The sequence below is a fragment of the Lepidothrix coronata genome, unplaced genomic scaffold, assembly GCF_001604755.1.
Source record: "Lepidothrix coronata isolate B3197 unplaced genomic scaffold, Lepidothrix_coronata-1.0 Scaffold221, whole genome shotgun sequence".
In the NCBI taxonomy this organism is placed as follows: Eukaryota; Metazoa; Chordata; class Aves; order Passeriformes; family Pipridae; genus Lepidothrix; species Lepidothrix coronata.
The window spans coordinates 417,889-489,977 of NW_016690401.1; positions in this window are offsets into that span (position 1 = coordinate 417,889).

A 72,089-nucleotide genomic window follows, 5' to 3' on the forward strand; every position below is an offset into this window, starting at 1 on the left:
ACCTTTGCAAATCCCAATACACAATTCCTGCAGAATCTTGTGATGAGGTGCATTTATATGGATGCTGATGTTTTTTTGAGCTGCCATTGACTTCTGTGCCATGTGAAGCTGAGGTGGTCAGAAAAATGTAGTAGCTGGGACTTTTGATTCTGTTAAAGAGCTGATGATGGCTGATGCAAACAGCCTTGCTGACACCTGCACTGTTAACCTTGTTCTGCAAGAGCTGGTTTATTTTGCTTTATGATCCACATCTTGAGACTGACCATTCAAGTATTTACCATCAGTCAGGGAACTGCTGCTAGGTGAGGAGGGAAAATGACTGGCTCCTGCTTTGTAGAACACAACTTTGCTGATTGCTTCCTTGAAAAGCATTCCTTTAGCAGCTGTGGCACTGGGTACAATGGCTTAATTTCAAAGAAGCGAAATTGTTAGTAATGTAATGCCTGGGCATTTGACTGTTTTGTGGTGGTCTCTACAGCTCATACTAGCAGGGCTGTTCCTTACCGTTTGGGGCAGAGGACAAAGCAAAAGATCTCTTCCAGACAGCAGAGTCCTCCTAAAAGAATTTCACCTAAAAGAATTTCACATATATTGTCTGTTCAATGAATTTTTGCTTGACTTATTCTTGTCCTACATTCAACACTTTTAGGGAGAGTGGAACGTGCCTTTGTTCTCTAGGAAAAGATTTTTTTTTCTTTTTAAATTTCCCCTCCTATTGTTGCTTTTCTTAAACTCTAAATGTAGTTTCCTGGTTACTGCATCACCCTTGTCTTGCTTGGTATGCCCTGAAATGGACTTGTTTTGCTATGGTTTGCTATGGATTGTGAGTTTGATTTAGTTATTTTTGCTTTGGCTTGCATGTGTTTTTGAGTGTTATTGACCGTATCATTCATCCCATTACATCAGATACCAAACTCTTTTTCCTGAACATCAGCTAGATACAGAGTCAGCGAGCTAAATTTCTGGACCAAAGATTTCTGATATTTTAGGGATATTCTATAGGCCTGTAATTTCAGATCACTGTCACACTGGTGAACAACAAGGACCTTGGCAGACTTCAGATTTATGTGTAGCAGGAAAAAAAAATTGAGCCTCTAAATATGATATGTCTGGTCTAATTCTGGTATGGTCCAGTGAGCTGTGCAGTCTTCTGGTTGATTTACTTCAGTGTAAACAGTGTTTGATCTCTTCTCCCATATTGGTCTGGTGCCCCCTCCTTAAGTAAGGAAGTCAGGAGAAGTTTTGATCCTTATAGTCAGAGCAGTGGCCTGGCCTCCCACAACTTGTTTTATTTGAGGGACTCCCCAGCCAAATCTCCTATGTTCAACTGGATGCTGCTGCTTCCAGGATGTGCTGTTCATGTTCATCCTGCTGTGCTGGCACTTCTCTGCATGTCTTTAGTATGTCTATCTTGTTATGAATACCCCAAGATATATGGGTAGCCTTTATCACAGTCTACTTGAATTCCTTCTTTATTTTTAGTGGACCACATAGATCTGATAAACAAATGTTTGTTTTCATCTAAATCATAGACCTGAATGCTTCTTTTGGCCTTTTGGCTGTGTGCTTGTTTGTGTGTGAGTTCTGCAAAAAATCAGTACGGCAGGAAGAAAATACCTTTCAGATGTGCTTTCTCTGGGAAAAAAAAAAAAGAAAAAATTCTCATTATTTTCCAACATTATGCATAGTTATGGTATTCCGATTTAATTACATACAGAATAAATATAACACAGACCCCAAACTGGTGAGATCAGCTTTCAATCACAGCAGGCCATAAGCTCTAGTAATTAACCATACCTCCACAAACCATCCCTGCTAATAAATCCAGGGAAAAAAGAACACAGCAGAGGAAAAAAAAGGAGAAATGAAAAATACAAGATTTTATAGCAAAGGGCCAAACAGCACCCTGATGTACACACAGTGCATCCCTCAGAAAACATATGGTGGTAAAGCATTTGTTTTCCAAGCTGAAATGCCTGAAGCTGGGGATCTGTAGGCGAGACAGGAGGTCTTTCTTTGAAATGAAGATGTGCTGGGGAGCTGAATAGGGAGGCTGTGGGTGACTGAGCTCCCTGTCCCTTCACCCATCAGCCCTGAGCCCCCGGGGGAGCGCAGAAGAGGGTGGGTACCAGGGAGATAACCGGTGCTTTGTGCAGGAGCTGGCTCAAGGCAAGGCCTGTGGGAGCTGGCAGTACCACTGCAAAGCCTGAGTCAAGAGACTGAGAGTAAATATGGACTGTCCTCTCCCGTGTGGATTGGTAGGGTTTCCCATGGAACATCACTGTTGCTTTTCAATGGTGGTTAAAATTTCCCACTCTACTTTTGATGTGGCATATGCAGCCTTCAAAAGTTCTCAAACTAGAGTCTTAACAAAAGGAAATAAAGCAGAGAGTCATTCTTCAGTTAAAACCAAACAAAATTAAACAAATTCTAAATGAAACAATGGGAATTGTAGAAAGATCACCTGTTTCATTTCAGTCAGGCCCCCAGAGATATTAAACACACTTACTTCACAGACTTAATTGCCTCAGGATGAGGCAATCCTGTATATCTTTTTTAGAACCATTAATAACCTACTTCACCTGATTGCAGCAAGTATTTTATTAGAGGATTTGTCAAATGGTAAATGCAAGGACTTTATGCACAGATAAACAACAAAAATTGACCAAATTTAGCCTCCACTTACAGCAAAAGCTCATTTTTATTTTAATCTTCCATTTAATTTGAAACTTAATAGCTTTTCAAAAATTAAACCTACGTGATTTTCCTACAACACTTATTTTGATTAAATCAAATATGCTCGTTTCTACAATGCTCAGTGCCTTGTTATGGAGCATTGTTGAATATGTGCTATTTTATATTTGCTCTTTTTATTCATTACGTGACAAGCAGAAATTCTTAAAAGACAATGAAAAGCTAGGCATCCAGAATTTATGTTAGTCCTCAAATTTAGATATATTTATCCACAAGCACAGAGTGCAGTGCTTCAGAAGAAGCCAAGGCATGCACACAATTGGAATTTCTCGTTACCTGGACTGCAGAAAAAGTCTGCAAATTTCAGGGTGTTTTGGTGATAAGATAAAACAATGCAATGGTGCTGCAAAAAATGAAGCTGCCATCCCAGTAGGATTAGATGTTTCTAGCAGGCAAGGTGTTTGTGAGCAAGGGGAGGTCGCTGCTGCGTGACATCCGACCCTGGTTGGCCACGCTGAGAGAGAGGGGGGCAAACTGGTGGGAATCCAGAGGACAACAGCAAACAAAAGCAGGAACTTAACAAATTTCTCCTTCCAGGAAAGATTGCAATAATTTACTTTCTTTCATATTAAAAGGAAGAGAATGAGGGGCCACATCTGTGCTTTGGAATGGAGAGGTAATAATGAAGAAAAGGGCGTCCATTGTTTAATTCTGTGTAACTCTTTTCTAAATTGGCTGATATTTACAGGAAGGAAAGATTAGGTTGGATATTAAGGAACAATTTCTAGCTGCTGGGATGGTGAAACAGGGAACAGACTGTCAGGGTACATGTAGAAACCTCCCACATGGAAATCTGAAAATCTAAGTCAGACTCCTGCTGTTTGGAGGCTGTTTGGAGACAGGTCATCCAGCTCCAGCTCTGGGGCTGGTCTGGTGCACTGCTTCTCAGCACCATTCCTGTGGCTCTGTCCTACAGCAAGGTCAGGCAAACATATATGTAATACAGCTGAGAGACTTTCCTGTAAAATAACAGGACTGTATCTGATCCTCAGTATCCAACACACATTTCTGGCTGGGAGTTAAGACATGGATGGAGAATGATGTCTGTCTCCCCTGCTCTACAGAGCTGATACATCTTCTGCTGAAGCTGCTTTTAACAGACTTTTGTATTATAAATTTACATTGCCAATTTTTCTTACTTTTCTTAAAATAAACAAACCCATGGCTTTGGCACCACCTTCCTCAATTCTAAATATTCTTATCTAAAATACCACTGATTTACTTTCTCACATCACTACCCTTTGCATGATCAGTCTGCATCCCTCACAGAGCTCTGCAATCAGGAACTCCCTCTTTTGTCTTCTGATAGGGGGCATAGTGTGAAAAGTGGAAATCAAAAAGAGGATGTGATTAGGAAATAAAGCTCTTGGACGACATGACATTGGCTCTTCTTAGTCTCATTATTTTGGTTTTCAGTTGAAGTACACATTAATTAAGTTTAAAAAGTTATAAAATATAGGAACTTTCCTGTGCCTATTAAAATTGGTGTTCTGATATGCCTGCAGATTCACGGAGAACTTTCTTGTGTACATTCGAATGGGAGCTCAAGAAGAGGTTATTAAAAAGAAAGGAAATTATTGCAGAAAAAGTATTTCCTTATGAAATACATTATGACTTACTCTGCTGTCATTTATTGGTAATTTTAAGAACATTGTGAAAAATAAGGTCTGATTATGAATCCTGTGTTGGTGAAGATTAAAGATTCCCCTTAATTCCTGATGAATTATTCTAAAAGGAAAATACTGTGTCTCAGCAGTAGATTCTGGATATCTGCTTGCTCTTTGGCAGGGGAAGGCAGAGACAGGGACTCTTCAGCCTCATGCTGTCTGTATTCTGAGGAGAGTGCACTGACAGTTCATCAGACAAGCTCACCCCTTTGACTAGCTGGCCAAAGGAGAAAGATATTTCCTTGTACAAAATGCCCTTTAGCCCTAAGCTTCTCCCAAAGCTTCTAAATTTCAGTTAGAAACCTAACCTCAGGCACAATTAATGCATTTCTTTTTCAAATCAACCTTTATTGCATTAAAATGAGATGAGATATGTGCACTTACACATAAAAGGAACATGATGGAGAAAAATCAACCTTTAATAATATTAGTGTATCATCAATCACAAACTTATTGGCATTCATTTTCAGTGATAAAAATTCAACTGATTCCAGTGCCCTTTACTAGTCAACAGAAGCCAACTAGGCACATCCTGCAGGTGGTCAGTTCTGCCCTGTCTTTCTTAAAAATAGGCTTGTGCCTTTATTTTCTCCAGTAAGTGTTCTTAACATTGAAGGACATTCACTCCCCCAAGAAGTGTCCTGTCATCCACATTCCCTGACTGACTTGGGCTGCTTTTTGTTTCTTTTTTGCCTTCTAACAGTTGTTCATGTTACTTTTTGACTGGTGACACATCTTTGCAAAAAGGATGGAGAACACAGCTCAGAAAGGTTTGTAGGTAGGCTGTTTGCATGTGCTCTGCTCACCAGGCTTCCAACTTAACACCCCATTGGCAGGTTGGATTTGAACCTGGTCTTTCTGGCTTTTAGTCTGAATGTCTTCTAGGATGTTACCTCCTAGGAACACCAAAGAGAGTCTTTCTTTAGCTGTTTGTTGCAATCAAGCTGCTGCAGTCACTGAATGTTGTGGAGTGCTCAAGCCTGGTTAACTGATGCTCTGCAAATGCCATTCCTCCTCACAGGGAAAGGAATGACTGGTTTCAGAATGGGAGTGGTGCCAAAATGCTTGTCATTAGATGAAAACAAAAGTAATTTATTACTTTTTAAATTTTTTTTAAAGGTAAGGAAAGAAAAATATGCAAGCTGGAATTTTTTATAGCAGCTTTGCAGAGGTTTTTATTATGGACATTTACATTCTGTTTAAGACTCATTTTAGGTGATTTATGTTCTGTTTCAGTCTTGGCCTAAGGTATCAGTAAGAAGCTTATAATTTTGCAGTGATCTGCAACTCTCTGGAGACTCAGATTTCTACTGGAACATTAGATTTGATAGAAAACAAGGTGTTTTCTGCGCTTAAGACACTGGATCATAAAAGTAGAGGACTGGAGAAAACCTCCAGAGGTGAGCCAGTCAATCCTCATTTCCCAGCTATAGCTAAACCCATGTCTTTAGTGTTGGTGTTGAACTGTATATAGGAGATAGCTTGGGAATGGGAAAAGAAGTCTGGGAAACTAATAGCATCAATTGATTTCCTGGTTTATGATCCAGGAAGGGAGAGTGATTGGGGTATGAAAGTTGTAATGTAAATTTATACTTTAATATATACTTCTGTGTCTAAAGAAGCATGCCCTTAAGAGCCTCAGCATAATAGTAGTTGTAAGTGATATCCTAAGAGCAACACTACTACTACTTCTCCCACTTAATGTTTGAAGGACACTCTTCTCATCTTGTTGTGGTTGCTGCTCAGCAGTAATGGTGACAGAAAGTCTCTGTGTTATTATGTTTTATGACTTCACATAGTGTTCTTTTGGCTCTGCTAAATTCTAAGACCATTTTGCCATAGCTTTAAATTTAAATAATTTTAGTCAGTGCCTGACGAAAGCCCCTTGTCCTGACTGGGACCTTCAGCCCAATTTATAACTCAGCTGGTAGAGTATACTGTTTGAAGTCAGCTTGGATAGTGAGTTATTAGACAATGACTGGCTTCTCCTTTCAGGTGTAAAGTACTGCATGAACAGAGTTTCATGAACTCCATGTATGGGAAGCAGGATAAACATGGATCTGTACCTATTCTGTAGGCAGACATGCATGGGATCCCTTTCTCTTCAAGGAGGTGGAGAACAGATTTTAAAGAATTAGAAGACAAATCAAGAAAAATCTTTATTTAACACTTCCTTGTATGGAGAACAGGGTTTTTTGTTTTCTTTTGCAAATGGTTTGGTGTCAGTGTGTGGGCAGCTTTCATGGCGCAGAGCTGGAAAAGTATTCATAAGGAACAGGAGAGAACTAAAACAAAGCCTCAGAAGGGAGTTGCTGTTATTTAGGAAAGTAATCGAGATTACTGCTGCAGGAAAGCCAATTTATGCCTAATAACATTATTTCCTTTGCTTTTAAGAACTGTTCTTTGTCAACAGAAAAAAAAAATTATATTTCTGAAAAGAACTGCTTCCCCATAAATTCTAGGTAGTAGAGTTCTGAAGTACTCCAGGTGCTCCAGGAATGGAGCACATCTAGATATGCTCAGTTCTGTTGTACTGTCTTTGTGGAATGGAAATTTTTCTCTATTTGAACTCTGTATTTTTGCTTTGACTCTAAAACACTGGGAGCTTGATACAAACTGTTTTGTGTGGAGTTTTTAACAAGATCTTCATGGTCCAAATTTCCCATCTCTGCTGAGCAACTCATCACAGCTTTAATCAATATCATTGCATTGTGCAATCTGTATTTTAGGTATCTCTGGCAGACAGAAGTACCCCATTAAAGTTCTTCTCCAAGGTCTGAATTTGTAACAGTGATGAAAAGATTAAAAAAAAATACATTCAAGTACATCCTTCTAGGAACAGTAGCAATACTTTGTAGATGACCTTAATTAGTGGATCAAATTTCTTCCCCCAATAAAATAATAATCACCAAGGACATACCTTAAACTTTTACCTTTTGTAGGCACAACTGAATGAACTCATATCACAAATACAGAACTCCACAATCTACCATCCTTTAAGATATTAGCTCTTTTTTTCCTCCACTTAGCTGACATGAGACTGAAAATGAGGTTTTTTTTTGTGACAGTCATGACCAACATAATTATTCTCCTTGGGACTGTTTTTATTTTGATAAAAATATCTGACATAGTCATGCAAAAATATGTTATAAGCTGGAACACATTAACTTAATGCAAACTTTTAAAATTTTTAGAAAATTACATTATTTCATGCAAATGATGATTTATTTTTGCCTGAATATTAAATCCAAAAGCAAGTAAATGATCTACCTCTGCTTATACAAGAGTTCCGTGAGAAACATCATCATTCTTAATGTTTGGAATAACCTTTTTTGTAGTGGAAAGGAGTGGGGAAAGACAATTAGTATTTTACTTTTCCATACTTTAGTATACACCTTCCACGTGAAAGTAGGTCCTTCCTTTGGGACAAAACATATTCTGAATATTTCCTCCCTGGTCAGGGAAGGTGCTTCCACTGCCTGTGAAGGGCTTTGTTCAGTTCTTCAAGAAATTCTAAATCATCACTGTTTATTGTTGGTGTAAAAATGCATGTTCAAGCACTGTCTTCAGCAAGCCTCAGTGAGACTAATCTTGACTTCTGTAGACATTGCTGTTCCCTTCAGAGTGTCCTTTTGCTTAATGAATATATGAAGGCATCAGCAGGATTACTGTGGAAGCAGATAATCACTGTGGTTTTAGCATAGGTATAGTGTATTGTGCTATTTTATTTGTCACTGGCACTTTGAGTTCTTAATTCATTTGACTTGACACCAACACACCTGAACAAGACTGGAATGGTGTGACTAGGTTACGGCAAAGGAGACAAAATGGGAGATGAACATCAGTTAGTACAGCATGTCCCCTTGTGTTCTCCAAACCTTCTGCATTGAGATAGTAGAGGGTGCTGCTGAATCGTGTAGGGCCTTCAACTGACATCTCCTCTCAACCAGTAGTCGTCTGTATTGTAAATATAAAAATGTAGAAATCATAAGAGTTGCAAAAAAACCTTCCACAATTAAAAAATAAAATCTTTAAAGATATGAACATTGCCGCTTTTGTTTCTTGGCAGAAGGCACTTGTTAGGTAACAGGGTTTTTTTGTAAAAAGTTATTGCTGCAGTAGCTGAAACTGTTTTTTCACTTCTGGTTGGCAGAGGAAAGATGTAAATTTATTTTTGCTTTTACAGCAACTATTTGCCTATTTATATTTATGCACTTAATATTTTGCTGTTGTGGCATTAGACTAGTTCAACATGACCTGGTGGAACAACTTCAAGCCATTGAAGCACTCAGACAGGTTATCCATTTTCTGAAAAAAAGCAGATGTTCATCAGGCACCTGTGTTGGAAATTAAATTGCTCAGATGGTGTTTCTTGGCTCCTGAACTCTGAGGTACCTCTGAAGAAGTGTTATGCTTTCTCCTCAATGTTGTGTTGAGAGTAATGCTTAATGATTTCAGGATAATCTAGTATTTAAAACAGTAATGTCAGCTCCTTTCAACTTCTTAGCTGGCTGATACTGTGCTTCGTGGTCTAATTTAAGTTCTTTAATCAACACAGCATTAACAATTGCATATTATCTGTATGTCTGGAGTGTTCTTTTAAAAACTGTCATATAAGGACACAAAATAAAATGCACATAAACCCACCAAGCACCAGGTATTAAAATACCTTAACATTTATTCGCTGTCTTATTATAACATCCTGGAATGGAAGAGCTCAAGGGATGTCACTTAACAGCTCAAAATCACCCAAAAGAAATGCTTTTCTATACAGTACATATTTAAGTTTTGAAACTTTTGCCACAGGCTGCTAAGAAGTCATAGGAGTTAAACAACTGATGAGACAATTTAATAGAAGAAAACACTACTAAGAGCTAGAAACACCCGTTTCAGTGTTCAGGAAGTGGTTCAGGAAGTCCCTGTTCAAAAAATGGCTGAAATTGAGACTATTCCTATTTGTCTCCCAGTCTGCTTGGCCTCACTCTCCAGGCACCCACCCTCAGCCTGTTGGAATAGGATACTCCATCAGATAAACCTTGGTCTTACCTACAACAGCTATTCTTGTCCCAAAGCAGATTAAACGGCCAATCAGCCAAGAGAGAGGGCATATTTGTTCATGTAGATATACTGGCTGTTTTATTAAAAAAAAGGGTGGCATCCTTACCTGGAACTAACCCAAATCCCTCTGAAGTAATTGACTCAACAAGCTGAATTCCATTATAAGGTAGTTTGTCCACTGGAAATTGTAATAGCAAAAGTGTAAAAATAGCAAATTATTTCTACTAATGTGTTAAATGATTATGCTTGTGGCGAAGTGTTGGCTAAAGGCTAAAATAGAAAGAGCATGACTTTCAATTTCTTTTAAAATATTATAGTTCTCCAGCATATTTTTGTACTGACATCTGGGTATTCCAATATCTGAAGCAAATAGGCGCAGAAACAGAAACCACCTGGATTTCCAAACTCCATACGTAGAAGATGTAAATGCTCACAGTTTTGCCTTGCTTCCTGTCTTTGTTTTTTTTTCTTTTCCTGCTCTGCTTATTTGCTCTATGAAAGCTTCCTAATTGCTTTATTTTTATTTTTCGAGTCTCTTTAAATAAACATAATGTTGTTATTCTGCAAATGTGTAGGGAAACCCTGACCTCTGCTGAAGCCTAAGGGAGACTTATTGTTGTTATGACTCCACTCCAGGACTTCACAGTCCTAATCACTGGGTCTAGTGAATTTTTATATTTATGATGTCAGGACCAACCTAATCAAATCTAAACTTCTGTATAGGTCATGGTATGTGTTTCACCTAGTTTTCAGTGTCGAGTATTCTCCTTTTGTTCATCTGTGTAATGGACAACACTGAAATATTGCTTTGGGTCTGGATGCAAAATTCAGCTGTCACACAATATTTGGCTCACTAGACTTCAGTAGTTAGATGAAGAATTAATTTAGACTGTTGAATTGAAATAAATTCAGTTAATTGAAGTCAGTCAATAGGAGCTCTTTGTACATATTTGAAAGAAGAATGTAGACCTTTTTAAGTCTAATCAACTACAGAACATTATTAAGTTCCCACAAGAAATGGTTTAAGTGCAACGTGATAATGAAAAATGAGAGTGAAAAAATTTTGTTCACTTTGAGTAGCTCTACAATCTAGAATCTGAAAAGAAACCACTTTACATAATGGAAGGAGATACTTACAAAGCAGTCAGACTGAAAAATACCTAGAATTATAGGGGGTGGCAAATTAGAAAAGAGCTTGTAAAGTGATACAGCGGCAAAAGTAATTTTAGGCTGGAGAGATATCTTTTTAGAAACCAAGGAGGTGCTAATGCCTTTATTACGTGAAATGGTGCCTGCAACACCACACTGAGATCTGTGAGCCTCTAACAGCAGAAAAACATCAACAGTGAAAACAAAGTGCCACAAACCTGAAACATCCTTTGGAGGCCGGGGCAAAAGTAGGTACTGTATACCCAAATGCTGATGCTTTCACTCTGCTTTAGAAATACTAATTTAAGAGCCTCCTTAGTGCTCTAAAAGCCAGACAAATATTGACAAAACAATATGAATAACCTGATGTTTACCACCTCTTTTTTTTTGCCTTCAGATGGGTTTTAATCAGACAGAGGATTTTGAACTAAATCTTTAGGTTGACTGTTGAGTTCCATCACTATCTACTAATACTGACTTTGAGAAATCCCATGCTAAATTTCTCTGTGTACATCAGTATGCCATTTCTTCAACCTGTCTCATTCTCACAATGAGTCTACATCTCTTGCCTTATTGTTGAAGAGATTGAAACGAGTGAGGCAGCTGTACAGTTTGCTTCAAACTGCAGAAGTGTCCGCACTGGGCCAGGCTAAAGGTCCATCTAGACCAATATCCTGTGCTTGACTATAGCCATCAACAAATGCCTGGGGGAGAATGTAAGAACAATACTTAGAATTGCACTCTAAGCTTCTTGTGGGATTTTCACCTGTGGCGATGCTGTGTTTCTGTTTACCAGCCCTGTTGAGTTTCTTTTCTGTTAGTATCTCCAGATGCTTTTCAAATCCATATAGATTTTTGGCAGTCCCAGCATCATCCAGTGAAAAGACTTCTTTACCTTGACTATGCACTGTGTATCAAGAATGCCCTATTTTGCTTCTGAACCTGACATTTACAAGTTTCATCTGATAGCTATTCAGCTCTCCTAGAGAGTGATCAATTCTTCCTCATGTATCCTGACCACATCATTCTTGATATGGAGCTTTACTATGTCTCTGTCAGTCATTGAAGTATTTTTTTTCCAGTTCCAGGAGGCTTAGTATATATAACCTTCCCATGCCTGGGGGCTTTTGCTGAGTTTTGTTCATACTTGTCATCCTCTCCAGACCTTTTTCTATTCTATTGTACCTATTTGACCAGCTACATTAGTGTAATTGGAACTGCTCTTATTTTGATAATTTACAGTTTTGGATTCTAATCTTGCAGTGGAAGCTGAAGGGGTTGAACCTTGGTCAGCTGAATGGGGCTCACTACAGATCCCCTACTAACATCTGATAACAGAATTGAAACTGTAGAAAGTTTCACGTGTTCTCCTTTTTGCATGTGGGCAGTTTGGGCTGAACTGTTTCCCCTGGTTTGCTCAAAAGGACTTTTCAGTGATGATTATTTCTTTGTAAATGTTCAGCTTAACCTTAGTTATGAAGAAAAAAAACCTTGCCATTCTTCCAAGTAACTGGACAAAACACACTCCCCTAAAATGTCAATAGTAATTTTTACTTAAATCATTTTCCCCTGAAGTTTACTTTTCTGAAAAGAAATCTTAAAACAAATTCCAATCAAAGGGCAAGATTTAGATCTAATGCCCTAAAGTTTTGGAAAATCATAAGGTGAAAAATAATCAGCTGAAAATGACCACCCAAAAGAGTGATTAACAGGAAAGGTGGGATTTTAAATAATGCTGGAGTAGCACCCTGCGGATGCTTACAATTTCAGGAGAATGCCTTTAAAGCAAGGAAAGTTCAGCATGCTCATGAGCCTTTGCAGGACTGGGGCTACATGGAGGATGTGTTTTCTCTCTCCCCAGAGCTATATAAAAGATACATCTTGGATAAAATTCATCCCTGATGTACAGGTTAAAAATAGAGATTAGAAACAATTCTTTTTAGATCTAAACATTTGCACGGGATAAGGACTATTGAATATTAAAAATCTGTGAAGTAACATAAAACAGAGCTGGACAGACATTCTCAGAGGGCTCTGTAAAAACTTACAGAAACCTGAGGTAATGATCAGGATAGGAATGGTTTTTTAAAAATAACTTTCCCTGACTTCTTCAGAGTCTGGTAATTTTTATATATTCAAAAAATATTCTCTGACTGGGATCTCAAGCTGTTGGAAGCAGACTTTCTCTCTGATTTTTTGTGTGAAAAGGACCTTCTAAAATATTGTATTTTCACACAAAGTTTATTTTGCATAAGTTTGTTTATTTCTTCTGTCTCCAGGCTGCAGAAGGTGAATTCTGCCCCATGTTAATCAGCCTGGATGGTTAATGCCCAATTGGTGTGTTAAGTGTTTAGGTTTATGGCGCTATATAAATAAAGCGCTAAATACAAATGAAATAAAAACATCATTACTACAGTTTGCATTAGGTTTATAGTGTTGTGTTCTCAAGATGTGCAACTGCTTTGTGTGTAGCAATTGAAGGTTATACACTTTAGATTATAAGAAGTTCAAGCATGTGGTACAGGAAGAAACATCAAAGGTTAGACTGTTATTATTAGGACACTTCAAAGAAAAGAATTTCTGAAGCCTTTAAATTTTACGGCAGGTGCATGAAGAGGTGCCAGGTCATCTCAGGGTGGTCAGGAGAAGACTACATTGAAACTAGATTGCATAGAACTCCTTTTATCTGTCAAAGACAGTTGGGACTCTGACTTAGAAAGAGTTTTAACAGTGATTTTGAATACTGGACATCAAGCCTCTCTAATTTCAGCTGCTCTCAGCATGGAAGCTTGCAGTCATGGTCTGTACCAGTGGGCACATCTGGGTAACAGAAGAGTGGTCCTCCTGGTTGTGTCCCAGGCTCAGAGCTCCGGTGTGTTCCGTGGCGTCGCTGGGTCAGGCAGGCTGAGCACTCCACAAAACACTTTGGGGTTTGAAGCAGATATTTGCTTCGATAATTATGGCAGTGCAGGGGGATGACCTCTGGCTCCTACTCAGTGTCTGTAATCCATTTGAAGACAAAAGCGTCATTCTGGTGTTACTTATTTAGGCGAAGTGCAAAAGGAGATTAATTATATTTGTAGTTTAAACAAACTGGCACAATAAATCCAGCACCTTCTGATTAGAGTGTGATCATATTCCCCTAATGGGATATTACAGGAAACTATACAGAGAATAATATTTTTACAATCAAATTAAGTGACAGTGATGGTTAATTTTAGCTTATTAGAGCAATATATGTTCAGAGCTTGGAAAGAAAACATTTATTTCTTTAGCTTGTACAGACTTCTCTTTCATGGAGACTTGTATCTCAGCCCCATCTGCTTTGTGCAATAATTCATCAATTTAATGCTGCTTAACAAGTATATTTTTTGTTGGAACATCATCAGGCAAAATAATGATTTTGTCTTAATAAAATGAAAAAACAGAATGAATTATATATAGCCAGCAAAAACATATTCCCTGCAACCAACTGCAAGAGGGTTTCTTTCTTCTAATGAATTAATTCGTTATACAATAATAGTTAAAAACCATTTTACATTGCTTTGATCATTCACTTACACGTCATTAAGTAGACTAAGCATTTTAGTGTGAAAAGACTGTGTTTACAAATTAGTCCAGAGGACATGTTTCACACTGAAGATCAGCACATATATTGTGTTTTATTTCAGCTGCACATGACACAACCTTAATATTAGAGCCAGATGATTAAAAGAACATTACCTGAGCCTTGAGAGTCACTGAATGAGCTATGCTAAATTGGTTGTTTTCTATTTTGTGATTAATTGTGCTTCTAAACCATATTTTAGTGTGCTTTGTTTTTCTGTCCCCAGTCATCCCATATTATTAAAGAGAAATTCTGCATATCTCTCCTGGAGTCCAATTAAGGATTTGCATCATGACTAGATTTTTCACTTTAATTACTGTATATAAAGTAGCTTTTGACTTATTTCCATATTTATCAAACTATGCAGAAGAAGCAAAATTCATCAAATAAACAGATATCTGTGGCTATAATTGCAGCCTGCACTGAGCATGTAGGAAGAAAATATGAGGGTCCAAATTTCATTATGTAGAACATAATAAACATCTGAATAATTAAACTGTGTGTAAATCAAATGCTTGGCAGTAGTAAGAATAGAGAAGAGATACCTTAGTTTGATCAGAAAAAATACCATGTTTCTAAATAGATTAAAAAAATATATTCTAAACATAATTCAATCAGCACTGTCTAGAAACACAAGAACCAAAGCCTTAAATCTGTGGCTTGTTATGAGGTGAGGGAGGGTGTCATGTACATTTAGAAAATTTTTTCATTAGTAGTAAAGTATGCTTAGCTCTCTCTTTTGCATGTGTATAGAAAGCATGTTGCAAATAAACTAGAAGATGCAAACTCTTACACTGAAATGGCAAGCTCAGTTAAGACATGCAGCCAGTTTGATAAACTGCCTTAAGTAAAATGGCATAATTGTTAAAGCAGAAGCTTTGTCAAATTTAACTGTGAGGACTTCGTTGTTCGTTTGAATATCTTCTCTTAGGTCTCTTAAAAGGAATACATGGACATTTCTCTATTAAATAATTTCTAATTATAAGCTCTAATTAATTTTTTCCCAATTTGCTATGCAGTAGTACCATAATCTATTTCTGTTACATCTTGAACGACAGTGTTTTTAGTTCTATAAAAATTTCAAGGAAATTACATTTCACATAGAAGTTTGCAAAATTGTTTCAAGATAAAAATAAAATTTTGAGGACCAGACCTGACTTCAGAGTAAAATTTTACTGATATTAAAGCAATAGATAGAAACACAAAGAACATACACTCTGATTTGCACTTAAAAAAATCCACAACCCAAGTCTATTGTTCTCTCCCTTGTCAAGCAAACTTACACCTACCTACTCCACAACAAAGTTGGATTTTTGATTGAGTTTTGAAAGATGGAATTTTAATTGCTACTTTGATTAGAATTTTTAGGTACATAAAATCTTTTTAATTTGCTGGAAAACTTCTTGAAAAAGCATTCTGTTATTGAGGGTTTTTTAAAAATTATTTTTAGTGCTGTTTATGGGAAGTGAAGAGCTACTCTACTGTAATTGCATCTTTTTGTAGATACCACAGTTATTTCTTGGAAACAAGAACTTGTTTTATTAATATATTTGGTCTGCCCTACTGGGTACACAAATAATAAGTGAGGAGGAGAAAGACAGCAACTCAGATAAGGGAGAGATAGAAAACCTAGTAAAAAATGCTTTAAATGAACACCAACAAAAAGGATTTAAACCTATGCAAGTAAGAAAAAGGAAAGCTAATAAAAATACCTGGAGGTAAAGAATATATAATGAAATTCATGTTGAATTTTAATCTATACCTATCTACCAATCCAAGGTAGGCATGCTGTAAGATAAGCAGTAGAAGTGCTGATTGAGCAAAGCAAATCTCTTCTTGAGGAGGGAAGAATGGAAACATGCCTCAGTGCATTTCCTAGATTGAGACCTATTTAACCACCTCCTAAACAACCACCAGTCAGCAGAAAAGTCGTTAAGAACGTTGGGTGTTGCTGAAAGTCTGGAGAAAAGCAAATGTAGGGCTTATTCTGGAATAAAGGGGGAATAATCATACAACGAGCATCCATTAGCCCTAACATCACTTTCAAGTAAGGTACTGCAAAACCTTTGACAGATGTAACACTATGACGAGCAGCTTAGGTGTGGTTAAGCTCAGTTTACTGTATTAGGGATCATTATCTGCTATTACATCTGTAGCATGGCACTTGTGTGTGGCACTTAGCAAACAGCTGACGGGTCAGACTCTGGGGCAGATGAGGATGACAGGGAACGCAGGAAAGTCAGAATGACAAGAGAAAAACCCAAAGCATGCTCTTGAAATAAGGTTGGTGTAACTGTCAGCGTGGTAACCTTCTACAAGGAAGGTAAGTGGGATGGCAGGAGTGTAAAGGATACGACTTGGTTCAGCATGTTTTCCCATAGCATTACTTGTGTGTGCTCTCCTAACCCTCCCTCCCTGGTTAGTCTTCTCTGGCACGGTAGAAAACCACTGATGGGAGTACAGAGTTATATTCTGACTTGTAGAGTCTCAACTAGGCAGTGTGTTTTTTGTATACAAAAATCAAGAGAAAGGATAGAGGTGAGACTTCTTTTCCTTACTGGTTATGTCTGTTTTGTTTATGATTGAGGAATATCAGTAGGAACCAAGGGAGAAGTTTGCCCCACTGCTCAATGTGTTTAACTCAGTATACAAATGGAGGAAAAGCAGACAGATAAAGAGGAAGGAATGCATGGATGCTAAGGTTACAATAACCAGCAATCATAAATACAGCAAGTTAGTCTTTCAGGAAGCTGACATACTAAATCATCCTATTGGTATAAAAATATTAACCCAACATAAATCTTTCATGGTAAACGGCATAAAAGTTGTGTCTTACCATCACTGGCGATCAAGGACTGATATAAAAAATTTATCTTCCTAAACCTTGAATTGTGTTTCTCTGTAAGCTATACTGTAAGTATTAAAATGCTGGTTTTGACCAATAACCAAAGTCACTGAAAAGAAAACGGTTATGTGGCAGAGGCAAGGCAGGCCAGCTGTTCTGAATTGGTCACAGTCACCACTGGTTAAAATATCTTGTGCTCACAATTTCTGGGCTGAGATTGGCAACCTGAAGGAAATGTGGAAAGTGTGGTATTTATGCCTGGGAATAAGAGAAGAGTGAAGGAGCAGAGAGAGCAGAAACAGCTCAGATAATACATCTGCTCTCAGCAAAGGAGGCATACAGGAGAAAGGACAACATCCTCTCTCTTGAAGAGAAACACATTATATAGAAATACATTTAGGTTTACTGGCTCTCTTTCATCTGTTTTGAGCCTCTTCCCTCAGCACTATCCTCCCAAGGGCTCACTTTTGCATGGAAAGCGTTGCATCAATGGCTGTGATACAGAGGAAATGGAGATTCACATCTCATATTTCTGGGACCTGGTTACAATTTGGTTGCAATGCAGAAAGTGGCCAACTGTGCAGTGGAGTTTATTAGACTATCCAGGTGTTTCCTGTACTTCCAGAGAAGGATCAAAGTTTGTAGTTACAAGGGTGCATAGACTATCAGAGTGTATGAAATATATCACAAATGTATTCATTGAAACTCTGTCAGAGCTACTGTTGGAACTGTACTATTAGCCTTAGAGACTTCAACATCCATATGAACATCAAACCAGATGAAGCAACATCTGTTTTCCTGGTAAGGCTGAGCAACCTAGATTTACCCAGCCACTTGACAAGCATTCATAGGGCAGGAAAAAGTATTTGATTTTCGTTTGCATATGGTCTAGTTGTCAGAAATAGAAAGGGATCCTTTTTGTTTGGTTCAACACTTTCAACTAAATTTCAGTGTGAGAGCTATTTTCCTTACCTAATCTAATTAATATCTTCAAGATCAGCTAGAAGTTATTATTTCTAGGGTTTTTTTACCTTAAGTGAAGTATAAACTTTATCTTCCTGGTTTATTGTTAGCAAAGACAACCAAATTCTCTGGGCTGTGGATAACACGGCAATCAATTGATCTCTGTCCTTGAAAATAAGCTTGTTCAATGGTTGAAGTTCACAATCTCTGGCTTGGGAAAGTTAACTGACATATTTTGACCTTCATATATAATATAAACTTATATGTAATATCGATTGTTATTGGGAATCTTTTTTCCAGTTCCAATGCAATTTATTTTCTATCATTCCTTCGCTAGAAATGTTCCTTAAAATGTGACTGTTTTTCAGATTTAGGTGTTTAGGCACTGCAGTATTTCAAATAGAATCCTCTCCACTTCCTTTCAGTAGACATCTTCTTTTGTTTTTCTATTGTCAATGGTAATATGAAGATGTTATTTACATTTTCTTACTGTAATGTTGAATTCTTATTGTATTTTAGGGTGTATTAAATTCTTTAGTTAATTGATACACTCAAAAATATAGTTATTACCATTATTAATTGCTATTTCTGGTCAGCTTACCAAAGCTGGTTTATTTCCAGCTATTCAAAAATTTAGCTGTACTTCATATTACATCTATTTTTTTAAGAACTCAGCCTTACAAAATGTTGTTTCTGATATTCATGATACTGTTGAGCTTTTTTGCCCGGCAGTGGATTCTTTGGACTTTTAATCTGAAAATCACTTCAGAAGTCAGGTAAACACTCATGGGTCAATACCTGACTTTTGCTGTCTTTGCCATATAGTTCCTGTTCTACTGACTTTGAACTTGATGGCTTTGAAATCCACTGAACTGTAGTACATAGTAACAAAACACTCGCAGAACATAAAGCCAGTATCACTAGTGACAGAGGTTTAATAAAGAGTGCTTTTGATGGTAAAAAGTGCATACATTCATAAAAATATTTTCCCACTAAAATGAGAGCCATGGACTATCACTGTCATTCATTATTCTGCTTAAGGTAACTAGACATGAAGCAATATAAAGTTATCTGCACAGTACTGAAAAGCTTCTCTTGCTTTCCTCAGGATGATGCAAAACATTTAATGTAGTTTTATACAGAGAGCTGTTTTTGGCTAGTGTGGATCAATCCTTGAATAGCATAAAAAAAAATATTCTTCCAGGACTTTTGGTATAAGAGCTGCAGTGATGCTGGAGAAAGCCCTTTGAATGCAGCAGCACATTGGCAGTGTCAGTGAAGGGCTGCTTGGTCCCTCAAGGCAGGGCCCTGTAGAGCTCTTCTCATCCACAGGGTGTGGTGCCACAGAAACAACAGTACAGAAAGTTGTGCTGGAGCCCTGCAAGTGCTCAGTCCTGACACTGAATTTTAACTTGCTTGGTGGCTTTTTCATGTGCTATCTTCTGATTATGCTCCTCATGTCTCACATGTAAAATAAGACTGCCCACAGTTCCTTTCAATTTACATGACCGCTTGCTGAGAACTTTCTCAGATTTTTGTTGGGCAAAGAGGCACATGTATCCTTTAATTGTTTTGCTATCAAGGTGTCAGCCAAAGCTTCTCTTCCCCCTGCAGGTCAATCATTTATAATATAGCACAGTAAGACTTGTTGGAAAGTTGGTGCTGCAATCATTGTTCTGGCATTCTAGTGGAGAGAGGCAAGGAGGCTTCTCCCAGCCAAGGGAACCATAAGTGAGGGAAACCTCTAAGTGGTCACTTGGAAGACTATTGTCATGTCTCAGTGCTCCATATTTGAAACTTAAATTAGTCTTTTCCAAATGCTTAATAGTGGTAAGCACATCTGCATCTCAGCTATCCATATCTTGGGTCCTTTTCAGAGCTTCAGTCACATTGGGACTGCAAAGAGAAATTGCTGGAAATAAATTTTCTTTAGGCTCAAAACTTTGCCAATGGTATATTTTGTAATTCAGCTACTATTATATAAAATACACTATTTAACTAAATGAATTCCTACAAAATGTAATTAATAAAACACATGCACTTAGAAGTTTTTCAGTGGAGCTACTTATAGCAGACTTAAGCTATTGGAAAGGAAGCAAAGGGAATTGGGAAAGTCTAAATGGAAACTCAGCCCTCTATCTTCCCTGAAGAATGGGGATTACATTGTGTTGACATTACTTATTTGAACATATGAAAGGCACTATGTTTATCTAAAGAGTCTTATAAAGATTGCAGTAAAGTTCTCATTTACCTCTATTTATACAGTAGCATCCTACAGGCAAACACTGGATGCTAGTTTCTTAATGGCATCAAATATGATGCTAGATAGTAAAAGGATATCTGAAAAAAGGAAAGTGGATGAATATCACATGGTATTTACAAATACACTGTGCAGTATGAGGCCAAGTTATAAAGAGGTAACATAATCTACATAACTCCTTTTGGGCTGTGAGTGTTAGCATCCTTAGTCTCTGTGACATTTTTTCTGGTTGTAAAATTGGCTGAAGGTCATTTTTCATGTCCTGTTCACTTTATCAGGGTGGAAAAAAGATAAGTCTATTTGGAAATTGTCTGAATCCTTAGTGTTTGGCGACACTATAGGGTGGTGAAGCTATAGCAAAGCTAAAATGATGGAGAAGGGATAGTAGTATTCCTAATCTTCAACAGCTGCTTATGTCAGGCACAAAGAGGGATGTGAGTTTGGAGCTGTGCCTGTGTGATGGAAGGAGTGAGGGCTGTGTGTGTCCCAGTAGCTCTATTCAAAACTGAGAGCTGAACTCAGTGGAAAAGTGATCTGGCCTCTGATTCACAAATTCCAAAGAAGGGGCAATATGAGGTAAAAGTAATATATTCACATTTCAGCACAAGAGGAAAAGGCCCAGGTCTGTGCAATGGCAGAAGCTGGGCAACACTGAGGACTGTGTGGAGCAAGGCTGTGGTGGAGGTTGGTGGGCAGGAGGGGGCCAGAGGGGAGAGCATCCCCACTTGTGCAACTCTCAGTTCCTGCCACAGGGATTAAATACTGCTTTTTTGACTTTCACAGTGGATAGTATAGACTATTTAGAAATCTAGAAATGTGTCTTTCAAATGATGCTGCTTCATTTTTGTGTTACTGCCCGTAATGCTTCTATTGTCAGATAGCTGGTAGGAAAAATCCTCTGATTTAGTAGAGCATTTCCTGAGTGCAATGCTCGGAACATGTAGAGTTGGTTGGGTTTTATTTTTTTCCCACATTTTTATCATGCTTGGTTGTTGCTTATTCATGTCAACTTGAATACATTGACATAGGCTATATAGCCAGGACTCAACACCCCTGCATTTTTCCTTGCACCAAATAGAGAATTTTTTATGCAAAGTTTTATCCCCAAGATATAATACCTTAGTGCTGGTAAATGATAGATTATCATTTAGGTATTAAGTGCCTTTTCTGATGTCCATCACTTCACTTGAACTTGGATGATGACAAACTCACTATTCTCCAGAGGATTGAAGTCCTCTCTCTACCTGCCTTTTCAGTTCATCCTGGATAGCTTCATTACAGATAATCACCAACTGCATATTTCAACGATTAAGTTAATCTATTAAAGTTAATCTTGGATTCTGAGCTTTCCACTCCTGTTTGCCTTGATAATCCTGTGTGCTTTGCACTTCCAAATAGACAGCAGTGTACCTTGAAGTTTCAGTGTTGTAAAAGAAATGGTTTTATAGCAACAACCCTCAGTGATATAAGCAAAATGAGTCTTGTCATCATTCTGTGAGTTAGAACTTACTATAAATAGAAAGTGTTCAAAAGGTGTTATTTAGTCGTTTGCATTATGCAGCTGTCTACTTAAATCATTTAATTTTGGCATCTAATCTAACTCCCAGTTTCCATCAGAGACAAATAAGAAACCATATGTGAAAGCATCTGTGAAAATCTTTCTTTTATTTATGACAACATTAAAGAGAGGCTCTGATGTCAGTTACTTAACAATAATAGACATTCCTTTGCACCTATAGCGCTGGGTTACTTGGGCATATCCCTCTGTGGTATCTTATACCTACTGCTGTTTGCTTCATTATATACAGATGCACAGCAGTGAAGACAGTAATAGTCTTTCTTAATTAAATAAAGCTAAATGTTAATTAGTCAGAAAAATTGATTTATTTTCAGTGCATGAAACTTTTCATTGCATGTCTCTTCTTTTTAAAGAACAGGTTGGATATTCATTTAGGACTTTACGTTTACACTTTATTTCTACACTGTATTTGGACTCTTGTGGTGGGATCTAATCGTCATAGAAAAATTATAGGTCTACAGATGTTTTCAAGATGTTACTCTGTCAGTAGCAGATTATCCCCTGTAGCAAAATCTCATTAAAGTGCAATTTACAGAGCTCTGCTGATGTTGCCATCAACCAAAATTAAAGGCATTAATTTTTCAAAGTTCACAGAAGTCCTTACATAAATGATGTAGCAGTTTGCAAGAACAATTTACAGAAGTGTTATTTGCAGAATTAACCTACATTAACAGAACAAATGTTGTAAGGGTATAAGAAAGGATTGGGCAGTGAAATTGCAGCTGTTCATGATTTGTATTAGGTAGTGGGTGCAAGGAACTGTTGAAACATAACAATTATTCTTCCTTGATGCAAGATTGGGTAGGTGAGTTGGAATATGAACTCTGTCTGTGAAGAATTAAGCTTATAATAGAGTGATCACCAGTTGGGGACACCCATGGAGACCTTAAATTCTACTTTGAAACATCTGTACTTGATATGTCTTAAAATATTCCCATTTAGAGAATGAGTTTATGTAGCTCATGTTGTGAGTATGCCTGTTCAATACAGTACCAAACGCTTATCCAGGTATTTATTGTCGTGGGATGTCTATATTTTAACTGAGCCTAGAACTTCTATGTCAAACACACTGGAAAATTTCAAGCTGCTAGTGTTTTATGGGCCAGAATAAACCTCAGAATAAACCTCAGTTAAATCAGTGGCAGGAGATGACTAATTTTCAATATTTAGAGTCATATGCATATGTAATGACCATATTTAGTAGGATCATTCACCTATCTTTGCAACCACCCTGAAGTGCTGGCAAACACAGTTGTCACAGTGAAGCCTCCACAGCCACAGTTATCTCTTCCAGTTTTGTACGTGCTATATTTCAATATCCAGAATTAACATGCAGCTGATGAGTAACCCCCTCCCTTCAACACAGAGCAGTCAAGCATGTGCTTAGAGTTAAAAGTCACCATCTCTCCAGAACTGGGAGCCAACAGACACATTTAAACTTCAGTACTTACAAGGCACACACTCCCCACTCACACATTGTTCTGGGTATTCATAGAAGTTTTTATACCACCATAACAGGCTGATATTATTAAATCAATATTTTTACTTGACTTTTTTTTTTTTTGTCTATGGCAAACAGATAATTGTTTAGACACAAGCTGGTTAAGCTGGAACCATATCAGGATGCTTTCCAGGGAAAGGCTGAAGACAAGCCTAGGTTATAGTTACTTCTCTTTACTGTTTTGGGGAAACATTTGCCTTGAACGCTACTTTGGTTAAAAGTTTAACAAAAAAATTGCCCCAAAGGTATCTCTTTATCTGCTACTTGTTTCTAGAATTTTCCCATTTTATGTCCATGAAAGATTCAGAAGTTTCAGAGTCTGCTGTTTTGTTTTGAGCAGTCAGTTAATTCAGGCTTCACCCCACATGTTACCCACATCATTGTCAGCCATGAAGCGTCTGACCCACTCCAACGGGCAGGAGTGAGCAACACTGTGCACTCCGTCACTTTAGGAGTGCCTCTTGGTTGCTTTCTCTTTGTCCTTTTCAGCTGTTCCGAGATTCCAAGGTGCTTAACATTTCTGTTGGTATTTTAGGTCTTTGATGTTCTGTTTTTTCAGAAGAGATGCTGGGTGCTACTTATTTTTCAATATCTAGTTACTGAATTTTAGAGATTAAAATTAATAGGAGCACTCTTGAACATTCTTGCCAAGTCCTGAGGTGCCAAAAGAGAAGGTCTCCATGTTATGCTGGCACCACTGTGTTTGTGGTTCTGTTATGGACTGGCTGAAAAAACCAGGGGTGGACACAGGAGCTGCGGGTGTGGCATAAGCTCATCAAAACGGCAGAATTCCCAAATATAAAACCACAACCCTGCAGGCTGTTTGTGAGTCACAGTTAGCCTTGGCAATTAGACAACATGGATATTTAAATTGTCTTTAGCTCCTAGAGACAGAAAAGTAAGGGCTGGATGGGTACAAAAACACGTAGGTCATCACTGTGTCTGTGCGTGCAGAAGAGCACAGAGCTGCCCTATGGGGACTGAGAATGGCTTGTGGGGATCAGGTCTGACCTGTGAGGACCAGAGCTGATCCATGAGCATTAGGGCTGACCCAGGAGCCTTCAGGTCCCTATTGGTCTGTACACCCAGACAAAGAAAGAAGTGACAGGTCAAGATAAATATTATCTTGGAAACAACCACACTGGGGGAGAAATTTAGTGCATTTAGGACTCACATACTTGTATCTTTTAGGCCTGGGTTTATATGGCAGAAAGTCCTTGAGTTTGTAGCACCTGTAGAGTGGACATGAGTCTGATTGGCATCTGCCAGCCTATAAAGGCTGCCCTGAGAGGGTTTGCAGATTGGGACCCTGAGTTATATGGTTCAAAGACCCTGTAGCAAGTGTCTGACATATTATCCCCGTGTAGATGCAACAGTATACGTAAGGCAAAAGTTAAATTAAACTGCGTTTATTGCCATTTTATAAATGTTGTCTTATTTGTAGAACCTACTTAAGCAATTTATTATGGAATATGGTTGCTAACACTATACCGTGATACACATGCATAAATTACATTAGAGATATAAATGTCTGCTTCCTCCTGTAGTATTCAATGAGTCTACAGTTAGGCAGGACTTGCTTGATAATACAGGCCATAAATTTCTCCCTGAATATTGCCTTTAATTTTTGATTGAATCAGAGTATATAATTAAAAAAGTGCACATAGAATTGATCACAGTTGTTAGTAACCTGCTCTGGTGTTTGAACGCAACAATAATGGTGTATTATAAGATTTTGAGTATCGGTGACTGCAGCTGAACATAGTTAAATAAAACCATCCAAATAAACAAGCAAATAAAAAGCCATGCTCTGTTTCATATTGTATTTTTAATGATGTAGTTAGCAAAGAAGAGAATGCAATCCCTCATTGAAAATTTTTGCATCTCTTTTCCCAAGAGCTGCTGTCTTGATTTCTGTTTGTGTCCATAAATATAGTGTCGCTTTTCAAACAGTAAATGCATCAGGTTTTCTTCATATTCCAGCTGCTTCTGAGTGATTAGTATAAATCATATTGAGTTTCAATAGGAACATTTTCACATAATTTGTGAAATTATGCAATGGAAGAACAGTTTGCAAAGGAAAAATATTGGGAAACCACACCTCTTTAGCAATGTATCCGTATTCTGCAATACATTTTATTGTCTGGCTCTTTTGTGTGTGATAAATATTGGTCATCATCGTTGTCCTATTTCTTTCACATATATGATAATGTTTAGACTTTAAAGAGTTAATACAAAAGACTATTTTAACAACTAGTAAACACATGTTCCTGATTTGCAGGAAATAAGTTTTTTTCCATTCCTGTAAGCTGTTCCCCAAAAAGCCTTACCTTTATGTTGCTTTTGCAAAACCGTGTGGCTCAGCTGAAGTTCCTATACACAAGCCACTTTGATTCTTTTAAGAGCAGCAACCTCGTGGCTCCCCCTGAGCTGCTTCACCAGCAGCTGGGCCGTACCTCCATCAGCTCCCAACCTTGTGTGTGGCCAGCCCGAGCTTGGCTCCAAACCCACGAGTGAGGGTGTTCAAAGGAGGCTGTGCACGATGCTCCCACAGGCTGGGGGCTGCCAGCGGCAAACTCAGCGAGGCTGTTTTAAGTTACTGCAGTCTGCGGCAACACCCTTGGGACCTCCGCGATAGCTGGGGAGCCGAGGAATGCGATGCCCGCAGTTCGCGCCGGCCTCGCTCCCACGGCCGCTCGGAGACCTCCTCCGCTCCCCGGGACGGGGAGAGTGGCCGTGAGGGTGGCACTGCCTCCTTCCCGGCATCGTCCCGCTGTGGGAAACCTCCCTGGGGCTGGGCATCTGCTGGCAGGGCTGACCTGGGAGCGCGTGAGAGGACAGGAGTGCTCGCTCGTTTTGGTTTCCCAATTAGCCGGATCCCCATGAAGCTGAAAGAAGACATTTAAAAGTAGTTGGAGATACTGTGCTGTCAAACTGCACAATACTTATTGTTACGTTCCCCTAGAAAATAAGCAGGAACCAGTATAAATGTGTTATATTAATATTTAATACACGTTTGGCTATGTAAACCTAGAATGTGTTTTAAAAAGATGGCACAGTGAGGAAAATGTGAATGTTTGCAAAGAAAACAGCATTCCTGCCAGCTTTTGGTAAATGCTTAAACTTAACTTGTGCTTGACTTTGTTGAAAATGTGAGAACCATATGAATGCTTGTGCCTTATGGAAAACCATGAAATCTAAAAGCATGAACCGCTGTTCACTATTAACAACTAAAACCCTATTCTTTTTCTCTATAAGGTCCTGATTAATGGACAGAAACCTTCTTCCTTGTTTTTTCACATTCTTTTTGCAGTTCCATAAATGTGAGACAGACAATAAATTACTTGCACAGATCCTACTACATACCAGTTCCTATTTGGAGCTTGACTGAGAAGCAGAAACAAATATGGGTATTGTAAAAACCACATTGGGTACAAAGACTGCACACGGATTGCCACTTATAGTCAGCAGCTGGAAATAATATGGGTCTTTATTAATCTGAATATTAGTGGTTGCCATTTTGTTTCTTTTTTTTATGATTTCGACAAAATGGTGGGAGGAAGGATATGAGGGATTTCTTGCTGATAAGGATGCTTTTAAGACTCACTTTGTCACAGTTTGCTTACCCATTTTAAATGGAGTGCTCCTTTTAGTTTCCTTTTAACAGCCTGAAACTTCTGTAATTAGAAAGAGAGAACTGAATTTAGAGCTGTACCAAAAATGGCAGTCCTGATCTGCAGTGCATTAGGAAAGGAGACAATGGGATGAAGCAGGCAGGAGAGTGGAGACAAGAAATTTATTACTGGGCATTGCCTAATGAGATGAAAATTCCTTGGGATTTTCAAATAAGCACCATAGAAAAGCAGTAATACCAGTGTTCATCTGCACAAACCTTCCCACGCTTCAATTTTTATATAATAACTGTGTCTTGTTATGGGAGGACATGGACAGTGCTGGGAGGAAGGATGTGACTGTGGTTAAAGTGAGTATTGGATACAGGAAACCTGACCTCTAATTCCATCTTTGGCAGTTTCCGTCAGTGATAATTCACTCTGTGTGCCTCAGTTTCCCTGTTTGTAAAAAAGTGCTGATTGTATGATCAGCTGAAATGCACGTTTTGGTAGATAAAACCCTAATACATATTTTGAAGTAAGGAATAATCTAAGTGCATCATGTTATTTCTAGTAGAAATCTTTGCTCGTGACTTAAACAGAATTCTCCGCGACCTCTCTGAGAAGAGCTGCAAAGGTCAAGGCTATTACATTTGGACCATTATTACACTCCAGGTCCAGGAATAAGGAAATAAATCACAGATAATGAGAAAAAGTTTCACAGAGGTTTTTTGCAAATGGAGAAGAAACTATAAGTGGAACGTTTTCTTCAAAAAGGACATTTTCATACACTACTGAACTAATGATAATTTTACTTTATATTTTTAGTGTTTGTAGCTCTTATTGGAAAGAGGTGTGGGCTGCAGAGCCCTCCAGATCCCCTTCTTTTTCAATGTCTCTGCTTTTTGTGACTATAGGCTTAGGCATGATATGCAAGATATAAATTCAAACAAAAGATGATGAAAACGAGAGGTGAAAGTGTTTTTTGTTTTCTATCATCTAGCTCTCTATGCTCTGCTTTTTATGTCATTGTTTTAATAATTTAGCTAAATTGCTAGGAAAACAGACAGTGTTTAAATCAATGTAACAGCCTGGTGTGGACGCAAGTGTGTTAGCTATAAAGATATTTATTACAGTATAGCTTTAACGAAAACAAGTAGCAGTAGTACAAATAAACTCTGTACCAATAATATTCTGTTTGTTATATGAGGTGGCACCGATTTTGACCAAACCATTTTTCCAATTGATTTAATTACATTGGTGCAGAAACTGTATGCAGGCAAGGCCTAGAATGGGGGGGAGGATCTAATATGAAGAAAAAAGGTGTATTAATATGATGTATTTTGACTGATATGTTGGATTGATTCTAAAGAAATTGGGAAGAATTTTAAGAAGGGAGATATTTACCTTTTGAGACAAGTATATTTTTTACTTCTTTTTTTAAAGATACATAACATTAAGTAGTGTTTTGGTTTAGTAGTATTTCCACACTTCAAATTTGTGCTGTGAAAATACATGAAAATCTTTTCCCCTTGAAAAGATGACAAGATTACCTTTCCAAGTAGCTCATTAAGAATTATCTTATTGTATTTATTCAAAGATTTATATTGAAAAAAAAGTATTTCCAGCTTTTGGGAAGTAGGTCTCTTAAGAATAAAAGGTTTTATATAAAATGTCAGTATTTGAACTGACTCATTTGCTTGCTGAAGTTTGAGAACTTGTGTCATATCTGTAGAACACAGTGCATCTTTCTCCTTTTATGCTTCTGTTCCCTGATTCTATTCCATCTATCATATCAGAAGAGTCTGGGAGTAACTTTGCAAGTGAGGAATAAGAAACATTGCATCTCTTATTATAGACAAAATCCTGCTGAAACCATAATAAGGTGAAAGATTGGAATATACCATGTACATGATAGAATTTTTAAAATTTTCTTTTCAAATGACAAGACTTGGTATGATTGTCCCACAGTTTCTGCTGCTTACTATTTTTAATTATGTTACTCATGAAGTGATCACACAATGGCAAACCACGTTTTAATGCAAATACACCGAAGGATAGAATTAAGGTTAAGTGTTCATCATTAACTGTGCCTATCCTCATTTTTATATGCTTAACTCTGCAGCTTTAATATTGCATTAACTTGATTTTTAGAGAGAACGTTTTGCCCTAAGTATAAGAAAAACATTGATCTTTTATGTTATCAGCCAGGGCAGATGCAAATCCTTCTACTTTTTATTGAAGAATTAACCATCTCCCTCTGGAGCACAAATGCCAGCAGTACTGGTATAATTTTATTTTTAAGGCTATGGCCTGTAGTAAGCTGATTGAATGGTATAATACGTTCTATTCAAATCTGACTTCTTATGCACTTCATTTCATAATGCCTTTGAAAATATATCATGTTCCAAGATGAATACAAGTTATGCATAAAAAAGCTGTTTGTTACATAGCTTGGAAAATGTGGAATCAATTACTATTGAATTTAAGAAAACCAGGAGCCTTTTCGACAGGAAAAAAAAATTATTTAGTTTGTAGTAATAACATCAAGTTACAGAGCAACAAATTCCTTTCCCTTGGAAAACTAGTTCAGTTTTAGTTCAAAACAATAACTCTTAAGGGATAGTGAGTGCCTCAATTAATATTATGCCAATTTGTTTTACCATCTGCATGTATTTACTAACCCCAGATATCTCAGAAGGTCTGCCCTAAAAATCACCGTGTTTACTCAGCTGAAAACAAATCTGAAGATCCCATTTCATTTTCAAGCCATCAGGAGTAAGTTCCGTGTGTTGACAGATCCTTCAGGTTTTATTTATGGAACAGCATTTGCGTGAGAGATAATAGGCTAAGAATAGCCATTACCTCACCTAATTGTTGTCTCCTTAAGGCTTCTAAAAATGTATTTGGGGTTGGAGAGCAGGCAGCACAGGCGGTGTAAGGAGTCCACCAACTGGTACCGTCTGTGTTAGTTACTTCTAATCCAATCACTTGGGATCAGATGGAACTGCAGCAGCTTCTTCCCCCGTACATGGAGAGACAGTTTTAGAACAGATGGATGTAAGGGTGTGTGGTAGATACATAATAGTTATATAATACCTATATTAATAACAGATAATAGGTAATAATAGTAATAATAAAATAATAGATTCATAAATAAAGCATGCCAGGAAGGTGTTGTGCAACAGAGAGCAGGCCAATAAGTAAATTTTTTTAAAAAAGATGCATTTTAATCATATCCAAGCAAAACAGTTCTTTTTTTTTTACTCACCAAACATTGTTTCTTTTGAGCAATGTGTGTCACTGCTTGCCTGATATTCCCAGGCTGGCCCTGTAGCCTGGCTGGGTGCACTAAGACAAGCAGAGACAACTTGACCACAAGCAGCAGCATGGGCAGGTTACAAAGTTAGAGGGGCAGCAGATGTGGGGCAACTGTTTGGAAACTGGATGAGGAAGGGGGTAGTAGCGGGTGTAGGAAAAGTAGGAGAGGGGAAGTGACAGCCATTTGATAAACAGGGAAAGAGGAATTTGTGTGTCTGCTCAAACGCAACAGCAGCAGATCCCCCTGCGTAAGACCTATAGGGCATTTATAAGAGCCTTGAAATCCTCCTCTTAGTTGCCATCCTACACTTCCTCATAAAAAAATCACAGTGCTAGAGGAAAGAATGTTTTCACACCTTACTTCTTGTTTCTTTCCCTATGATCATTGTTCTTTCAAAACACTCAGGTTTTGAGATCCCCTGAAACATATGAGATCTTAGTAGCACCTTGGGTATGCTTGGGGCCAAACAGAGTTCTGTTGTGCCTGATACAATGACTTTGTTCAGGGGAAAAAAACAACCCCATGCTTTCCCCAGGAATGCTGATGAAAACTTAAAAAATTGATGAAGATTTGGGAGGAAGTTTGACTTTTTCCTAATATATGGTTTTGACTCCAAAACAAAGCTTTCTTAATTTTTAGTTCTTGTGTTTTTCTTAAGAAAATTAAAAATATTTGAAGGGAAGCAAGGCAACTTTATGTAACTAATATACATGGCATATCTGACTCTCTAGAAGGCAAGAAAACAAATATCACAGGTTATTTACTAAACAACCAGAGGACTGAGATAAAAATAAGAAGATTTTTTTTCTTTATGGAGACCTGCATCACCAATTACACTGACCAGGTGATAATGGAAAGCCGTGGAAGGATGCAGTATTTAGGCTTGCTCAAAACATGACTGCTTCATCTGGGCCTCAAACTTCTGTGCTTCAGTGTGCAAAGTCTCTTATGTGTGTGGGGGGGTAAAGACCAAACTGTGTGGCAGGCCAAGCTTTGGCATAGGAAGACTATCAAACATGTTTTCCTAAAAAAACATTTCTCCCACTTGAAGGAAAAGAAGGATATTAACAGCTTCCATGACCGTTTCCTAGGCAGGTGAAAAGTGATTTCCAATCATCCTAGACAGAGGTTGAAGGTAATTTAATACAAATGTGGTGGTGTATATGTGTGCCAATGTATGGGATGAACAGGATTTAAATATTCACTGAAATACACATAATACCTGGTATGTATAAGGAAGGCACATGTGGAGAAGCTCAGACTTTCACTGGGAGGGAAGCAGCATCCAAAAAACCAGCAGTGATAAAGTGATATACTAATTATTAAGAATTTTTAATTTGAAGTTACTACAAATTATGAATATATTTGGAATTACACAGGTGTATTAACTGGAAAAAGGATTTAATTTTTACATACCTGCACAATTTTCCTGGTTTGTGGTCTCTGCCAGTTTAAAATTTCCATGGTTGCACCTGGGCTTGCTTTGAACATTAGCGAATCAACCACTGACTCCAACCAAAGTTACGTGAGATGTGAATTGTGCCCTTTACTGGGTATGGCTTCTTATTTAGGCAAAAACTTCATGTGAATGAAAAGGGTTTCCCTGAGCCTGTACTAGAGGACTGAAGCCTAGACTCCTTTTGCAAGATTACGATATGGGTGCACTGTTTTGAATTTATGAAATATATGAACACGAATCTGTCTGGTGTTTCAGTAATCCTCCAGTCTGTGCCTGTAGTTCAATCTTTACACAAATTAGATGTGCTAGTATACTTGTAAAATTCTTCAGGACTTAGTAGATCTAAATATGAGATTTTTCTTGAACTTCATAGCTGTATAGCAACAAGACAACTTCATGCCTTTGGTTGGTCTTGTATTTCTGAAGCAAAAAGTCTCTTCCTGATGAAGTTCTAAAGTACAGGTTCTAGTAAATTTAATGAGATTTTTGCTAATGGCTTAAATAATTCAGTCATACTTCTTTGGGATAACGCTTTCACTCCTATTTTTGAAAAGGTGTTATCGTTAATACAGCTCTACAGAGAGACAGTGAATAGTTTACAGTCTCCTAAATGAGAGAATAAACAAGGCCAAATCCTCACTCAGTGCAATCACCCTTAGCAAGGTGCAATAGAGTAAAAGTTCTAAAAGGCACTCTGTTTAAAGGACTCTTTTCAAAGACATCTCCTCACAGCTTTTATTTGCCTGCTTTTCATTTACTTAACCTTTTGGAAATGCTTTTTTCTTGAACCTCTAGCACACAATATGTGGATGTGTAAACAAGAACACCCCCCTAAACAAGAGAGCTCATTAGAAGTGAACAGTTTGTGTATCTGGTGCTGCTTCAAAATAGGAAAACTATATCACCTCGGGTTTTGAGGGTGTGAGCACTGCAAAACCCTTTCAGGGCATCATTAACATATTCTAAACTGTTATCCAAAACAACATCCCCCACACTACCTCCTCGGTCAGGGCCTTAAGGTATGCCACTCCACATGAGCACTTCAAGAGCTGCAGTCCCCTAGCTGGAGATCAAACAACATTTTCTCCACGCGGAGAATTAAACCAACACATGAGGGTGCCTTTATCAAACTGTGTTTGATAATGAAGGCTTCAAAAAGCTAGGTGGGTCAAAATGTCAGTGTCTTGCTTTTGGTCTGTTTGGGTTCTGTATTGCCATACAAATTATAGAGGAAATGTCTCAGAACGAGAGATGTCTGGGAACTATTTCATTACTGGCAAGAACTTCTTTTCTGTATGTTTCTTTCTCCCCACCTCCTGATTCCTTGTGATTTTTCCAAGTGTTGTAATCTGTTGAAACAGTTCTTATCTTTCTATCTCTTTGTCTACCGTTGTCTTAGTTCCCTATCCATAAACTGATATCAACAGATCTTTGGGCAATTCCTGAAGGAAAGTACTGTCTCTGGTATGGATTTGTAAATCAATTAATAGGAAAAAAAATAATATAACTCTTCCAAACATTCTGTTATTATAAGGCTAGCTTGGGTCAAGTAATATGATGAGTTGAGTATGTATGCAATAAAAATTATAACATGAAAGCCTATTGCTTTTTTAAAGTGACTTTATGCAAAAACTGGTGTCCATTATGCAAAAAACTGGTGTCCATTATTGCATAGTAGTGGATAGACCATGAAGCTGCTCTGCAGAATGTAAAAAGCATGTAAACAATCAGAAAAGGGAATTTGGAAATGAAGGGAAGTGAGCAAAGAATACCAGCTGATGAATAAAACATTTCCCAAAGTTCAGAAAAGTCAGCTGGTCTATGTTAAAGTGGTTGCCAGGCAACTCATCTTTTTAAAACAAGTACTTCTGTGGCAGATAACTCATAAAGACATTGAAATGGCAAAATTAACTGCTCTTGAACAATTTCTTCGATACATTAGGTACAAACAGGCTTTCATTCATCATCAGGCGTGCATATCTTCTTGTTATAACTTTTTTTCTTGAACAAATGCATGTGTTTCGTCCAAAGCACTGCATTTTTAACTCTTTCTTTTCATCTTATTCCCCACAAGGGAACAGCTAGGAATTTCTGCCTTGAATCTGGGCATTGATATAAATCTAGTTTGGATGAAATAGGGGAGCTTATTTTCTATTTTGAAAAACAAGCATTCTTGTTTGGTGGGATCAGAGCAGTCTCATGTAAAGAGGAGCTTGGTTACAGTCCACCAAATATTTTCCATGAGGCAGATGAGGGTGCAGACAGAGAGGGAGAGGTTCCTGTAGTGGATTGTCAAAAAAAACTTCAGGAAAAAAGCAGTCAGGTCCTGGTGGTTCTTGCTGTGGAGAGAAGGATAAAGCAGTAACTGGAGGGGAAAACTGATCATATGGAATAATTTATTTGACTTTTTTCCTTTCCAATTTTTAACTGAACAAAGTTGTGTTGGTTTTTTTTTTTACTATTGTGTTCATTATTCATGATTGCTCAATGAGCACTTTAGTGAAATGCTGAGCACAAAGGATGTTTGCAATCTGATCATAATGCCTGTATTTTCAGCACTTTGCTACTTGCTGTTTATCATTTGTAATTGATCACCCTGCATAGTAAGATACCCTTTCCATTTCCAGATTGTATAACTGAAATATTTACAGATGAGAAAAGGAAAACTGAAAAAGTTTCCAGTGACTTTCACAAGATTATTGTTTTCTATTGAATAAAATGTCTTTACTGAAGTAGAAAACAAATAATAAAAACCCTCTTACTAATTTCAAAGCAAATCTATAGCATTTCAAAAACTGCTTGGCAATGTTTATAAATTCTTTTCAAGTGCCAGCTCAGCTCTGCCTCTTGGAAAATGGCTGGGATAACCCACCTCTCTATCAGAGGAGTGAAGGGTCGTGCTCCTTACTTGGCTATTTGATTACTACCAGTGATGCCACCACAAGCAAATGAGAAATCCTCAGCCTTTGAATTTGCCATTGTCCTCCTGAGTTGCCTTTCTGCTGGTGTTTCAGCCATAACCATTATTCCTTCAGCCAAATTCAGTAAAACAAAATAAAACAACCTCCCCAATGACTGAGCAAAGTACCTTTCCTGTAAAAACTACAAATATACCAAAAAAAGCACGCTCATTCAAATGCAAATTAATGCAGTGTTGAGTCTTTTTGTTGGTAACTCACAGTCAGCCTTTTACAGTGCTGTTTTGGGGGCACGTGGCTGGTGTTGGGAGACCAACTTTTCACTTTGCAGCCTGTTGCACAGCTGGGACATTGCACGCCCAGCACCCGTGCCAGCCATAGTGCAGAACCTGGGCACTGACACCAGTCCCTTGGCAGCAAGCCAGCCCTCATCTTTTCATCAGAACATACCTTTGTTAGCTTGGTTTTGGAGTAATTTTACTAAAAATATGTTAGGGAAAGACATCAGATTGAAAGTTTGGTAATGTTTTAATACAATATATTTTTTTGTGCTGGTGTAGTGATTTTTAAGGTCTGTTGTCCTCAACCAGTCGTACAATGGAATGAATTAATTAAGGCCCAGACAAGTTTAAGTCCCACTTAGATGATACTTTGTTAAACAAGATTGGATGTTAGGAAAAATTTCTTTACTGGGTAGGTGGTGAAGCATTGGAACAGACTGCCCAGGGAAGTGGTGGCCCAACCATGTCTGAAGGTGTTTAGGGAAGGTGTAGATGTGGTGTTTTGGGAGATGTGTTGTAGTGGCAGACCTGGCAGCATTAGGTTAATGGCTGGACTGGATCCTCTTAGAGGTCTTTTCCAATCTCATGATTCTAAGTATTTCTTACTGGAATTTTGTTTACTCTTTACCAGATTCTCTGAACTTCAACTATTTAGTTTTTTGTGATAAAAATATCACACAAGGCACTCGCATCTGTCTGATTCCTGTTTGTAATGCTACAGAGAATGCCTTGCTGCTGTCCCAAAGCCCACATCTACTCCAAAAATGACAGCTTTGCAGCCTTGAAGGCCCCAGTCTAATGGTGGCCCTGGACTCTGCCTGTGCCTGCCTCTGGCTGCTCGTCTTGCCCGTGTCTCACCCAAGTGCTGCAATTAAGAGATGTGATCAATCTGCCCTGCCACACCATGGCACAGGTGGATTCTTATGTGGGGGCAAGGAATGTGATGTCCTATGCAACAAAGGCAGTGCCACAGTGTCTGCTTCCCATGCCCCCACCAGCTGGGCAAATGATGGGTTGAGTTGGCAGTAACACCATTTTTATATACAGTGAATATATAATTTCCCCCTTCCTGTGTATATAAATATATATGTGTGCGTATAATTAATGTACATAATTACTTAGATTGCTTGATACAGGTACTTATTTTTGTTTGTAGTAAATATGTTGGAAGGCTTCAGAAACACAGTTAATGAGCCTATTTAGCTATTCAAAATATACAGGATGTGAAACTTTGGGAGGAGGAGGTGGTGTTGCAGGAGCTGCAGCCTATTATTTGATTCCTGGGTTCAGACCACCAGCAGCTGTAAAAATCAATAAGGCTTACAAAGATGAAATAAACTTAAAAAAAGAAGCATTGACAGAGGATATCCAACAAAGCCACTGTTGATGAGGCTGAGCCTGTTCATACCAAAATCAGGGGAAGTTTTACTATTTACTCTAAGAGCCTTGGGCCAGCATCAGGAACTTGCAGGATTCTTTGGGCAAAGTTTTCCAAAGTCCAGTCTTCTGATGGGTACTACAGTACTGAAGCACACCGAGGCAGTGTGTCTGACTGTCAGTCCTTCCTGCACTTCACTGATAGTTTTGTAAAACAGAACCCACTTCTGTTTGTCTGTCTTTCTTTTTCTTTTTCTTTTTTTTTTTTTTTACTTCTTCAGGACCTTTCAGAGTATTAAAAAAATCCTACCAGACCTTGCTGGTCTTGCAAGTAAAACCAAGATGTGCAGATACTGATAGCACAGACCTGAGTGATCTTCATAAAACCTGTTAATAGGATAAACTTTAATATACATGAAAAACATTCTAAATAATATTCTAGATACTGGGAATAACCTAAATCTTCTGATACTCTCATAAATCTTCCCTTCTTTCTCATTCTCCTATACCCTATACCTGTCTGATTTGATATTGTATGAGATTTAACTGCAAAGACAGCTGTAATCAGTGTTTTTAAGGCCCAAAGAAACTATTCACAGCAGAAAGCATCTAGTATTGGAAGATGTGTTCCTATAGAAAAGGAGTCAAAGCCAACATAGTAGGAAAATTTTGAGCCCTGCTTTATTTAATGTACTTAAAAATAAATCCGGGTTAAACACAATTATTTTCTTATAGAGTAAATGATTTTGTACTGGGCTGCTGACTTTTAAGATTTTTTTTTTTTTATGTCTTTAAAACGGCTAACAGAGTGCACTTGCCAAACCCAAGCAGTCATGAATGTGTCAAGCCCCTGAACAAAGATGAGCAGAATAAATAAATTAAAAAAGAATGTCTGAAAAAAATAATTTTGGGTCTTTTTTTTTTAATATGTTCTATCTGCTTTCATCTGCATTATCATTCATGCTTGCTTGATTTCCACTGTAACTGGGAGGGTTAGAATTTGAGAGATTGAGGTTTTGCATAGTCACGTGATCCCAGGAGATGCACTTTTAGGGAAGATGACCAAATGTCACAGACACTTGACAATCATGACAAGGCTGACAGCCATGACAGTATGCTGTTAGTTTCTGGATATGAACTTCCAGTTTTGGTCAAAGATATGAACATAAATACACCATTTGTTATTTTGGAGTAGCATTTATTTATTAACTAATTTCATAGAAGAAATAGTCAACTTTGGAATTGTCCTCAAATCATTTGCTGTCATATGGTTTGTAACACTTTTTATGGCCTCTGTAATTTACGGTAAAGTCATTTAAAATATATACCTTGATTAGATCTACATTAGTCTTATATTTTTTATGTCAAATTATGTAAAAATGGAAATAATGATTAATTTTGCTATAGGAAATTTCATCGAGTTATAATAATTTCAGTCTTATCTCTTTGAGCTGCATGTTTCTCCTATTGCTTTAAAACTAATTTAGGCCACATTATATACAAAATTAAATCTTACTTTTATAGCTACACCCTTGGGGTTCAATGAAAAGACTTTATGAGCTAGAAATTAAAAGTACTGGTTGAAAATACTATTACACTATACAGGCTATTATTAAGGCAATTTACAAAGTTGGTATTAAAACTATGCACATTTTTCATTGTTAGCACCCATATATTCAGCAAGCCCATGGGACCATTTTATATATAATCTGGCAAATAAAATCAACTGAAAGGTAAACAGTAAGTCCACAGCATTTCTTGATAGGGAAAATTGCACTATAATAATTGTAAAGCAGATTTAGCCCAAGATTGTTATGAATTTAGGCAATATATACCACATTTTTTACATGTAAAAATCAATTTGAAACTCTGTATTGCAAAAATATTGGAGAACACACGGAAATATGGAGAACACACAGAAATATTGCCTTCTCATAAAGAAAACAAATACCTTATATTCCATGAAATTCAATTTGGCATAAGTCTATTTTGCATCTTAAATGCTTAGTTGTTCTCCACAGTTGATTTTTGGCTCCTATGTACGTTTCCACAGTTTGGAGGCAAGACAATTGCTTGTTTTGCTTGGACCCTAGGTAACATAATGCATGGTTTAGTGCCTCTCTTTCTGAACAGTGATGTAAAACTCACAATGTGATTTAAGGGAATTATAAGGAAAAGAAATGGTTTTTTAATTTTAAGGATGCTTGAAGAATAGAGACCACTAAGAAGCACGCAAAATATTAAATATTAGCCCTATATGACCATACTGAGCCAGAAACACATAAGCATGCAGCTGTCCTTTAATTTTATACATTTACATGTTCCACATTGGAGCACTCCAGCTGTTATGTGAAGATGGGACACACTCAGCTGTGTTTAAAGCAAAAGGGGAGAGGGTTTCTTTTCTCTCTTGGGGGAAACCCACTGCAACAGTAGAAATGTTTTGGCAAGAAAGATGCCACCAGGACTGCCTGGTTGCAGCACGAGTGTTGGGAAGAGCTTGAAGGAAGGGGCATTTGCTGCAGCAGCACCTCTATTCACTCCCTTGCTGCTCTGTGGCTGTAGGAGTCTTTTTAGCAAGGTCTTGTTGCTGTGACTCAGAAGTTTTCCCATCTCCTTCCACTCTGCTTTTACAGCAAGCTGTCACACTGCTGATGGAGTCAGAGGACAGGAAAGCACATTCTTCCCTTGGCTTCTAGGACTGGGTTCTGCAGCAGTAAGATGAGATGACCAGGGGTTTTGGCATTAATTATGGTGTCCCAAGGTTTAGGCTTGTGATTTATTTGGACCACTAATTCTTGCAGAGGAATCTGAGAAAATGCTCTCCAGACTTTTTGCAAGGGATGATCCTTGAGGTGCTAGATTTTAGCCGGATTAGTAGAGGGCAAGGATGTTCAACCTGCTGCTGCAGGTTCACTGGGGGGCTGGGATATTAATTACAAACCTAGCAAGATTCTGGGTAGAACAGCTAAATTGTTCTTGATGCTACCCTTTCTGGAAAACTTGTGGCTCAGGAGCTGCCAGGAAGGAAGAGCTTGTGTGACTAAGCTGCCCAGTCAAGGGCATCCAGCTTTCAGAGGCTGCTGTGAGAGTGCTGAAAGACAGAGATCCTTTCCTTGGATACTCAGCAGCCAGCCTCTGCAGGAAAAGTATGGATTAGGTGTCAAAGGTGACCAGCACACTGCATAATCAAGCCAATAAACTCTGCTGTGTTACTGAGCAAAAGAAATTTTGACTGTTCCTGTTGTGTTGGGACAGGGGGAATTCCATGCAGGAATGTTGTAGGCAGCTGTTGTGAGCTGTAGCACGTTGCCAGTCTGCACTGAGGGGTCACAGAAACACCTGAAAATGTGCTTTTGTTTATGTGAGGGATAAATAGCCCTTTAAATGAAATAATTTAAGTGTGCAAGTTTTAGCAACTTTGTTTTCTTCATGTTACAAGAACAATTTGAGAAGAAACATAATTTTATTTGGCTAACAAAACCTCCTCTAACCGGTACTCAACGTCATCCCAGTTGCTGACTACAAGGATACAATACATAGAAACTAAAGAAGCCTAATAAAAAAGAAATATTTGTGATATTGTATTTAATTGTGTCAGTCTCTGTTGTTTTCTTACTGTAAAGAAGAAGATTCTATAACTATTACAGCATATTTCTAACATTGCTATTATTAGATATTAATATTTTATTGCCTTGGAAAACATTGATATATAATTAATTTGATTATGGATCCAATTAAGTAATTCAATTTTAGATTGCCTACACTAATTTATTAAATACTGTAAAAGATAATGGATTGAGCACAAAGGGAAATGGAAGAAATTATTTGTACTCAGAAAACTATCAAGCATGTTTAACATGTTTGTACAGAGAAGGCAAAAAAAGATATTATGTAATACATCAATCAACATGCAGAGATTACATTTCAAAGCCTTTTTATATTGAACAAGTGGAGCTTGATTTTTAGTCTTCTAGAAGTATCTGAATTTACAATAGTATAAATTTATAAATAATGCATTTTACTTTTGTTGCTATTGTTATTATGGCCTGAGGATCAAAGCTTTAAATTAGGTATCTGAATTAAATATAACACCCCTAAAAATGGATAATCACCACACCAAATACTATTTATATATATTTTCAGATTTAAATAACTAAATTATTTTTTGAAAATATTTAAAATGAAGAAAAAAAGTTTAGGAAGGGTGAGTAGGACACATCAAACCACAGTACAGTCCTGGAAACCCTTACACACACTCACCTTCCTCAGTGAGTGGCTTCCTTCCCTTAAATTGGCCTTCTTGTTCAAGGAATGTTACCTATACAAGGATTTCAGGAAATTGTTTTACTTAAAGATGGTATAATAACTGTCTTATAAATAAAAAGGTATAGACCTGATCAGATTTCTTACTAAATGATATGTTCTTAATAAGACTGACGAAAGTTCATGTGGATGAATTCAGGGATCTCTTTGTGTATAGTTTGGAATGAGAGGGATTTACTCACCTAATTTTTCTCTTAGAAAATTGTGTGTCTTTCATGTCCTTATACTGAATTTTGTCTTCATCACTTTCCCACTTATTTTAGCAAAAAGATGTTAAGATCTTCTTAAATCTTGCAGAATTTTGCAAAAATACAAAATATTATACATGCAAACTAAACCTTTGTATGGGATTGGTTTAGATTTTGGTGTTGGTGATTTTCAGGGAAAAGTTCCTATGTTCTGTCTCCTCCACTGCTCTTAATTTTTTAAAAATTTTATTCTAGGGAAACCATACTTATAACAATCTTTGATCCCAGATCTACAAACATGTACACCTTTACAGATATTAAGAATTATGATAGTCAGAAGTTACTCATATATTTACAACTACTTAATTACAGGTTATTCACAATAGCAAACATTGCATTTATCAATTTTTTTCTATTTAGAGAACACAACATTTTCAATTTGCAAAGGCTAAAGGCAAAAAAATTCTGCAATCCTTATCAGGAGTTACTTTCTCATGTCTTGCAGAGGTGAATTGAACTTCAAAAAGCTAAGATTTTCTTACATGAAAGTATGATGAAAATATATTTTAAACTAATGTCCCGAAGTACCTGTTACAATGTTCTTTTTAAAAAATTCCTTGATGGAATATGACCAATTTCGAAATGAGGATTCATTTCAAAGGCAACATTTTTGTCAGTATGTTTTATTGACATAATACACTACATTTGACAAATATAAACATCAAATTATGGTGTTCTTAGGCCAAGATGTGTAACCTTTCTCCTTTTCTAAAGTCTTGATTTTAAAATTCTGAATTATGCTGAGCTGATTTGTTACCTTCGAAGCTTGTCTGACAGTCACCTATTTTGAATTGATGGGAGTACTATTACATTGAGCCATTTCCTGCAGTGCAGGCATATATTTTTGAAATCTAATCACAATGAGCTCTTTACTACAAGAAACAATACTAGATTTTCTTACTGATATCTTACAAAGCAGATATTAAGAATGCCCATGTTAATTCAGTACATGAAAGTAAGAATGGGTTAACTTTCTCTTATCATGTTTCATAATAGTCTTGCATATAAAAATGTGGTATAAATCTATTGCTGCAATAAAAGCACTCATTTTCCATTAAAAACCTCTAATTAATAATGCATTTGGTAACGATTACTATTACAGTTATTATTTAATGCAAGCAAAAAATGAACATAATTTTCAAACATGGCCAAGTAGAATTTCTTCAGTCCTTTTACTTATAATTCTGCTTTCTGAAGGTCAGATTATTTCTTTCTCTTTAATAATTCACTAAGTATGCTAAATGTCTACTTCATGTCTGAACGACAACCAATCTTATTTTAATTAAATACATCTCCTGACATTTTTTTAACATATCAGTGAATTCAAATAAGTTAGTAAAATGTTAAGCAAATTAAATTTGTAGTCACTCTCTACTTTGAATATCCATTTCTCTAGTTTCTTCCCACCTGCTGTCATGTGTTAATTTTTTTAAAGCATCATCTATTTGCAAAAAAAAGAAAGAAATTGGTATTGTCTTGTGTTGTTTCATCCTTAAAGTGAAACCATTTGCAAGAAAATTATGGGTCCCTAGTGTTGAACTTCTTTGCATATTAATTTTGTTAGCCTTACCTCCTGTGGTCTTTAGTTCTGGAAGGCCTATTAGATAATACACAAGATAAATTTTCCCTGGTATCTTACAGCTAGTCAGAGGAAAAAAATTCTTTTTTCTTAAAACTTGTGATATTAACCATGCATACTTTCCCCCCTATTTTATTAGTAAAGATTAATTTAATTAAGCACAGTAATCTAGTCAATATTAACTAATAATAACCAACCAATAGTTATATTGGTTTCAAGTTCTTGAGAAATTTATGCTTATGTGTGCTTAATATGCATGGCTCAAAAGATAATGGGTAAGAAATGGATTCTGCACAAATTCTGTCAAAAGGTGGGGGCAGAATAGGCTTCTGTGGAATTTGTATGTTTTATTTTATCTGAAGTATAGAAGCCAAGGGAACCCGAGTAGCTGGAATAGTTATGGTCAGGTACAAATACCAGGCACTTTGCATGCTTACAAAAGCAGATTTACTGGGGTCAGGTTGGACAGCTGGAGACACTTAGTCAGAACTACAGAAAGATGCCTGGTGGGGTTTACAAAATTATCCAAGCAGACAAGACTCCTGTTTTCAGCCCGTGAAACTGAGAATTTTGGTATTTTGGTGAGTTTCTCTAAGTATTCGAGTACCTGCAACTTCCTTTGGAAATCTGTGTCTCAGTGTTATGATTATATAGCAGCTGACTTTCAGCATAATTTCTTCATGCCTAGGAGATGAATCTGTGGTTTTTGGAAAGAAAGTGCTGGTGTTATGCTCTGGCACTTACAAATACACATATTACAGGTTAAATTTCTTCAGCAATTTGAACGCGTTCGCTGTTGGCACCCGTTTCATCAGCTTTTTCTCATAACAAAAAAAATGTGTGAAAAGCCATCTGTTCTTGACAGACAACTTGTTTTTGAGTTATGATTTCCCCCAAAACATCCTCTGTTTTTAGAACAATAGAAATGTCAATATTTCTCAAAAGTTTATAGCTAAGCAGAGACCAGTCAATTTGTTTCAAGCATTCCAGCTCATATTCTGAAAACAAAGCAAGCCCATCTTTAGGCTAGATGACATCTTTATTTATTGACATTGCTTATTGTTTAAAAAGGCACAACAACCCACAATCCTAAACAAGCTCATAGTAATTTTTTAGAGTTTAAAACTGTAGTGGAAAAAAAGGCATTTTCATAGTTGGTGACATCACTAATTTACAACTGCATTGGTAACTAGTTATCAAGCAGGTTTCTTTACTATTACAAGACATTTATAAATATCTGTTTCATTTTGTAATGAAAATCTCTAAGACATTCTAAAGGCACTTTTTTTTCATTTGTATTTCAATTCATTAAAATGTTCTTCTGTTACAAACCTTGTGAAGACATTCTCTGCTCCTGAGAACAGTATCTCTGATGCTTGCATTACCTGGGAGGCTTTCTGTGAAAGAATATCCACACTTTTTTACCCCTCCTGTGCTAATCTACACCCGGATCAGACATGCAAGGAGAGACAGTACTTTTCATAGTGTGCCAGAAGTGAGAATCCACACCAAAACTACAGAATTTGTTTAGACGATTTCTTCCAAAGAAAAAAACATAAAAGCCCTTAAACTTATCCCTTTTGCTGTTAGTTTGTTAACATTGAGACAAATGGAGTGATTTAGACAGTGTGCTATCTACCAGTGTCAAAATAGAATGGATTTTTCTAATGTAACTATGAGATTATCAATATTATGCAATTAAATATGCAAAACATATTTTGCGTATTTAAATGCAATGATGTTACAGACAATGGTCTGAAAGCATACAAAAAGGATTTTTTCCCCCCATTACTACTTGGCCATGGAATCAGTAATGGAAATAAACACACAAGCCATCAATAAGTAATCACAGACAAGATCTACTCTGTTTCCTCAGGCCAATCTTTTGACCTTTCGATATTCCTGTTTCCCACTCTTTGCGTATTTGATCTGTTTAGACTGTGGGGTGTCTGGAGAGAGAACTGGTTTTACTGTGTTTGTGGAGCACCCAAACAGTTATGAGGTCTCAGTTTGGCACAAAGCCTCAAGGCACCGCCGGGCTGTTGATACAACAACCGATATTTCAATCTACTGAAGTTTCTGCTTTATTGCTAGAAACAGGATCTATCAATCCAAAAGGGTTTTCAGCCTATGTTCTTTCATCAGAGTGCTTGCCTACCATGTGCAGAGACCTGATCACTGCAGGGGTTGTTTGCCATCTTCTGATTTCTGCTACTGCTTTTGCATATGGTTTGTAGGAAGCAAAGAGGAGGAGATGGATTTTACTGCAGATTCTGTTAGAGGAGAAGTGACATCATCAAGGGATAGAAAGGGGAAAGCAATGAGCTTCCCTGCAGGGCAAGGAAGTGTAAAGAGAATGGCATGGCAGTATATTTGGCAAGCAGGTTGTAAAGAAGAATGAACAGAAGGAGAGAAAGTCATAGAGACAACAGGAAGAAGAGTAAAGAATGAGCAATGAGATAATATTATTAGAGCTTTTTTTCCACCAGGGAGAAACACTTGCAATGCAAACAATTAAAATCCGTTAGACTTTCCTAATAATGTTTTTCCATGCATGTAATCACGGCGATTGCCAAAGGCATGGGGGAAAAACAGAGGGCAGGATACTTTTGGGTGTAAATGAAGAAGTGGGATTGAGATTTGCAAATGGGAGATGGGATGATTTTTATCTTGTGATTGGACATAAGTAATTGGCATGCAACAGCAGAAGAAGTGATCTGAATGGATTCTAGGGGATGGAATGTATTCTATGTCCTAATACAGTCTGTTCCTATTGAGAGTAACAGTTTTCATCAATGCTAAATATACAGACACTTGTTTCTATACTGAGAGGAAAATCTTTTCTACAAGTATTTAATACATAAGGAATCAAAATACTGCACTTCACTGACTGTATGCCTATTGTAATTTCTTCTTTACTTAAAAGGAGAAAACATCCTAGTAGGAAATTTTGTGAAACTTCGAGTAGAAAACAGCATCCGGTAAATGTTGGGGTTTAAATCTAATGAAAACTGAATAGAAATTGTCTTCAAAGTCTTCTGAGATATGTTTCAAATGTGGTGTGACAGTGGTCTTGAGAAAAGTCATTATATTGTACTCAGCTTCTACCTCGGCCAGTCTGTGCTGCCACAATGATGAACAAGAAAGTGACTTCAGTGCTCTTGCTGATGAAATTGCAATGCCAAATGAGCTTCATGTAGCCTTGTAAAACATATGTTTTTTAAGTAAAGGCAGGTACAGATGCTGAGTATGATTTCCTGAATGCTAGATGGTAACCCCGGTGTTCCATTTTTGTCAGGCTGCCCTGGATGCCCTTAAAAGTTTTTGCATGCTTTTCTTAATTGGAAAAAAATCCTGGACTTGAAGAAAAGATGTAGAAGATTTCAGTTGTATTTCACTTCTTCCTTTTTTATGTCAAACTTATTAGCTGTTTCTGTGAAAACTTCAGTAATTTCTTCAGTGATTTTTTTTCCCAGGCCATAAATAAATAAGAAATAATCTTCCAAAATAGATTTTCGTGATTCTTCCCTCCATTTTCAAATGTTTCTTGTCTTAAAAATCAAAGCCAGTTTTTTATCCCTTCAGTAGTTTCTCTGTGTCCCACAGTTTGCTAATCATACATTGAGTTTTGAATATTGTACTGGTATCTCCACAGTTCTTAAACCAGTCGGGGCTAAAATTGTTCCTGTTGACCCACTGTTGCTCCTTCCAAACTTTTTGTCCAGCTGACTTGCCATGATTTCTATTCTGTGCTTTGGAGTTAATTTTTCTAAGTGATACATTTTAGATTTCTCTGATAAACTTTCCACTGTAGTGATCTGGATTATTGATAGGTTTAAGACAATAAGACATCAATCTGTTTTCATGTTCAACATGTTTTGTACTAGTGAAGTCAATTGAATGGCATTCATAAGAATTAAACACTTTGGTCTGAATCTGATCCCAGTCTTCAACTTGTTGAAACTTCTGTTATTTCTATTCTCACTGTAGGTGTTGTGTCAGGTTTTTTCAATCTATTAGTGCCTCTAAAGTTTGAAAAGGAATCTCTGTTTTCTTCCTTTTTTTTTTTTTAAATTCTTCCTCCTGAATAGTTTTGACAGAAGCTTTTTTGTCATGTACAGGCATTCCAGCTTCCTGATCTAATCATTTTGCTGATCCTGATTTTCTTCTATAATTCTTCTTGTTTCCTTAGGAAATGTAAATCTGTTGCAGCATCTGTTAGCCATCCTTGTTTATTAATAATTAGGCATGAATGTAATTACAAATTCTTTAATAATTTACCTTTACCACCTCTGAGAGGCCTGTAACTGATCTCTTGTTTAAACATTTCAGATCTTTGTCTTACATTATTTTCATATATCATTCTCAAAGTGTTGACCACATTGTTGATACAAGCAAAATCTCATCCTCAGCTCTTGCCAGGAATTTATCTCTGAATGTGTTATCTCTTCTAATTGGACATTTGGGAGAGAACAGATTGCTTGAAGCTCTAGCCCTATGGCTCCTTAATTCATAGCTGCTTGGCCCTTGACTAAATTAAAGCTGCATGGAGCTGCCTGATTTAAGAACTCAGAGTATTAAGAGCAGCAAAGGATGAGATACAGTGGGGCTATGTATTGCTATGCTGTTTAAACACCCTATTTTGATCAGGCTCCAAACAGTAGCATTCAGTTTTCTCTTCAGCTACTTTTGCCAAATTAATACTACTGAAGCGACCAAGCACAGAGGGATCTCCAGCCATTGAGGAGTTATTTTGACTGAATATGTAGTGGAAAATGGGATTAGCAGGCCAGAAATCTAGTCCTCTTCAGGAGGTGAACAGATGTGCTCTTCCAGCTTCAGCTGTGCTGGTGGAAGATATTAGTAACTGCAGCCTGTCTCTGGGTGGTTATCAGGAATCCCAAACCCCTTCGATTCTGCTAGTAGTGCTGCTCATACAAGCCTCCTCTAACCTAGTTTTTCAAAATGCACTAGATTAGCAAAGACTTACTGTTTATCTAAACTAACCTGGCCTCCTTGGAACTGAAATAAATCGTGGAGTGCTCGCATAACCCGCTCCGCCAGCAGATCAGTAGGGGCAGCAAAGAGCAGCGGGCAGCAATCCGTCTCCCTGGCATAGCTGCTGCAAAACACATGCCTCGCTAGACCCCGAATTCTGCTAGATACACATTTTGTCTCCTTCCTATCTCCATGGTAATTCCAGTTCCATTCACTCTTCTAATTTCTGCACTTTAGACCATTCTGCTTTTGACAGCAGCGCTTTGTTTATTTCAACAGCTTTCATTCTCCCGACGGCTCTGTAGAGTGATGATCTGGTAAGCAAGAAAAAAGAGTGGCTTCTAACCACACACTTATACTCTCCCCGGTTGTCTCCATTTAATAAAATTTTATTATTTGCTACCTCTAAATTCCTCTGTGATAAATCACCAGAATCTGACATGTAACACTACTTTGTATTCTGCACCACAGAAAAGAAAATTAAATACTTACTTGCTTAGAAAAATATATCAAGACTGTCTGCCCCATGGTGCTTCTGGCTTAAATGAGAGAAAACACAGATGTACCGGACACATTATGGAAGAGATCTGCTGGAACAAAAAGATACTAAAAAACCAAATTACCTTACACAGGCTGGAGATTTGCCGTTTCCATATCAGGTTTGTTTTTTTTTTTTTTTTTTTTACATTGCACACTAGTAATGACAGGATTCACATTATGGAAGAGATCTGCTGGAACAAAAAGATACTAAAAAACCAAATTACCTTACACAGGCTGGAGATTTGCCGTTTCCATATCAGGTTTTTTTTTTTTTTTTTTTTTTTTACATTGCACACTAGTAATGACAGGATTCAGCATTTTGGGTGCAGATTGGTCTATATGTCTCAAGCAAAATTATTTCCCCCCCCTATAATTAAAAACGTATTAGAATATTCTTATTTTTTAGTTTTTCCCTTAGACAAGAAATTAAAACTTAAACATCAGTATTTTTGACATTTTAAAGATTATTTTTTTCAAGTTGGGAATTTCTAAAGGGGGAAAAAGGTGATTAAATTTTTAAATTGCTCTAAAGATTTCAGAAAACATGTAGATTTCATGGTCTGCAGCTTTTCAGAGAGGACTCTGAAAGAGAATGAAAATATTGCAGTGGAAGTGGGAGCCAGGTCCAGATGCACATGACAGCCTTAAGAGAGTCAAGGAAATTGAGGGCAGCTGAAAAGAAGGTGCAGTGGGATTTATTGGCACCAAAAAAAGTCACGGGCTTTGAGAATTTTGCTCTGAGTACTATTGACTGTGTGTTTAATCACAGGGGCTTTGGAGGGAGCCAAATCTGTCTGGAGAAAGCAGAGCTAAAAAAGTAATGATTTTCTACTTTTTAATGGGTGAGAAGCTAGACAAGGGGAGAGGGAACTGGAAAGTCAAACCAGATTTTGGAGGGGGGTGAGTGAAGCAGAAGAACCCAAACGGCATTTTTTGATCAACGCGCTAATGCTAAACATTTGTCAGTGCTGCGTCTCTTTCCGCCCTAGGGATCCCTCTGCTGCGCGTACGTACTTTTGCGTGAAGGATGCGTTTTAGGAATGGCCGGAACCTTTAAATTATTGAACCTAGAGCAGACAGAACAAATCCACCTTCCCTCTCTCTCTCTGTGCGAGCCCGGGCGGCCCCGGGGGTGGCGCTGGCACCGCGCGGGAGCTCCGCGCTGGGGCCGGGCCGGGCGTGCGGGAGGCGCTGCGGGAGCGGACCGGGCGCCCATTGGAGGCGGCGGGGAGGGGGGGAGGCTGCGGGTCTCTGCGGTTTATAGCTTCTGCTTGGGAGCCAAGAGTATTTAGCCGGGCCAGGGGCGGGAGAGAAGGCAGAGGGGTATGGCTCCCCGTGATGCAGGAAGCCGGCTGTACGGCTCAGTGGTGGGGGACGGAGCAGAGAGGTGCTCTGGGTGGAGTGTCTTTTATCTCATTCCCAGACTCTTACTGGGTGTTCAGTTCTGGGTGCTGCTCGTTAATTCTGCTGTTTGCTTCCCCTGTAGGTGGATGAGATGTGTGTGTGAAAGTTGTTGTGAAACTTCTCCCATGGCTGATTTGCATTGCAGAAAACTTGGCTGTTATAGAAAAGATTTCTGGACTGGTTTTTAGAACACAATGTTTACAAAGTCCCCATGCCTGTGGTATTTTGCAAAGTAGATTTAAGTGAATGACACGTAGGTAGGTGAGTCTGTTCAACAAATTTCAGAGTTGCCTGTGTTGCAAGCTGAAAGCTTTTCTAGCAGACATCGTCCCAGCTGGCCCCTTATTTTCATTGTTTTGATAGTGTTGCGTGAGACTGATGGGATTTGATGTTCTGTAGATGAACACAGACCAAGTTTGCCCAATTCTGTTGTTATTTTTTCCTTATGTTGTTTGTGGGTGCTTTGAGATGTGGCAGAGGTGGCAGGGCTCTGATGAGCATCCTTTGATGTCTCAGACTGACCACCATGTCTCTTCCATTGGTATGTCTTCAGACTTCCCCAAGGAGAAAAGAATGTGTTGGTCATGCACTGTTCCCATTTTAAATTGGAAGAAAAAAGTATTACTAATTTAATATTACCATCAGAAACTCTTCTCTAGTGCTTTGATTGATCTGGCCTTTGCATATTTCCATTGTCTAGAGGATTATTGACAAAGGAGAACAAGTTGGTCTACTAACGAACCAGGTTGTTTCCTTTATGAACACTTATATTTTATCTGTCTGTATTTTTAATACACAGGCCTGGCTGACCCAGGAGAAATAGGGGCAGAGATAGTTATCACAGACAAAATAACACCCAATTACAAGTGAGAGGCTATGAGTAAAAAAGAATCAGATTGTCACACTGGGTGAAGAAATGAGAGATTGGCAGAAAGCCTTGGAGAAGACTGTGTTCTTCGCACAGCAGTTAGTTCTGACGTTATTATTGTACTTGATGATGTCATCAGAAACCCTCAGGGCCTAGAGAGGACACTAAATACCTTTAAATATAAACACTGATTGGGACATAAGAAACCAGAGGAACAAGCTGTAATTGAAACATAGACAGTTTTGAGCAAGAGTTACAAAAAAGAATGAATTGCACGAAGTACTGTATGTACTTGATGTTCCCCTCTATTTTTATGTTTTGGTGGTTTTACAGATAGTTTTTAATTCTTCCTTTTCCTTAGCTGTTAAGCAATCTGCAGAAACTGGGGGAAAATAAAATCTTGACAAAGGACAGAATTTCTCAAAAATTTGCTGAGCTTTTCTGAGTGTGTTAATTTCCATTGATTTAAATAAGACTGCTTATGGCAGCACAGCTGAACAGACATTTCCTTAAGTTTTCTCAGGACTGATGCCTTTAGTTTTTTCTTTTTGATGAACTTGGTGTGTTCAACTTCAGAATCACATCAGTGGGATCACAACAATCACACCAGTAAGTTCCTTCAGTCTGAGTTTCCTTGAGTTAGAGGAGGAGAGCTGCCTCACTTTTCCTCAATCCTTCAGAGACTTTTTTGACTTATTATTATGCCACACTAAAGAGAGGTATGATGAGGATTATTTGTGTTTTTAAGCAAAAGACATGAGCATTCACATTCAAGATTGAATTATTTTCCCATAATTTATTTAAAAAGAATATTTTCCCATAACATAATATTAGGACTGTGTTGTAAGGACGGAGGACAAAGTGAGATAAGCTCTTGGAGCAACATGATAGATGTCTTTTTTATCAACATCTTGTTTTTGGAGTGAAGTACTGCAATTGTTTTACATGTCGTATGAGAGCTTTTATTCATCAAAGCACCTAAAGCATGAACTCGAGGCTACCTTGTAATTTCTCATTTTTAAATGATTTATTGCAATAAAAGTAGCATGTAATAACTCCTACTTGTGCTTTCAGATTAGGTCAGTGCTGTTGGTGGAGGGGGTGAGGAGAGACAAACACTTTTCTAAGCAGTGGTACTCTTGACTCCCTCAAAAGCAGTACCATTGTGGACAAATTCTCAGTGATGGGAAGAATTTTCTAGAACTTGTTGACTTCCTCAGGGAGATTTTTAGCAACAACAAATTTAGACATTGGATTCTTATTGTGTCAACTCACAATTCTCCTCAGCTGTCTGTATCATCTTTTGCAATAAAATCAGAAGCCCTTTTACAATTCACATAAAATGGAAAAAGTTAAATCATAAGCATTAGTTAACTTAAAGACTGAGGAGAATTGTGAAGAAGACTCAATTCTACCAGCTTTCATATCTACAAATAATTTATCTGTTCTGTTCTAGTGCTTATGTCTTATAGAGGTCTAATCCTATCAACATTTTAATAAAAGAGGGCTGGAACCCAAGTTCTCTTAAATTTCACCAAAACAGACTTTTTGACATCAAGATTTTTTTTTTAATCTGGGGCAGATAGTCTGTGAGCTAGAGATGTATGTAAGTGGGGCATGGATCAGGCACTCTTTCCCATTGCTTGTGACCCTGTCATCCTGAATCATTCCTTGTACCGCTGATGCATTTGAAGAGCACAGGGTCACTGGTAATTAAGACAGCTTTATAAAAGTGCTAGCAGTTGCAGCTGTAGGATGGAGAGTACCTGGAGTGCAGAATTTGTTAACCACACTGAATTCCCTCTGAAAAGGAAACTCTAACATTTGCACATACACTGCTATCTCGTGGGCTCAAGAGTTATACAGGGTTGTATTAGGTCACTATTTGGATGGATGATCTCCAGCAAAAATGCCAGGTGCTACAGGAAGCCTTGCTGATGATATGGTGGCCAGGACTTCCTCTCAGAGGCATTACTAAGCAGTGCTCCACATGCCTCAGGACCTTTTTGGTTGACAGCGAAGATGTATTTTAAGCAGGCATCTCTCAGTTGAAGCATTTAACACTGACATACAAGGCATGGATCAAGGGCAACAGCCTGCAAAATCCTTTTTGATCTGTATGAGAATGACAGGCACTGCATGATAGCTGCAGTCCAAGTGGGAAAGATCAGCACTGCTCTCTGAGTTAACCAAAAAGGTGTAAGGGTCTGGAGAAGAGAATTATGTATATGTTACAGAGACACTGAATAGGGAAAGAAACCAGCTTAAAATGGCATTTGAAGCACAGAAAATAAATTCTGGGGCTTGTCCTTCATGCCTTCAAAGGTATTCTGACTGTGCTCAATGCTTATGCTGTCTGCTTTCTTAACCCAGAAACCCTAGAAGACAAGCATATCTGGGAGAAGTACACCGTCATCTGGCACATGCACGCTGATATGCCAGTCTTGGTAACTGCCATGCATCACAGCTTCTACACAACACATTACAGTGACTTACAGAAGGACTTACAGAAGGACTAATTTCTCTTGCTAAAGCAGGAGATTGACACAATATAGCACAAAATTGTATTTGCACCCACATTTACAGTCCAGCTGGTATCAAGTCATTTGCACTTAAAGATGAATATCATGGCACAATCCTCAGGGCAAAGAAAAAGAATGAAAGTAATAAAAAGTATTTTTTCAATCAAGTACATAATTATGAAACATGGCCCTCAACTCTCACTTGTTTGTCTGAGCAGCCTTTGGACAGTACATGCCATTGTTAATACTGATAGATGGATGTAGAAACCAGCTGGAGACTTCTTTCAGATAGTGCTATGACCAAAGTATGTACTTGGATCAAGTTTTCATGGGATGAGGGTCATGTTTATTCACTGGACTGTCTTTTATAATAGAGATAGATATGAGGTAGCAGGAGTGTGAAGTGATAGGTCCTGCTGCCTTTGAGCCATCCAAAGAAAGCTCCATTTGTGGAACAACCATCAAGCAAAACCATCAAGCAGTTGATTGACAGATATATTAGAATGTGGCAATATTCCCTAAACGTTCACTGTAGAGATGCATGCACCAAAGTTTAAGAGTGACACTAAATCCTCCTGGACTGCACTGTAGTAAAAAATGCCACAAAGCTGAATTTTAATAAAACATTCGTGTGAGAACAGCAACATCAGAGTGCTTGCTGGGCAAATGGAAGTCTCGTTATCATGAGTATTACTGTGCAGTGGGCTAAAGATGAGATTGAGCATACTGTTGCAGAGAAGTGGACCAGTTTTCCTAGGTTCATGCCCACTGCTCTAACCACTTGATTATACTGAGTTTACATTATTGTATCAGTCATAAAAATCATGGAGATCTTCACCTGGTTCTCCTGACCTTTGTATCACACCCATTAAAATATGAGTCATATGGTCAGTGACTTCTCTCAGCTTCATGTCATAGGTACATTCCTGCTCAATTACTTTATCCTATGTAATGAAGGATTCATCCCATCCTACATTATTTCTGTAATGGAGATAGCAATTAAAGAAATAATCTGCATATGTGACTGCAACTCTTACCTTGTCTTTTTGTGTTACACTGGAAGTAAAAGTGATAGCAATCAGATTGATTTTCTTCCTCACTCCTCCCCTGTAGGCTGGGGCCCAGTAGCCTGCATTACTTTTCCACATACTAACCCTGTAGCAGCTGGGAGCAGATATAGGATGACTCAGATCAGGTCGCCTTCCCTGAGCTGCATCGGGAAAGCCTGGTGTAAATATCTTTCTCATTTTAGAAATGAAAAACTTGATAGTTTGCAAACACTTCCCTACATCGATACAAATATTTTGGCCCTATATATATGCATGCACATCTTCATCAGCTCCAGCAAGGTAATTTAGGTTGGCGCTCATAGATTGGTTCTCGTTGGCATTGCAGCAGTGACGTGTAGAGCTCGGCAGACACGGTCAGGTGCTGCGGCAGTGCCCTTGGAGCACAGCCATGGCAGGACAAACTCCACAGGAAGGGCACTATTTGCCCTCATGTCCTTTGGCCAGGCTGTTACGGTTTTCCTACCTTCCCCTTCTGACTTCATCACCCTAGAAATATATTGATGGATTTTTTGAGTTGCTATTTATGCTGAGGTGCCAGAGTCTCTAGGATAATTACTTCACAGTGCAGTTTACCACAGTGAATGTTGTCAGAACAGTGATACATATTTGTTATTGTAGCCAACTGGCATCCAGCTTATGGATCTTTCCCTCTGACTGTTTAAATTAGAGTCTGCATTGTCTTGTGTGATAATGCTCACAGAGCAATAAGACAGCGTGCTTTCTATGAAGTGTCTTGTAGCTGGTGATCTTTTAAGCCTTTCTTGGCTTGTCTTCTGGTCTGAACATCTGTGCTCTGTCCCTCTTTCTGTGTTGTGTTCACTGCTATTGGCCATTCTGCTTGAGGCAAGATCAAGTCTAGTGTTCTCCATTTCCCATCCTAATTGTGGTATTGTGTTGCTACTGCATATGCTCTTAATCAGCTTTCACAATCCTTCCTGGAATGTGTATATAAAATTTGTGAAACATTCTGGGATCCTTCGGAATGACGGCAGAAAAAAGATACTAGAAAGGAAAGGAATTTTCACATCAGTAAAACCTTTTCAGTTTTCTCTGCAGCATTCCCTACAGTATGGTTTTATTTTAGGTCAATTAGTATCTGGGTAGTTTCTAATGTGTGGTGTCTGGCACCTGGGAGGGAACCCACAAAACCCAAGCAAACAATCCTCTGCTCTCTCCCTTTGCCCCTAAATTCTTAACTTTTTATTAGGGTTTCTTTGAGTCAAGGAGAACTGTGAAGTGGTGGGTGAATAAGCTCTGGGGTGGTAGTGCCTAGAATGAGCCAAATAGTTTTTAATTTTGTAATAATTTATTTAAAATGATTTTCTACTTGTTTTCATTATAGCCTTCTCATGGTCCTGGTGAACTACCATGCCTAAGTACCAAAGAAGAATATTGCTTTATATTTGCACATAGACTTTAAGACAACTCAATGTCACATTTCATGCAATCAGAAAACTAATTAATAAATGTAATTGCTTTGTCTTGTGCCACTAAAAAGTGGTCCTGCAACCTGTGTGGCATCCAGCAGCCATGCGAGCTGCAGGGTGGGCAGCAGTGGTGAGGTGACTGTATTTTTTGGTTCTAACAAAGTTACACTTGACCTTTGACCTCATGTCTCGCTCTTGGTCCCAAGTGTGGGGTCATCTCACAGCAACCACCTGCCCTGCAATGTTTCTTCCACAACATATCAATTGATCTGGCAAAGCAATTGCATACGTTTAAAAGATTTGCAGGCATATTGTTCCCATATGCGAGTTCTCCTGCAATGAGATATTCAGTTGTCACTGCTGGGGAACACGGTGCCCCTTTAACCTCCATCCCGAGGCTTGTAAGGCTGAGTCTGGTACTGAAAAATTTCCCCTTACACTGCAGGCAGTGCTAAATGTTCTGTCTTTCACAGACCTTTTCTGAAGCTTGTGGCTCACTCGTCCAGTTCAGGCTACCTTGCCTACCATGTTTTGGTGGTCAGGGCTGATATTGTTAAAATAAATATAATTGAAGCCTTTGGCATTTCAGTGAATAAAATAAAGGAGAATGATCCCCACACATTAAAGTAAGAAATTTGCCATCAGAGAGAATGAAACGTTGCTGATCTGCTACAAATGTGACCACAACAATCTAGCTGTGTATTCACAGAGAGAAAGTTATTAGTGTTGGAAAGTGAACTGCTGGGTAGGGGGAAAGCTACTGGGGCCTTAACTGTTTTTCCCTCCTGCTTTGGTTGTCACAGATGTTAGTCACATTGCATAACACACTACTTGAAGGCACTCAGATACCACAGTGACAAGGGCAGTATAAGAACCTATACAGAAGAGAAAAACTGTAAGCAATGGTGTCCTGTGAGCATGAATTCAGGGAAGAGGATGCCTAATGGCTATATAAGCTAGTGAGTGGTTTCGCTAGTTCAGGAAATGGAAATAAAGCTCCAAGCCTTGGTCCTTTAGAGGCTTTTTTTTTCTTTGCCATTCTTTTATTATCACTGAATAATCAGGAGAACAGAAAGCAAATCAGTTTGAAAATTTTCTAAGGGCTTTCCACACACCAGCCCAGAGGAAGAAGGGGACACAATTTCCCCAGGTATCCTCTGGCATTTCTTCTCCTGTGCTTCTCTTCTGCCTCGAGCAGTCCTGTGGGGACTTAGGGCATATTAAGCTGCTATAGGCTGTGCTGTCTCTGCCTTGCACAAATCAGTGGTCAAAGAAAAAAATTATTATATTATCCCTCTTACGTAATGATAGCCTGTTGAAAGACTAATTTTCTTCTTCCTCGCTCTCCAGAAACACTTGGGCTCTCCTCTCCAGTGAATCTTCAGAGCCAAAGAGATCCAAATAGGTGCTTTATCTCAGCAGGGCAGGTGTGGTGCCATCGTGAACCACAGCAGCAGTGATTGCTCCATGATACGGGTCAGATTCCAGGTGCCTAATGAGAGCAATGGGAGGTACTGAGTGCAGAGCTGGCCTGAAAATGTGGCTACTACAGTCTGGACATTAAGCACATGCAACTCCTGAAATCAATGGGAGGCAAACGCCTCTCAGTGCTGGAAGTAGGAATGTGATTCATCTCTGAACTCTAACTTTACAGAGCAGTCACAGAGATGTCTATCTCTGAACTTAAATCGTCTTAGCTGCGTTTAAGGCTCATAGAAAGAAATAAGCACATTTAATTCTGATCACCAGCTAATTCTAGGTGGCTGTAGGTAATTGGAAGCAATTAAGCTGATATGAAATGAATTCTGCTCTTGCTGTCTAAAATCATGGACTTGCTTATGGGGAGCAACCAGAGTAATGGGAAACTTTTCAAGCTAATTATGCATCCAGTGAAATATGTCATCAGAATGGCAGGGCCAGGGACAGGATCATGGAGTCTGAACTCCCATTACCTTGCAGTCATCAAGCACATCCGCAATGTAAAGTTTAGACTGAAGATATGTAAAAAAATGGCTATTTTTAAATAGATGGCTAATAATTTTTTTCTGTGATGGACATATTGCTAAAACTGTCTTTTTGGAGTTGAAACCACTACATTTTTAAAAATCTAATAATTGTACTTTTAAGCAGGATATGCAGAAATTAGTTAGATACATTAGAATATCTAAGTCTGGAAGACATTAAATCTTATCCACTGCATGTGAGATAAACACGAATTATGGGAAAGATAAAAATAGATTATGTTCTCTAGCTGTATTTCATGGTGCTGCAAGAATTGTAAAAGAATAGTAAGGTGGTAATCTGTAATAATTTCAACCATTTTTAGATTCATTATTGTGAATATAGAAGAGGAATGTGATAACATTTGTGACAGTCCTGCATTGTGGAACTTGAGAGAGATTTCAAGTTCATAAATATGTTAAATGCTTCCTTTTTTGCTATTGTACTAAGTAATAAGCATGAAAATACACCATGTTGGATCTTCAATGGCTGACATTCATTCAGCCAAGTCTACTGCTTGCTCAATAAATTATGTATGTACATTAAAATATCATTTGTTGAATCCCCACAAAATGTATCCACTCTGCAGTGAATGCGATACTAAAAAAAAATGCAATTATATTTTAATATATTTCTGTTTTACCTGAATATCTGTCTCAATGGCCACATCCTCACTAAATGAAATTTTATTTCGATGGATTTGGGAGAATCTGGTCCCCAAGACTTTAGTACTGTAGGATAGTCGATTGTATTTACTGTTCTGGGCTGGCAGTTGCACCTTTTGGGGATGAATATTAATTCTCCCCTTAGCATAATCATTTTAGAATATTCCCTTTGTTCCATTGCCCAGATGTGTCTCATGTCATCAGCAGATGAGCTGAACAGCAGTGGCTTGACATGCTCGGCGGCTGATTAGGCACACCGGTTTGAGTAGGCTGTGATGAAGGAATTCGTGTGGATGCAGTGGAGCTGTTTCTTAGTGTGCTGTGGTGTTAAGCAGTGGTAATGAAGAGCTGGTAAACAGGATGCTTTTGTGTGTGCCTGGGTCCATAGGACTGCACTCTCATTGTTGGGGAGAACACCAAATATGGGCAGGAGATCATGCTGGCACCAAAAAGAAGCCTTTACCTGGGGAAATATGCCCTTCAACCACTGAAAATACTTTTGCAGTGGGGAGAAAACTCAGGGAAATGTCTCCTTACTATGGTTAGGATGAGTTAGACAGAATTTCCCTGACAAAAGTAACACTGTACCCACGATCTGACTACGTGAGAGGAGAAGAAAACTTCAGCTGGTGTTTCCCTGATCAACTTCTTTCAAGTGGAGAGAGGGAAAAAAGCTGCAGGTTCAGCAGACAGTTTAAAATGGCCAGTGGCACCCCCACAACCTGTGTCTCTGGTACCTGGAATTGGGTCCTCTGACCACTGCCACTGTCTGCCTCAATAAGAGAAAAGCCATGAAAGAGAACAAAGCTTGTTCACAAAACTCTGTCTGAAATGGGTGATTAGGCATGAGACAGTTATGATCATTTGTCCTAGGTGCCATGTTGATCACTTTATAGTCTCAAGTTTTCTTAATGTATTTATGTCTTCTGTATTCCCACCAAGGGTCTTTTCCTTTTATTCCTCATGCTGTAATGAACTAACATGGAGTAGCAACTGGGCAAGGAACTGTTATTTTTAGTTGGTGGCCTGTCTTCTGTAGCAACCTCTGACATAAGTGAGCCCAATTTTGTGACCATAATTACACATGGGCCCAACTGTTTGAACTTGCAATTGCAGCCATTTAGAAGCTTTGCAATTGGGCAGTTAGTCTTCTAAATGGGGACAATTGCAAGCTACAAATAACTACTCCAGTATTTAATTGCTGGTGTAAAATGATTCCTACAACATCGGAGGTCAGGTAGAAGTCCAGCTAAAAACAAAACAAAAAACCCCAAAGCTTATTTGGGCAGCACAGAGGAGGTATGAACTTTCCTGGTCAATAAATCTGCCAGTGGACTACCAATGGTTACAAAAATTGAAAGTCGTGTATTTGCAAGGAGAGAAAAAAAATGCCTGGGGCACTGTTGTGTAGCAGCAGTGCAGCAAGCTCAGGCTCTCACAACACACAGGTAGATGAGCTGACTGGAAACCATCCAAAACACTGGTATTTCAGCTACTGGAATAGTGTTTGAAAAACACCTCCAAAAAGGTCACATTCCAGACAATAACATATTAGAAAAGTTTAAAGACCAAATAAATTTGGCTTATGTTCTATAAAGGAAACTTTTATGTCACAGTCAAATCTGATACATAAACAGTTCTTGTGCTTCAAAGGAGAAGTAGCACCATCCCTTTCAAAACCTTGCTTTAAGGTTTTCGCCATTTTTCTGAGGACAAATGAAGAATATTATTAGATTAATACCTGCTTCTTTTTTGCAGGTATTATGAGAATTGTTGATTACAAAACCAAATAACATCTTTGAACTGCATTTAAATACGTGTACATATAGGGGCACAGGGTTATAATGGTTGATCTCTTTCCTTCGACAATTCTCACTCTTCTCATTTTTATCCCATAACCAACACACCAGAAGGCATTATTTGGAAAAAATGACTGATTTCAGGATTGTCAGAATTTAAGCACAAGTTTAGTTTGAAAGCATTTTTTACTGCAAATCATAGGAAGAGGGTTTTTTTCCTAAATTAAATTTCAAACTGTAAAGGTTTCAGTGCAAGCTGGGTAGAGGAAACCACAAACCCCCCTCAAATATCTGTTTGCATTTTTTGCTTTGACTGTATTCACACTTTTTAATATTTGCTTCCCCTGAATATTCTTTTAGACAGATGAGCTTTCTGGCAGGGATGTTTGTGGAAATGGAATTTTAAGCACATTTGAAAATATGTAAAGAGTGCATTTTTAATTTGCAAATATGGTACTGCAACTTAGTTCAGAGAATTTTGCAAATTTTATCAAAAAGTAGGAATATGCTGTAGAGATTTTCTTTAAAAATTAGGTTTTAGCAGTGGTTGCCTGTCAGATCAAGGACAGAGCAGTGAGAGGTTGTTGTAATGATTCCCTAAATAGCTCCTAATAACAAATGAATTTGCAGGGAAACTAGAACAGCTTCTGTGAACTATTCATATATAGAAAAAATCTACTTCATTATATAAATTACTTTATCAATTATGTTAAAACTGATATTGCAACTGCCAAAGATAGAATCTTGCCTGACATACTAAGTTTTTTTGTAATAACTTGCTTTTTAATGAAATAATTAAAATTTTTTCTTAGCAGAAGGCTAGTTAAAGCCTGAGAGTAGTGCCAATCCTATGCTGAATCAGGGAAAGCTGAGCCTTTATAATCTCACAGAGGACAAGAGAATCTGGATAATTTCAAAGAGGATTTTGGCCCACTGCCGTGAAGAACAGGGGAAATGGGGGAGAACTGCTGTCTCACAGAAACTGGAGTTTATCCATGAATTTACCATCAGTTATTGAGTTTTCTACCTATACAACTGCTAAGATATTTATGTGTCTTTTATCTTGATACACATCAGTTCCTCCAGCAAAATTGGTCCTTACGATTAAGCCCATGGTTAACAGTTTGTCTGGTCAGTCTGGAATGTGTCCCTGGGAAGACAAAGTCCTTCTGAGAACTGAATCTCACTGCAGATGAGACTATATCCTTCATGTATACTTTCTAGTCTTGGTTGAGCTTGTGATTATGGCAGTACTAATTCTGATATAAAATACCATGCACAACATATAGAGTTATATTTACGTACATGAAAATCCACATACACTTGCACACTTTATATGCATATATATATGTATTTGATTTATATGTATATATATGATTTTATTTTCTGACCTCCCCACTGGCTCCTGGGCTGCAGCAAGGGGAAAGACACCTCTAGTAAGCCTGGCTCTCCTCCTTGCCCCATAGTGTGTGGCTTTAGGGCACCACTGGGGCAGTGAGGAGGTTCTCCTATTTGGAAGACTGTCTTTCTGGTCTGTGAAAATCTTAATATTTACTTTTGGCTGTTGTGCACTTCTGATTTGTCTGCTTGGGAATACCTAGGGGATACATGTTTGCTTGCAATGCATGGCAGTTTAATTAAGCTGATTTCACTTGGATTGTTTTGTGTGCTTTATGGCAAGCACAGAATAAGCAAGTGGTTTATATTATTTATTTTTAAAGAAAGAACTAAAAGGAAATGGTACAATGCAGAAGCATTATAGAAAAGTATCCTCTGGGGCAATTGTTTATTGACCCACTTTTTAGCAAAACACCATATGCATTATCATGCTACATCACAAGTGTGATTCTGCCCCATCAAACTGAAGGGGATTTTTGCTGGCATCTTAAATGAGAGAAGCATTTGACCCTAAAACAGCATTCCTCACATTCTGACGTGTGTGAGATAGTTACCATTTGTACAGTGCATAGTACAATAGTGGGCTCTTACTCCTTAAATATATCCTTTCATATGCAGTTTTAAATATAGCCTCCTTTTTTTTCCCCCTTTCTTTTTTCAAGCTGTTATGGAAGTTTGCCTGAATAATGTGCAGTCTGCTTTTCTTAGGTAAACATTTTCCAAATAGTGTTCATTAAGGGCTATAAAGCAAATCCCAGTGCAAGCTGATCTTTTATGTTCCCCCTCCCTTATGTCCACATTTCTGAGAACATTGATGCTGGAACCAATACAAACCATCCCAGCTGTCTCCAAAATTAGTACTGAGAAAAATAAACTGTTCTTCAAAGTAATAATTTTACACAACTAAATAAATAAATATTGTTAACACTAGGTCAAAAATACAAGCAAAATTACATTGAATTCACTTTGTAAGATGGATTGTATGAATGCATTTCAGTTCCTCTCTCATCATTCTCCTTTATATTTTTAGACAGTCTTTATGTGAATACAATGACTCCAATATCAAACATTTTAAATGATGCTTGAAATATCAGTCACTTGACTTTGATGTCACACACAATTAAATTCAACCCATCTTCTCTCAGTTAATAACAGCAATCTCACCAAGTCTAGTGCCTAATTAATACAAGCTATTTGTCACATAGAGGTGACACATGTATATCAGAAAGCTTGAAATATTGTTTTGTGCTGCAATATCTCTAGCCAGCCCTGCAATACAGAAACTGTCTTATGTATGATTGTCTTTAAAGATTTCAAAAGGCCTCAGAGTTTGGTGTGCTCAAGCTGGGACTCGACAGTGCATAGAAGGCACTACTGATGTGTTGGCTCCCTTTAGGCTGCTAAATAGCGAGGTATTTAGAAAGAAACGCTGCTAGAATTGAAAGGTTCATACCTGATCATTCATTTAGGTGATCGGCAGAATTACAGATACAACAGTGCCAGTGGTAATTTGCTTAACCTGCAGTTTTTAAGCTATGTGATAGAATACACAATCATACGTTTTCTTATTGTTGCATAAGCATTTTTTCGTATTATTTATGCTCAGCACTTTTTAGTAGTATATTTCAGGGTTGCTGTTGCCAAATAAATGAGCTTGTCTACCTCATGTTAATTATCATTGTGTAATAAATAACTGTATAATGGGGTGGGCCTAATCCTGCCATCTTTACTGTGGCAAAGATTCTCCCTGCCTCACTGACTGTTTTGCCTGCATTAAGGCAGCAGCCTTGGGACCAAAAATTGCCTACATCGTTAGCAGTAGTAAATTATGGATAATTTGTTATTGAACTCTTCTTCTGAATAAAGCACAACAGAGAAACCCACAAAGTAAGAAAAGACAGGAAACAGTAGTTATCTATGGATTAGTAACCATAGTAATACCTATGGATTTTTGGTGCATTATATTTTACAGCAAGTGTGTAAGGTTTTTTCTTGGATTTTTGATTACACGTGGTTTTGCTTCTTTTAGATACTAGCAGTAGGGTGTTTGTAATGACAAAAACCACCCAAAGTATGTGGGGGCTTTCTTCAACCCAGAAATGAGCATGGGAAGGTCTACTACGGCAGCTCTTTGTCTGTGAGAAGGGAATGCCACCACAATTCAGGGGACAGATGATGCAAAATTCAAACCCATGCAGTTTCTGGAATCCTCTCTCTATTCATGGTCAGTGTTACTTGTATGCTGGTGGGCACAGTGATGTCCTATTTCATGTGTACTTTCCTCTTTGGCTTGCCTACTCAGTATTGTTTCTTGAATGTAAGCCATCAAAGTCTTCCAGCAGACATGGATATAGGTCCAGAGATGGACTGAAGATTTCCTCCCCTCCAATCTACCCTTTGCTAGCCCTCTGTTAAATACCTTCAAGAGGGCGAAGCATGGGGAAACCTAAAGTAATCTCAAGATCTGGCCGTTGCAACACCGAGATAAACTCTTTCTACATTTCTACATGATATATTAGGGGACATCATCATGTACATGTATTTTCAGTGAGGAATGAGAGAGGTCTTTATAGCAAAAACAAATGGATTTTTCCTTTGTTGCTTAAGAAAATGTGAAAGGTTTGTTTCACATCTTGTTAGACATATGCATGTTCACTTTTAAGCCCGTCAACCTGTGAGTCTGGATCAAGGTGAAACCGAACAACAAACCAGACTTTTATTCAGAAGAGTAGAGAGGGCCCCAACCTCTGTAACATCTGAGGAGAAAGGTGCTGTTTGATCTCAGTGACAAGCTAACAACTTAGCCTGTAATAGGTTTGTGGTAGGAGTGGGATTTTTTTTTGCCTCAGCTGTGGTATCTGTAGACACATAAAAGTCACACTTACTTGAAGGAAAAATTTAATTGAAAACAATGACTATGAGAAGGATTTAAGGGTTTTGGTGGATAAATACCTGAACGTGAGCTCCTAAGAGATGCTCTGGTTGGAAAGGTTAATATGGTAGTAGTAGCACGTTGATCCTGTTATGTCAGACACATTGTAAAGAGCCATAAAGGGTTTACAGCCAAGGCTGAAACTGAGCAACAGGTAGAGCATAGGAGCACAGTGTGTTCTGTGAGATGGAGTGGTTGGACACCGAAATCAGACAGCTTAACATTAGAAATCAGGTGCGTGTTTGACAGTGAAACTATTTGACGCTTAGAGTATCCAGAGTTACAGCAAATGCTCTACCACTTGGCATTTCTACATTAAGTCTGGAAGAATTTCTAAAGAGTAGGTTATGGTACCCTTAGAGACGCAGCCTTTGTAGTAATTGCTAGATGGAAATTTATTCCAATATTTTGGAGGTCAGGTTAAGAGATCATAATGAGCCTTTCTACTCTTAAGGTCTTTTGAAGGGTTAGTTGCCGAAAGTCAAGGGTTTCCTTTGTATCTCTAGTTTTTCTATTACCAAATCTTTATACCACCTTCCTTCCACGGACAAACCTGTTAAAACATATTGTTCTTGCTTTTACTGCTGGTAACAGTCCAGTCCCTGAATTAGAAATCTTTCAAAGATGAAAGGAAAGGAGAAGACTATTGAATAATTTAATGATGTACTGTTAAAAGTAGAAGTGGTTTGAGGATTTTGAAAATATTCTTGCACCTAGTGTAGGATGTGGGAAAATTGCAAAGCACATTAGCTGTGGGAATGAAATGCCAGGGAGCACAGAGCAGCCTTAGAGCAAAACTGGTATGTGATGTAGTGACCACGTCACCGATATGGCATATATCACAGAGTGCTACAATTCTCACCTAAAAGCCATAGTGGTAGTTACCATGTGACTGTCTTCTTGTAAAGTTTAGCAAGAATTGTATTTTTATTTATTTCTTTTAGGAGTTTTTTACATGTTAACTTTCATTAAATTATGCTTCAGTTACCTATAGACAAGCTGCATCCTCCCTGATGGTCTGTCAGCTACTTCCTGCTACAAAGCTTCCAGGGGCTGAAGTGCTGGAGGCGAGCCACCCTGGCAGGTGTCCAGCCGCCTGGCCCGCCAGCTGGCTGCTTCTGCCACTGCCGCTGCCTCTCCTCTCGGGATGGAGGAGTGCAGTCCCCTCACAAAGGCTCCAAAGAGTCTTGGAGCGACCATTTGGATTGCCAAAACAGTGCAATAAGGCACTAACTGAGATAAAGGCAAGCACTGGTTCGTACCATATGCGTTTATGGAGAGCTGCGTGTTGTCTGTCCCAGCAACTGGATGACTTGGGGACGATTAATGAAGCCGTGTTTTATTTGTACAAGGTGCGAAGTATGCCCGGAGCTGTGCAGATGATCTTGCTAGATATTGTTCTTTTGCCATATTATTTTAGAGCTATCCCCCAATTTTTTTTTTCCTGTAAAGCCAAAAGAAAATAGAGGATGTGTTTTCTTGCATATTCAGATATGGCAGATGTGAGTATCTAGCCTGGCACACTCTCTAGCGTGATGGAAGTAGGAAGCACAGATCAAGCCTCCCTTTCTCACTGTGCATTCATGAATGGGGCAAGGGAAGCTGAGAGGGTCAGCTCCCCCCTGCTCTCCCCAGGCCCTGCTGCAGCCTGGCACCCTGCCGGGGGCTGTGGGCATGTGCCCAAACACTGCAGTGCAGGTGTCCAGTCTTGCCAGGCTCCTCTTGTCCTTCTAACTTGGCCTGCAATTTTCCAGCATCAGTCAGGGGAAAAAAATCACTGTGAGTGGGTCAGAATCCAGCTACCTGAGGCTTTGCTGTTTGTTCTCTGTGCAGTCACTGTGTGTCATTTCTGCATGCGTTGGGATGATGGTACATTGCACAGTTGCTGTTGGTGTGAGTTTGATTTCAACTGGAAATGCTGATGAGCTGTTTCATGTGGTGCTCAGGGCTGTAGTTCTTGAAGGGGACGTGATGTGACCCACTTAGGTAGGCCTGCATTTATAAAGCATGTGAGAACAAACCTGAGTTCTTCCCAAACAGGTCTTGTTTTGAACTCCTTAAAGGTATAAATGTGCTTTATTATATAAATGTGCTAAAAAGCCATGCATCCCCAGAGCAAATGCAGTGGGATTGAGAAAAGTCTGTGGGGCTGCCTCCTTCCGCAAGCTGACATTCTAAATTAATCTCTGGTTATTTATCTGCTCAGCCCTCTGTGCTAGTAGATTTGGGTAGCAGTCAGGTTAATGACATATACCTAAAAATCACTGGACTCAGAGCTAGCAGGAGTAATGAACTATCTTGAAAATAGGGTGGTGAAGCATACTGGCTGTGAGCAAAAACAATGAGTCCTGCAGAGGTCATTACAAAAGCTCAGTATTTGCCAATTATTGCTACATATGTAACACAGCTATCCCCTTCACTTCCCAAAGTGAGATGAATGTGGTGAACTCAGGTGCTGTTGTAGGCTATCAGGCATGATTTGATTCTGTCTGGATGTGTCTGGCATGGGAGCGGATGGGGGGAAGTCTTTGAGTTCAGGGCCCCATCCCACTTGCAAAGAATTTTATCTCATTGTTCAGAAACCAAACACGTCCCTCTGCTCTGTTAGAGAGGACCATCCTCCGAGCAGCTACTGCTGAAATTTCAGCGGTGTTCCTTCCACAGCCTTGTTCCCCACCCTGTCTTGGTGTCCCCTGGGTGGTGTAGATGCTGGTGCCAGAGGTCCTCCTGCACCTTGGCTGATGCATAATTGCATGGGGAGAGCCCTGAGCTCTGGAGGGGTGATGCTGGCTATTGGCCACATGCAAATGCGCTCAGCCTGTGATTTGGTCCTCCACGAACTGAAAGTAAGCACGAATTTAATTTCTATGCCTTTATGAGCAATTTTAAAGGTGAAGAAAATTTTCTTTCCAATGTATCCATATATTAGATTAGGAAAGTTGTCAAAATTAAGCACTCCACAGTGGGTAGGTGCTTTGTTTGTAGCAAAATGGGTTTCCATAAAGTGATGAATTAATGAAATGAAGTAGTGAGGATGATCACATTGTATTGCCAGAACAATGGGAGATCCATAAAATGATCTTGTAAATAATTTGTGATATCTGCTATGTGCAACACTACAATAATAAACACTATTTCCTTTTAGAGGAAAGAAAGTAGAGAGCTGGATTGTCAAAATATTAAATTACAGAATACTAAGAAATATAATTTTATTTCTTAGTATTTTTTTCACAGTTTTCTCATATTTATGGAAAATACAAAGGTAATGTTTATTTTTCAAATTAATATCTTGACATATCTATAGCATTTTTGTATTTTTTGACTGGTTTACAGTATGATGAATGCAGAATGGTTGTACAAGTTTTAAAATGTATAATATTTAATGTAAATATTTTACAGGAAATATCTTAGTGTGATATTTTTGAGGTATGTCATTGACTCCACAGAAAATGACTTCACAATTCAGTCATTTCAGATTTACTAAAATACAGTAGTGGAAATAGTTTTGTTAGAAAAGCAATGAAATTCTTTTTGAATTGCTAAGGTAAAGTGGGGATATTTGAAACAACATTACAGAGTTTCATTGATATGTTTTTCCATCTAAATGTTGTTTTCTTGAAATAAATCCTTTTTTAAAGTATATTGATTTGAATGAAAATGTTTTAGTGAGAAGAACTCCTAGTGAGAACAGGTAAATATTACAAAAATGCTGGAGAAAGTATAATCCCAGAATACTTTATTGTTTAGAGAAATTGTTTAATATTGCAGTTGTGACGATCGGTAGAATAAAATTTGCAGACGAATATTATAAATTATAAAATTATAAATTAATTTTATAAAATTAATAAATATCAATCAAATGAAAAGAGGCCACTTCTCAAAATCTCCTGCTCCTGCTGAATTCAGAGGGTGCAGAATAAATGCTTTTTAGGAGGTCTTAAAATATTATGAACTGACAGTGTAAAGGATGGTTTTCTCTCTTGTTGAAGTCAAGGGGAAAGAGGGAAACCTGGCCAGTACTGGAGTTTCCTGCAAGTGGAGTCAGTGCTACTCCAGCTGTGTGTGTGTGTGTGTGTGTGAGCCTACCCACAGCTCATTAAAGGATCAGGGCCTGTCTTAGGAAGCTAAATCCTTACCTTATCAATGTTATGTGCAGTACTTTAAATCAGAACTTTGTTTCCTGGCTGATAAAACAAAGCTTGGATCCAGCTACCTAGGGTTTGATTCTGCATTTCTTGCACATCAAGGAATTTGGCTTTACAGGGAATTTTAAGCTTTGAAAGAAATCCTGAATTAAGCTCCTGAATGATTAAAATTTAAGTGCTGTCAGATTTCTACATATAAAGTAAAAATAAAATAAAAATTAACATTTAAAAAAATAATACCCACAGTCTCCAGGACCTGAGGCAGGCTTGGTGCATTGTAATGGAAATTTCAGTCCCATGTGCCACAGTAACTGCAGCGCAGCAACTTTTTAAAATAGCCATAATGACGCTGCGGCTGATGGTGAAGGGAAAATATCACAAACCCTTTCTTTCCTTAACATGTCTAGTAAAGCTCAAGAATGTGTAGCCAAGTCATATTTTGTTAATTTTATATGTGTTTGAAGATTGCTGATGGCTACTCAAAAAGAGAGAAGAAAGTGTTTTCTTTGGCATATGACGCATCCTTATGGCAGAAACAAATTTTGGCCAAAAAAAAGAAATTGCAACCTTTGCAGAATGGAGTAGACATTCCAGTTTCCAACAGATAAAAGTTTATTTGTTTGTTTGTTTTCTTTAGTTTAAATATGAAAAAATTTGTTCATGTAGTAAAATGGCTGTTTCTGACTCTTTAATTTTTAATTCTGGGTAGTGTGTTAGTGTTTTAAATGTAAGTGAATAATGTCTACTTTACTCAAATTGTCTGAGTATTTGGTCTCATTCTCTACATAGTAAGGACTATAATGGTAAGAACTGGTTTTGTTTAATTATTTTTCTCCTCTCAAAAAAGCAATATAATTTGCTGGACAAATTTTTTTTAAACTTAATACATAAGAAGGTCAGACAGTGAGTGTTTTTTGAATGGCCATGATGACTTTGAGCAATGATCCTTAGTGTAGGATGGATTTCAATTTGTAACATATTTATTGGTTCACATTTAAACTATCTAAAGCAAAGCACACATTTTAATTTGATGTCTGTTACAATTTTATGTAAAAATAAAAAAAAAGCAACAAGCTTGCAAAAGGACATAAAATATAAAATGGTGAAACACGCATGATAACTTTTTGATTTAACCTTTTTATTTTAACTTTTTATTTTGGTGGTATAAAAACTACCTATATCAGTGCATTAAGTCACTCCAAACTAGAACTGTGATAAAACAGTAAAATTGTGTCAGATTCACAGTAGAAAGCAAAACCTTTTGGAATGATAATAAAAATCTTGCAGTATTTTGATGTTGAGAAGCCCTTATTGCAGGTTACAGAACAAACGAAGTCTTAAGTTACCTCTTCTGATTTTGATGGTAGCAAAAGCAACCATTTCAGAAATATAGTGGTGTTAGAGCAATCAAAGAGACTGCTTTCTTACCATAATGTTAGCATCATCTCAGCATGTGGCACCAGAAAGGTTCTCTTTCTGCAGTGTACCACTAATCCCGCATTGTCTTTATTATCTTTATTTTCTGATGCTTGCCCATGCTGATCATTCACAAAGTGCAAAGATGGAACACCAAGGTCTTCAAATACTGATAAATTATATTAATATTAGGATACCCTATAAACTCTTTAACATTCTATGAATTCCAGGTTGCAGTCTCCCTGTAATATATGTTCATATATAGATGTCTACTAATATGAAATAAATATTTTACACTCATATCACATAGGAAGAGGCAATGATTTATAGCTCTGCAGTAAAAAGAAAATTTCATCTCTGGAATACATGTTTATTGATATCTTTTTATAAAAGCTGATTTTACAAGTGCCCATCCCCCTTTTTGGATCTAAGAAAAATATGTGCCTGAAATATGTGTGTCTGTATGTCTTAGAGACTGTAAAAATGAATTGCAGATATAAACCAGAATGGTTGACTGGCACAAGCCGTTACTGGGATGTAGACTTGGGATTTGTGCTTTAAATTAATTTTAGACAAGTGAGGACATAAATCCTGGCCACAGCACATCTTTGTTACTACAAAAGCTCCTGAACATCTAGTATTTTTGTTATCTGCAATGTCTTGTTCTATAGACCTAGCTGTGAAAAATGTCTGTTATGAAATGTAGCATATAACCTGTAAGTAATAACAACTAAGTTGTTGATAGTGAGTGGCTTCACAGAAATTGAATAAGAAGAACACTGTGAGTCCAATTACGTCATCTTTACATTGAGTGCTTTCTCCTATGAGTATTTCTGTTGAAGTCATTTCACATACCTCCCAAAATGACTCTTTCAAAATAATTACAAAATCATTTTCAACAGTGAATAAATGTATAAGGGCTCACCAGTGATTTTAAGGTTGAAAAAAGGGCCCTTTGTGTTAGATAATTTCATTGCTCTATGTTCACAAGTGATTAACTCCCCAAAGAGATCTGATTGCTTTTTGAATTCAGACTGAAAAAAGATATGTAAAATGAGCAAAATGTTGAATTTTGAGTGCAAGTTTAACATATGCTTTTTGGAACATCACAACGATTTGTTACTAGCCATATTTGCTGCACATGTGCAACATGGTGGCCTGCCAAAATGCACACAATAGTTATATGATGGGCCACTGAAAAAATAGATTTCAAACAGAGTATCTAAATACTTAATTCATATACAGATATAGGAACTCTTCTAAGACACTGTGGTCTATTAAGGAAATAATAATGCACATTTTATTAGAAACACATGCTGCCTAGGGACCCAGTTCCTTCTTCCCTTTGTGTAAATGAGAGCAAGCCTTGGACTTTAAGATGCTGCTCTAGAACCCAGTCCATTAAACGTTAGGTAGAAAGACACTGGAAGGAAGAGAAAAGATGTCTTCTCAGGTGGAAAGATGTAGGCTTACCTTACAATGAGATGAGTGAACATGAATATAATGACCATCCTCTTCCCCTTCCCCAGTGTTTCTCATTTGTTGCTGTCTGGGATGCAAACAGAGGGGAATGTTTGAAAGTGTGCTGGGTCTGCTCCCTTAGACCTTGTTCAAATCCCATCTCTGCCCTTGTACAGTGGAACAAGACTGTTCTGTTGCTTCAGGACCTTGCATGGAAACAGGACAGGATTGTTATCTAACTGTGGGTATCCTGGAGCTGAGTGGTAAGTTATAGCTGAAAGAGGTTCCCAGCAAATGCACTGTAATGATAACATGGAACACTACTCAGAGAGGCATTGTGCCAAAGTCATCTGGTAAATAACTGTTTCAAAAATCAGCCACTCAATTCACATGGCATCAGAGGGTCCATCAGGTACCACATTGCTTTAGCTGTCAAGTCACTCTTTCTTATATGAACAGCTCAAATGAAGTAATGACTCCATCCTCCCCTCAGCTGGGACAAGTGCAACTCTTTTCGGGTGAGACAGTTTGGGCATAGTGCTGCTAATCCCCATGCAAATGGTAGTTTCGGTGGAACTGTGGGATTGCTTATTGACAGCCTTTGGAAAAACACAGGGAGGTGCTGGGCTGTCATGGAGGCTTCATCAGTCCTCTGCATCTGGCATTGTGGGAAATGCAGCTGAAGGATCTAATGCGCGTGTGCCTGGACAGCTCAGCATGGTGTCAGTGGTGCGAAATGGATAGAGGGATTCATATATTCCTTTGTCTATATCCCAAGTACCAGATTGCCTTAACTTTTTCAGGGTTAGGCAGTGACCATCATTGGCTGAGCAAATGTTGTCTCTAGTCTACAATGTCTTAGTTCTGTCATAGTTTTTAAAATCAAGGTGTGGGCATAGCTGGCTGCTGTCACATGTTCCTGCTGCATGTTTGCTCACA